At 41.3% G+C, this 72,089-nt stretch overlaps 2 protein-coding genes across 2 annotated transcripts in view; both read right to left on the bottom strand.

Moving 5' to 3' along the window:
- Window positions 1-25,110: 25,110 nt before the first annotated feature.
- T265_06283 (hypothetical protein) lies at window positions 25,111-61,763 on the bottom strand (the record flags this gene model as incomplete). The annotated part of the gene is made up of 12 exons (XM_009171503.1): window positions 25,111-25,187; window positions 27,728-27,771; window positions 30,135-30,246; window positions 34,434-34,539; window positions 38,701-38,811; window positions 42,104-42,204; window positions 44,855-44,922; window positions 46,458-46,799; window positions 47,566-47,794; window positions 54,071-54,453; window positions 56,587-56,823; window positions 61,707-61,763. 11 exons carry the CDS (start codon window positions 56,783-56,785, stop codon window positions 25,140-25,142), a joined length of 1,743 nt encoding a protein of 580 aa, XP_009169767.1.
- A 9,135-nt stretch (window positions 61,764-70,898) lies between these two features.
- T265_13989 (hypothetical protein) overlaps window positions 70,899-72,089 on the bottom strand; it is a gene marked incomplete at both ends in the record, with an annotated part of 40,060 nt that continues 38,869 nt past the window's right edge. The window contains one exon of the mRNA XM_009171518.1: window positions 70,899-71,025. Coding sequence (XP_009169782.1) covers window positions 70,900-71,025 — 126 coding nt within the window. The remainder of the gene's footprint in view (window positions 71,026-72,089) is intronic.

The raw sequence follows: 72,089 nt of genomic DNA, 5'->3' as shown, positions 1-72,089 counted from the left end.
TCAAACCTGGCGGATGTCACGCTGTTTCCACAAGCATCATCTCTGAGCTGCTCGTAGGCCTCCGTTTTGCTGAAGCTGATTGACTTCGGAGGGAAACCTTAGTACGCTGTTTCGCTCTGTCATTGTGAACTAACGAGGTTTGTCTCACATGAAAAGGGAAGGGACCATACGCACGACAGTGATGCACTTGTGAATTACATAAGTAACGGAGTTACAAACAAGCACAGATATCTTCTGAAAATACGAAACTGGATTTCTATCTGACAAAAGGTCTTAAGTGACAAGAAAGCTTAGTAAATGATTCAGACGTTGGTAAAATGTGAGAGACACAGTGACCAAAATAACAAAAAAAACAAGAAATAATTGAGCACTTTAACTCCAAAAGAACTGAAAAACATTATTGAAGCGATCTCAAAAACGAAAGCCTGGTGTGTACTACTCTGTTTCTATGAGTAAGCCACCAGCATGATACTCGTCGGGCTAATGAAATGACAAACGCCATTAAACAAGAAAATGCGGAAACTCTACCACTACGAAGTAAATGTAGTAATGTGGTTGACAGGCGATCGCGATAGGACGTGTGACTAACAAGCGACTCACTGTATACCAGCCACCCCAAGAACACTACGACGTATTTCATCATTGTGTCAAGTCCCTTCTTAATGTACACTAATGCAAACTTCCTTATATACGTTCTGGACTGAAACAAAAAATTTAAAACGACTGACCTTGAACAAGTTTCCATGTGAAGTTTTCCAGCACGTCTAGATAAAAACCTCCAAATTTTAATCACCCAAGTAATACATCAAAGGACGTACTTTTAAATGATATACATAATGATATACATAATTTGAAGACTACAGAATTCTGTCCACGTCTGTCTCAGACGTACCACTGTGATCACACACTAACATGCACAAAATAATTGGAGATGAAAGTTGACTGAAATATGTAATCGGTGCAGAATGGCTGAACATCCAGCAGAACCCGGTGGAATGGATGTTGTAACTGGAATGGTATATTTAATGTCCCAGAGCATCCAGTTAGTGACCGTGGAGACCGGTGCATTATAAGGTGTCCCATGAGGTCTTGGATAATGCCCAAAAGTTTAGTTTATCGAAGAAGTCAGATTACGATACAAATGCACGGGGTTGTGGTGAAAATTGTGTGCCTTGTTCATAAAAATCAGGGGGGAAGGTGCTCGTCCATCCTCTGCTCCAAAGTATATACCGACCATATATTTAACATACCAGTGAACAATTGTTGGCCATTTAGAGTGGTGTTACTTGCCAGCCAGCATGCTTGTCTCCTGTATCAGTTGTTGACTGGGTTTCTGGGTAATTTTCATTTCACGCTGGCCATTGTATGAACATCAATGACCAAGAGAGGGAAGACCCAAACAGACGTTCATTGGACCGATAGGTATTTGCGCAAGGTGTTGATTCAAGTAGGAGGTTTGAGTTTCCCAACCATTTGTGCATGAGTAAATTGTATTAACTGGGACTGACAAAGTACGCAAGAGGAACGTGGAAGAATGAGCCTGGTTATGTGCTGTGGAAAATATCAGGTGAGTAAAACAGAACGCGAAATACATTCATTTGGTTTTCACGAGAGATTCGATTGAATCTCTCGTTTATGATATTCTACAACTGAATGTGCTGCACATCGATTTGCAAATGAGTGTATTTCTCGAAAACAGTCCAATTTGGGTTCAAGTAGAACATGGGTTGACGGAAACTCGCCCCAAGAAGGGCGAAACCGGTCGTGGGCTGTCGAAGAATTTTCAGCAACCTTGTGAGTGGTTTCCTTTATGAAAATGTACTGCGATATCTTGAATATCGTGTCAACTAAAACATGAAACAGCCTGTGTACAGCACATTCAGTTGTAAAATATCATAAACGAGAAAATCAGTTTAGCCTCTCGTGAAAACCAAATTGATTTGCAAACGAGTGTATTTCCTTTATGAAACCAGAACGCGTTTTATCACTGGGATGTTCAAAACTTGTCGCCCATGGAGATGATGACCCTCAGTTTGCCCATTTTTTAATATCACTGGACTGAGAAAAATGCAGAACCTTACGGTTTGCTGTCCCAAACACAATGAGGATCACAGCTGTCTGGTTGACACTGTTCAGATTCAGGTAAATTGAGGTATCGTTCTCCCGATTGCCCGTCAATTCGAATTTGTACGTGATTGGATGGATGACCTGTAGACTGTTGCATACAGATCAGGATGCAGTTCGTCTGCCACAGTCAAAATTACCAGTCAGTTTTGTCTAGATAGGAAACCAAGCATTCATGCATCAAATGATAAACGGTAGTGAAAATGGAATGGGAATCTTTTACTGCAAGGGTCAAGTTCCGTTTTCAGGCCTATAAAATCCCAAGTTTACCAGCAAGGTTGGTGTTCGAAAGCTGACCAAATTCATCCCTCCGGATTTTGGCCAAAACGTGAAAATTGCTCATGCTGTGGCACCATTCCAGTTTTTAGCTGCCAAGCCAAAACGTGGAAACTGTGGCACCATTCCAGTTTTTAGCTGCCATGTTACCCGAATGAAGGATGAGGTCCGGGATGCTGCCAGGGTTTTCGAGCCCGGACAGGAGCAGTCGAATTGCAAAGAGTGGATTCGAAACATGGCTAGTTCGCACCGTAAAAATTGAGCCAACTCGAGCTGATTATTAGGCAGCGTGCCCAAGCGTCTGAGTTATGTGAAGAGGAACTCAAGTGGTGATTTGGAAGATTATACGCAAAATCCAGTTAGCACGGGTTTGTGAACGTTAGCAGGATGATTGCCTTCACCAATAAAAATGTCTAAAACCTCCAAAAATTAGTGCCCTTGCTTGTTACCACATCAGGCATGTTCCCGATGTTGGTTTTGTTCCTTATATAGAAAAAATTATCAAAAATTCTAGAAAAACTGTCCTTTTGCACAAAATAGCAGGTAAATAAAAACTGAATGGGGTTCACAGTAATGAGGCTTACTAGAAAGAACTGGGAGCATCTTCACTATAATAAATAAGTGTTGGAAATTGTCGTTTTGGTAAACGATGGTCGTGTTTTCCATAACAAATTAATGATCAACAGCAGGAACCTGTTGCTAACTCGTTGTAATCGGCTGCAGGATTTCCAACGTTTGGAATGAATAACATCAGGAGCTAGCAGTTGAAAACACTCAGATTCCGATTTGCTTACAGTAGGCCACTAGAATCACCAAATTTAATTCAAAGAAACAAGACAAAAATGGCCTCAGGAACGTCCTGCAGATCATTCAGAAAGCACTTAGCCTAGGTCAGATGCTTTAAAGATCATCCGCAAGTATGAAACCTGTTTACCTAAAATTTCGGTTAGCCCTGGTTTATTAAGCAGCGCTACTCGGGGGCTTATGATTGATAGGCAGGCGAAAATTGGCGGCATTGCTGAATTGGAGAACAAAAATATGCCTCTTTGCTCTCGTTGTTCCTCGATGAACGGAAGGAATCTAAAATGACTTTTAGAATCTTTTCCATGTGATATTTTTCTGGGCAAAAGTTTATGGAATAAAACTAACGAGTACTTGCACGTCTTTAGCATAGTAGATGAATTTTAAGTGCTTGATGGTTTCCTTAGTTTTGCCCCAAGCGCAGCCACACAGTTGTATACAAACATCAAGCAAATTAATTTGTCGAAGGGTCGGAGGGAACTAACGGTGCGGAAGTCCTAACCTTACAAAAAATCGCCTCAATGTTGCTTAATGGCGTTGACATTAAGGTTAGTCACACGCGCTCTGACGATAGAACATCTCAAATGCCCCACACAGATGTTCTGTGGTGAGGTAGAGGGAACACAAAGACTGTTAAACACAAGTTTGAATTGTGTACACAACTGAGCTTGCTAAAATTGGTGCGCAATGCTGTACTTTACGTCTGCAGTGTCCTGGCACAATGAGATCCTCTGATTGTCCGTGGGCCTCTTGAGTCTTCTCCTGTGTGTGCACGCAAGTGTTTCAGCCGCATCAAGTTTCATGTGTATTCACATGGAGGTTGCAAGAAAACAACTTGACCTGATGCGAGCCAAGGTTGTACTCATGGCACGTGATGCAAGTGGGAGCTGCGTACACAAAAGTAGTGGTACATGTTAAATGTACCTTTACTGATCAAACTAAGCCAAGTGTTTGGAAAGTTAATTTGGCAGTTTGGAGCCGCTGCAGTTCTAGCGCTGTCTCCCAGTAATCACATAACCCTAGAAGGTTCTAAGCGACTCATTTTTGCAACTTCTTGCCGAGGACATCACATTCCTAACTAGTTCGTACCAACCGCTTGAATGACCAAATTTACATAGACTGTTACATACTCCATCTAAAATTCCGAAATGGATTCGATCGTTCGACACGCGATGTGCATGATATGTGAACAGCTACATGTACACTAGTTTTCACATTTGAGAAGTTAACCACCACAAGGTTACATGGTAATTTTTGTCTGGTTTGAGACGGTGAGTTAACATGAGGTACTGCGTGCTAGCAACCATTCACTGATCCATTCTAATCATGAAGATATACGTCGCACTGTTTCTGGCTTGGTGTGCCTCTAGTGAGTTGGTTGTAAAGGAAACGATTCCCGTACCTGAATCCTGTTGGCTGCACGATGAATCATAACCATGGATTACTGAGGCCAAAAAATCCAACTCAGTTGATTCATCAGTCAGTCTGCCAGTTCTGACAAACCGCAACTAATGAAATCCAGTTTGCACAAGTAGTTACCTCTATCGCATGGACTATTATTGCCAGACTTCATAACTCGTGAGGAACACGGAATGCTCATCTTTTGACTTTCTTATTGATTGCAGCACAATCAACACAATTTATGACATTTGGTGACGAGGATTTAGAGCACTGCATTGGTAAGTAACGATTTTCCCTAATTGGAAGGATACTCACAAACATTTCAACCAGTGTTATTTCTTCGGTAGCTCAGGTTCGAAAAACTAGTATTCGGAGTTTCTGATGGATAAACTCGCTGTTTCCATTATCAAGGTTTGGAGCTTCAACGCTTTTGATCGCATGTATGTATAGCTGTTGGCACACGTTCACCCCCCAGCCATAATAAGTAATTATTAGTTATTAGAAAGGCCAAGACTGTGTTCTTCTGAAACTCAAATTTTTGGCCCGTCTGCCTAAAAGATGATACAGTTTGTGATATCAAAACATCGTTGAACCCGATTTCGCAGAGGTGTTGAAATCGGACATTATGCTCATAGTTGAAACAGTTTATGTAAAATAAGTCAGTCTCAGTAATAGAAATATCAGGGTCCATTAAATAAGCTTGATAGACCAAACGCGTAAGGACTTGAGACGAATATACCTTGGTTAGTATCCTTCGAAGTTATATCAAACTAACTTGAAGGAGCTACCTCCATACTGGACGCTAAAACTGAGATAACTAGCAATTCTGAAATAAAAAAGCAATTAAATTTCTTAGTGGAGATTCCGTCCTGGAAGTGGAGCCAATCTAAGCTGAAAAGCCATCTGCTCCATTTTTATTAGGAATCATCACGAAACTTCAGGGAGTTTTGACCTTAAGAAATCCCTGCTTGTAAGTAGTAGAACACTCAGGCGTTCGACCCTGAAAGGATGATCAACATTCAACTTGCATTTCGGCAAGATACTAAATGTATTTGTCCTTACTGAATATAGTTACTTTGCATATCCGGGCTGTTCTAATCTAAATATAATATATAATAAATATAATTTTATTGAGAAAACTACTCAAAATTTTGTTCAAAGCTTTCCGCGAAGGAAAGTACTCACAAGGTTGCTGAAAACTCCTTGGCAGCCTGCGACCGATTTTGCCTTTCTTGGGGTTCATCAGGTTGGCACAGTCTCCAAGTTTCCGCCAACCTTATGTTCTACTGGAACCGAATTCGGACTGCTTTCAACAAATTCAATCTGTTGCTCAGTTCATTTGTTGTACATACATGCAAAACTGTTTTTGGTCAAAACGTAAATTTTACTGATGTCGTAAAACACACACTGGATAAAGTTTTGTATGTATTGCAGTGAACTGCTCCAACCGGCACAAAAATGGTCCCATATTTGTCGGCTGTGGTCGTGAGTTTATTCAACAAGTACTATCAATTTTGAAAAATTCACACCTGATTTCTTTTTAAGTCTGAAATGTCATACATCTGTGCTTCATCTTAGAGAACTTGTAAAACAATATGAGAGTGCTATTCGCAAGCCTGTTTTATTTAGCTTGCCTCAGGAGGCTGCATTCAGGTATACACATTGAGCAAATACCAAAAATTCTCTTCACTCAAGACTGGTTGGACTTTTACGTCTACCAACCACTAATTTATTTCATATTCAAAACCACGAAAAAGACCTGAAAACTTGCGCTTTTAATAAATATCTGTGTCTGCAGATCAACGGTACAGATAATGGTACATAAATTCAAATGGGCAACACATAAGTTTTATTTTCAGTTTTTTAACTTTCGTTTCCATAAACTTTCTTTCTAAAATGCCTAATTTCGCGCTTCCGTATAGATGAAATAGTAGTGCACTGTACACCCTGAATGGACACAAATTTAGATGAGTTGGTAAGCTCGGCTGATGAGAAGAGATGATGAACGTTGAAACTTTTGGACGTTTTTTGGGACGTTTAGCTTCTGCATTGCTTTTTCATGGGAATACCAAGCTCTTTTACCCTTGGCAGATAGTGTCCTTGTAAATTCCATTGTCCTGGGTCAAGACCAACAGTAACCGGTTTGAAGGCGCCAGAATTTCAGCAGTCACCAGCTAATACGAATTCGTTTGTAGTTTGGGGAGGTTTTGCAACATTTTAGTCACCATTTTGTCTTGTAATGGAAATCCGTCCATGCTGAAGAGTCGAGAAACACTGCGCAGTCATTTGCTGCTTACTGGAATTCGTCAGCGGTGCGCATCCCACACAACTTGAGGGAGTCTTGAACATGATAAATCCCGGTTGGTTTTTCGAAGATTTAGTGGTTCGGCCATGAGCGGCTGTCGGCCTTGTAATTCAATCCCCCTTAGTTGGAATATAGCGCCACTCGTCTTTAAGCTACGGTCACGTATTGGCAGGCTGCCCGAGTGACGACTTCTCAAATGGTAATTTTGCTCATATTATAAAGTGATTCTTCCGCTGCTAATGTTGTGGGAAGTTGAGGGAAACTTCATTCGAGAATTCGTCCAGTAAGTGTAGTAAATCTGTGCCGAAATCCTGCAAGCTCTCTACGGCTGACTTCTGGAATCCCCCGTCTATGTGCGGGTTAATCACACTGCCGATTACCCTCTCGCAGACAAACAGTTTAATGTTCAAACACTTTTGTGGGAGTTGCAAGGTTGCAAAAATGTATAGTGAAAGGATAAATGCAGTCTAAAACGTGCTAAAGTTCAGATCCTTTGCTGACTATGATTGGTGGGTTATTTTGACCTGCGATCGTCTTGTCGAAAACGCTTGCAATGCATATACATTCTTCAAACTACTAATGCAGCCTTTTTTAAACATTACTAAGTTTGGAGTTTCTAATGAAATACCAACGTTGTAGGTCTTGAGAGATTTAAGTCTGCAGGTCCGGAAACGCGGAGGTCTATTCCGTAGCTACCCATATTTCTTACTCAGTGGAAGAGTGTGAATGTTATAAAGAGAGGGGTGAGTGCGGACTTGAAACTGTCCATTGTAACAAACGAACGGACGAACTGGAGGCAAATACACAGATTGTATGAAGCATCACTTATTCAGATGTATTTCTGACGCAATTCTGGACTTCGTTTGAGTCCGTGACGTCAAACTCAAAAAGCACAATGCTCTCAAGGTTAGTCGAAAACGATCTGGTGAGGTACAAAAGACAATTTGAAGTTATTTTGGAAAATTCTCTTGCAGGTTTCATCAGTAGTACACGCCAATGCAGTGGTTAAATAAACCGACATCAACACAAGCTAATCAGGGCAGCCATCCTCGAGGTTCTGAAGAATCAGCAATCTACAATAATATTCTTCAATGAGTGCAAGCTTCAACGTTTGTTCGACTTCATCATAAGGCGCTTTAACTTACTATTTTCTCAATATTGTTCTCCACATAAATTGGAAAATGTCCCTCCTGTTTCCTCACATTCAAGCTAGAAACTGTTTCATAAAAAATTGCAGTGAATTCCTCTTTTGTTTTCATGTCTGCTTGCAGGCAGCTGTATTACAGACAGGCGCCTACAGTGTTTTGGTAAGTTAGACGTTGTCATGTCGAAAAGCCATTCCTTAAGGATCGCTGAAAGAACTAATTACAAGGTACCCTCTATTGTTATATACTATAATGAAATGAATGTAAAACGTATATCCAAGCCCTACATCAGGGTTCTGGTACCCTATTTTATTTTTTAAAATAAACAACCAGCAGTCTTTAAATTTGCTTCCGACGGATGACTTGACTTTATGCAAGGTTGAGGTGAATTATGGTAGAGCAAATCTTTTGTTAAAAATGAGGCCCAATTTAATCCCGTTCGGAGCATAGAGTAGCGTTGATTAGAGGTGTTACGGTGCGCTGCTTGGTAGCTAGTCTGGTAGCAGTTGGATTCGAGACGGTTGGTCAATAACCGAGAAGACATTGCCAATGAAATGGTGGTGAAATTTTTCCAATCCGACAGCCAAACTCGGCAAACAGAATGGCAACCAGGGAGTGTATAATGTCCGTGGGCTATAGGGCATGCCACAGCATAGTGTATATATTTAACCGTGATGAGCCTATTGGTTCCTAATAGTAGTCATGGTGACCATACAGCCTTATGCTTAAAACTCCAAAAATATCCTGCCTTCATAGATAGACACCACAGAACCGGGTTAAGATGATGAATTAGGAACCACTGAAAAGCAAATACAGATGAACGTTGACAACGCATGGTTATCGAACTGTGTCACACACTTTGGCCAGTTCGCATCAATCATGTGATTGGTCCATTACGCTTGGCAGCTATTACACGTCGGTCCAACAATTACTTCACAGGTTTTCGAAAGGAGAAGCAAGGATGAAAGGGATTGTGTACTGAGCGGGGTGTGACACTCTCAGGTGGTATATTTTGCAAGACAACGAGCTGCGTTTCGGGATAAACGATCTTAACGACACTAGCTACAATTCAAATGAAATTGCACGTTAACTATTAAACAGAATGCATGAACTGCGAGTTTCACTGAAAACAAGTCAAGACAAAGAGGACAACCAAAAAGACATTGTACCAAGCTGGTTCGTGTATTTTGTAGAAAAATGGCGAAGATATTCAAGTAAAATTACCTGTGTAAAGCGAGACTCGGACTACAATTTGAAAATCATCGTTTTCAAATTCTTCTACTGCTAGAACCGAAGTATTTTTATTTTTTGGCAAAACGTCCCTAAGGGTAAACCACAAAACTCGGGTCTATGTTAGCTTCAATGATAATCAAAAGTCTCATTTCAATCAAATTATATATATATATATATATATTCCCACTCGGTTTCTATTAAGCGGGTTTACGTAATCAGGAAATGCTTCGGTCATCTATGCCGAAATCAGGGGATTGTGATGAGGTGGGCTCTGTGTAGTAGCCTGTCCCGTTTGGTACACCGATTTTCAACTTCGAAACACTCGCCAATCTTTATGGAGTGAAATCTAAAGTCGTTTGTTAATCTCAGGCAATTGTACAGAAACTCTTCAGGAAATCGAATGCTATGGTAAGTTTTGGTATTCCTAATTGTATTTTCAACTGGTTATATAAATATGGGTACTCACGAATATGATTAAGTGTTCCATCAGTTTACAATTTGCCAAACTACCGATTTTTATAAAGCAACGTATATCTTGGTTTTGCCTTGTTGTCGAATTCTGCAAGCCACAAGAATACATCAGTGGCCGTTTTGTGATAGGCGCTTTCGTTCGCGCACACCGAAATATTTCTTTTAAAGTCGTACGAATGCCTAGTTTGATTATTGGAATCTGACGGCAATCCATGTACAAGGAAACCAGCTGAGTCAGCAGTTCTTAACAACCAGAAAAAGAATGAGCCATGTAGCTGTGCGCGAATAAGAGCAACAAAACCAAACTGGCTGTATGGTGTAGTGTAATTCCATAGTGGAGAGCAAAAAAACGGGAATCCCGGGCTCACATGAGCAATCTTCACACACTTACTGGTGAAATGTCGGCCCGTATTAGGGCAGTCTAACATAGACATAACGATTGCCGTTCTCAGTCAGCATACTCGTCAAGCTTAGTCACGAAAACATCCCTAGCTTCAGGATTTGAAACGGCAACAGCGATGTTGATGGTAATACGACGAGTTTTCATGCATGGAAGCACAGAAACACGAAAGACCTGCTGCAAGTAGTCAGGCACGGAAGATAAAATTTAATTAGCAAGGATTTTTTTGCAAAGTTAGCTCGATAAACTCAACGTTTGCAAGTGTATTCTCAACATTTCCTGGGCATCCTTTAAGTAGTTTAAATAAACGAACAGACGCATTCGAACAATCTAATAATTTCAAACACATGCGCGGGCAGCGAGTTGAACTACCTTGGACAGGTATTACTCGCAGTTTTCTTCATTATTATGTGCCAGTAAATTTCTATAAGTAGGTTTTTCTTTGTTTTTGATCGGTAAGAAAAGCATTACTCTATTTTATCTCCCGAAAATGACCAAAGCAGAAACGTCAGGGAACAGTTAATCTGGCTCGTCAAGGTCGGTTGTGATGTAAATCTCCCTGAGTGTCGTATTTCTAACTCTCGGTGATTTCTTGTGGAGACGTTCTGCATTTGGGTGTTAAGAACTTTGTAATTTATCGCTGAGTGTAAGGGAGCACATAAGCCAGCATACTGACGCTCCTACCCTCCCAATGATCGATGCTTTTGTTGAATTGTTTTGATTCTCTCCCTTAGTCACACCTTGGGAGCTTCATTTTTTTCCCAATTAAAGACTCACAATTCTTCAATATGCTTGAATCAGACATCTAATATCGGAAAACTATGACATTTCAGTCAACTGCGATTGCAAATTCGGATCGTGCAGTAAGTCTAAGCTATTTTTCCTGCAGATTAAGTAATTTATTGGTAGCAGATTGGTTAAGTTTCCCGGAACAAACATCACAGTAGCCAAAAAACCTCTCATATGAAACCTACTTTATTGGATAGGTTACAGAAGCGTCCCTCTGTCGCTCCAGGCCTAATGTGAACTCCCCGCTCAGGAGTAGCCATACGGCGCCTTCCACCTTTATGTCCTTGCCCACGAGTATTGACTGTAATCAACTAAGTGTGATGTTCATTTTACCAAGATAATTCCGTGGACAAATTTGCCAACAACAGTCTGATTGATTCTACGCTGTCCCCGATACTAACCCTTTTCTTGGAGAAGAGGAATCGGAGATTATGGCTTCATCAAAACATTTGCCGAGCTTCACCACTGATAAGTAACTGAATCGTAAAGTGCAACTACTTATCGAGTCAGATGGAAAATCTGTTAGCAGGATACAAGCATTCACTTAATATTTCACTGACGTATTAGTAGTTTGAGGGACAACAGCTAATTGTGTGGACTAGACTAACAAGAGTGGCTGTCCTTGTGGAGCCCGGTCTCAACAGACCGCACATTATCATCATCATCATCATCATCATCATCATCATCATCATCGACAGCGTGACATCAGTATTCAACACCAATGCTTCACTGCCGTACACTCATGATTAATTTTAAGAGCTTTATTGTGAAGAAAAGAATGAACGTGGACGGGGACGGAACTTATTGCTAGCTTATTACAATCATTAAAAGGTGCCTACATCTCCAGACACTAATTCAGGCAATCTGGATCGAAAGTGACATCTAGATCGCCAGTGACATCAATTAGCAGCAATATCCTGCAGCGTCTCTAACCAGGAGCAGTGGGGATCACGCGGTCCCCATCTTGGAAGGCAAGTAGCACCGACAACACCCAAGCTTTTTGTAATCTACATGGGACCACACAAAGTGCTGCTAGCCTTGAGAATCCCGTAGGCCGGTCCGGTATTGTGGTCATGGTCAGTAGCGGACAATGAACGAATCCAGGTACACCCACGAGCAGGGTGGTTGCAAGCAATGAAATACACGGAGTGGGGAATATTTATTTTTATAGAGTTATGGGAAAATGGCGTCGTTAGGCACACTCTTAAGCCCCAAATAACATGGTGCTTAAAAGCCTAATCATCAACAATTCAGGTGTCAATGCCTATGAGGTGTCATTTTGAACTACAAACGGAAGCTACTTGCAACATTCATCGTCAGTGTGCGTGGTCACACTAGTACTTATGCTACCAATACTTCTATTTACGTGTACTGAACGAGCCTCCTCAGAGGCATTCCCAGACAGAGGATGTTTTCTTTAAAAGTGCACAATGTTTCGGTCCCAAAGCTGCAAGTAATATGATGGATAGAGATTTAGGAATGGTAGATGTTTCCTGACTGGTTGAAAAGCAATCTCGTCTTTATAGATTACTATAATAAGCACTACAGTCTCCGGTCGTGGAAAAGTAAATTTACGTAAAACCGTAATTTCCATGAAATCTCGCCATCTCTACGCTGAACACAATGTCACTGAACACTGTGCAGGATACAACATCCCGGGAAAAACGTTTCTGGATGCGGGAAATACGTCTAATTCAATACACCTTTCGTTCATCAAGTGGAAGCAAAGGAATCCTAAAGCTTAGTAGTAGTAAGGCAAACCCGAAAACCAGTGCTGCAAGCCTCCATAATGATCACAGTCTATAACGACTGGGCGTGAAACTGAACTAAACCAATCTAAAAGCCCTGCTGTAGCTCCTTCATACAAAACTTTGTGGTAGGTTGGTTTTCCAAGACTGGCCTCGTAATCATCAACCCACAGCTTGAAATTCTCTAAATCGTTTGTAAAAATTATGGAACTTCGAGGTATATTGTTCGTATTATCGGGTGAATATTTTGAATAGATGCATCTGTGGATGCAGTCCCATTCACCGCTTCAAAGGAAAGACAAATATTTTGACTTTCTTCATAGTAATAGTGTACATTTCCATCATCCACTTCAAGTACAATCAAATTTAAAATGTTCCACTTAGGTTTCAGCGAAAAAGCTGTTGCGGAGAGCCCTAAATGACGAGAAGTTGAAGAGAATTATTCTTTAAAAATGGAATAAATGACCTCCACAGAGAACATTTTCATAAAGGTTTCTCCCCGTAAGTGAAGTCAGTCTAGGCTGGAAAGTCAAGAAATATAATACCGCTGTTTGGTTTATTATTTGGGAGCACGTTTCGAAACTCCAGGACGTCCCTGGTCCAGCAGCTTGAATGAATGATCGTTTGGTCACATGAATCTGATTAGTTGGTGGTTGGCTCACGCTTAGGCAGGATATATCGCCACTCGTCATTCAATCACGGAATTCCCATCAAGCGGTCACGCACGTGCGTTGACTGGCTGCTTGAGTAGCTAGTTCTAGGATGGATTTTTCATTCATAGGGTGAATTTTGTTCTTCCTGTGAGGCACTTATATATTGTTTAGTGTGAGGACAGATGGAAGTTCAGCTGATATTTTTCCGAGTAAGTGAAATTGGTTCATACTGTAGAGTGCTGCTGGGCTTTTCACTTTAGATTGGCTTCACCCATACGACGAAACCTCCACGAAAGTTGTCGGATCTCCTGACAACACTCGCAGGATCATGATGGAGTTTCATTCTTATGTTAAATAGTGATCTACAGGCAACACCAAATGCACTTGAAATTAACCAGGCATTGCAGAAGATAATATTACCGGTTGGGTTAATTCTTGGCTCCTCTCAGATTTCGGTTCATCCCGAGGATGTGAGAGGTCTTTGGATTCGCACCGCATTGAGATCGACAGCGACTCATGCCTATATGATAATTGTTCACGAGAGGCGGAATGGCAAATCTGTAGACAAAGCTTGGGACGGCGACTCGAGAGATACCGGGAATCATCAATGTGTGAGTGCACTAGTCTGCAGAGACAGAATTTTCGCTATTCCACGCTAGGTTGCAAAAGATCTCCGTGTACTAGACATTTTGTGTTTATAGTCGAGTGATACTAGCTCGAATTTATTATAACAACTAGGGGATTGAGTTGGCCGCAGAGGGCAGGCGCATGCAAAAAACTTTTGGTTTCTTTTTATGAGTCCAGAAAGTCCGTGGATTTTTTACTTATACATTTCTGTAAGAACGTTTGAAACAAAAATAAAAATAGAGAGCAGTTCGTGATGGATTGGTATTCAATACAAAAGGCCTTTTTAATCCGCGCGGGCCATTTGAGAAATCAAATGTTTTCAATGTTTTTTCGGAAGGAAATAGTTCTGAGTGCAAATTTATTCATTATTAATCCATTATCAGTTCGCTGTTCCACACACTACACTATTTCATTTGGATAAGAGAATTTGACCTACACTTTTTTACCATTACTAATATTATCATTATTTCCGCCATTTAAATTAAACAGCTGTATGTCCTGAGAGAATGGATACAATTTGGAATCAGTGGCTCGAAGAAATGAATGTCACGATTTCCAATTAGAAAAAGCGGCCGCAGTAAGACGGGAGGAGTACATCTACGGCGTGCAGCGCGGTCATTTATTTTGTTTTCAATTTTCAATCAGTCCGTGTAAGTGTTTACTGTAACTCATGTCCAGAAAGGCTTGAAACATTCGAAAAACATGAACACTACGTTTTTGTGGGGTTTGACGTATTTTGCAATTAGAACACGGTTATTAAGAATCTGTACTCTAGTTGAATTTTTAGCGCTCCTAGTTTCTTCCAAACTTGCGAACGATTCTCCATAAAGGGCGTTCAACTGCAACATCACTTAAATTCCTATCTGCCAGGCTACCAGAAGAGAAGACGAAAACTGGTATACTTTCAGATTCACCAAACCTAGGCAGGGGTAGTCCAGACGCAGAGGCTGGATTCGTACCACATACCCTTTGTTCAGGAAGCTTGCGCCCTAACTACTGGGCTCACACGAGCTCAATTCTTATAACGTTTATTACTATGGATTTACTTTCCTAATTAATGTTGCTAAGAACAGTGAGCTTGGATAAACTCCCTCAGCACTTTGTCCGCAATAGTTTTCTCCAGAGAAATAGTAGCCATTAACCTCCCATCATAAAAGGTGCAATAGTGAACTCCAGTTCACCTGCATCTGGCCTACCGATGATTATTTTAACCTCTTACCATGTCTTCCAAAATATTCGCAGCAGGATTTAGTTTTGTTGAAACATCTAGGGTTATTTTACCTTGTGTAAATAAAGCACCAGGTGTATTCGACAGCCGACAAACTATATCGCCATAAGTTTAATGTTCTTGTGCGGGACATTTTGATTCAATCATTACTGTGAAAGCAGCTAAACTTAGAGTCGTTGGCTCAAAACTGTATTAGTCGGATAAAAACCGTGCTGTCTATCTTATTGCATCTACCTTACTGTATCTTCCGGATATTACATGGTTTTTTTTACTGGTCAACCCAGTCAGGTATGGTGGATTTACGTGATCACTCATCGTTTATAAATATTAACTGCAAGAGGTGCTCTTACAACCACACAGAAAGGTCATCACAATACCTCAACTTCCCTAAAAAAATTGCCATTCGTATGAAACATTCCCAATCCACGCTATTCTGATTGCTGGTTTATATAGATCTTGTCATTTTCTCTCAGGTAAGCGTGATTACTAAGAGCCGATTACTACGACCTACCACTGATGGTGATTTCGGTTAGCCCAGGACTTGGAAGAGGGTCAAACAACCTCAGAAAACCTCTGGTATTAGGAAGCCAATCCAGCGTATTACATTGCTTACGGGTGGTTGGGTGTGGGAGCTTTTCAGAAACTAGTCGGAAATATGTGCATGGTACCTAATGCGGAATTATGCGGCCAGGTTTGACAGAGTCTGTAGTAGGATGTTTGTCCTACAGTCCACTGTAACGACCAGTAGCCGTACTCCTGTAGCAACACTAAAAAAGACTATGAAGGAAATCCGTGAGCTCTCTTGTAGCTTTGGAGACACTGACTTTCAAATGGGGATTTCAATAGATATCAACACTTCATTCGTTTTGGCGTGGAAACTGGAATTACAAAGTGAATCAAATAACATGCGCACATTTCTCTCACGAACCACCAAAGGAACAGCCTACTAAGGCGGCGCGCAATGAAAGTCATACCTCGTTGGTGACTGTGACCCTGTGCAACAGATCTACATGCGTATGCATAAGTGCAACGATATTCTCAGTTTAGACGTGAAAGAAACGAGCAAGAAAAGCCCGAGTAGCATCGAATGAACACAAGGTGCACATAATCATTTCACATTTTGTCGTGTAAATGGAGCCAACATATGCTGAAGCACTGAGAAGCACTGTGAATCTTCATCCTTATTGGGGTGTGCATCTCAGGAAACTTCAGGAAATCTCGAATTTTGTGACATCCAGGCTAATAGTCTGAACGGTCCTTTCACCTGCCGCAGATCAGCAGTGAGAGTAAGTCACACCTAGACTTTCTATAGCGTCTATTTTCCTTAAGTAGCGGAGATCAATTCATCTGGTTGCATACCGATGGGCTCATTGAATGGCGAATTCGCAAATGGAAATTTCACTGTGTTGTGAATACTACATGTTCCAATTACAATATCAGAGATCGTGCTGTAGAGACTCCTTGGATGTTCGTGAGACGCGCACTGCTTCTGTCTCCCGATAAGGATGTTGCAGTGGTCGAACGTTTCAGAAGAGATTGCCTTAATCTTCAGGACGAAATCTCCGCCAAAAGCACCAAAATCTCCTCATACTGGCCGGTACAGCGGAAACATCTACTTTCAAAACTGGCAATGAGGATTAGGTACATAAAGTTATCTGGAAGTGGAACAAAAAACCTGGTATTGTTTTATTTATGGATACATGCCTTTAATAATATGGTTAACATGATTTTCAAGCATTCACCACACTCTGTATCGGGAAAACGTGTATTACATACTATCGATATTCGAAATTCTGTTTCCCCGGACTTTTTTACCGGAAGCCAGACGGAACATTTTCGACGAAATTTTTCCATCTACAAATTTAAATTTTCATCGTTCAGGAGCTGAGTTGACCTCAGCTATAGTTCAGCGCAACACTTTTTGTAAAACGCTAGTATAGACTGAACCTTATACTTTTTTCTAAACATGGATCTTGTTTTTCCAGGCTGTCATTGAATCAGCGAGATAGAACAACAATTTGTGTTTGACGTTGCTGTGGATAGATGCAAGCGATTTTAAAATTTTTATTCACTTCATTTTAGTCTGAACAGCTTTTCTCCTGTTCCCACAGAACAGTATAGATAGGGTAACCTCGGTGTTCAGACTAACCGGAACAGTTTTGTCCCAGCAGGAAAATTTTTACAACGAGGCTATTTTGAAGGCAAATCTCACATTTGGTCAAACCAGCCCCAGCGTATAGATGTCCATCAGTTATACCATTGAGGTTTCCCGAGGTCTTTCAAATATGTACTGAGACTGTTGTGTTGGGTTAGTACTAGGCCACATTATAACAAATTAATCAATTTGTCACTTCACTGTCGATGATTTCGAATCCGTTTTTTACCAGCAACCAATGCTACCGAAAATCTTCGTCGCAGGTGACAATGCAGTCAGCGAATATGCCATGTCACCAGGCATTCAATAAAAAGAGAGTGCTTTCCACATTTGTCGTACTGTTGCTGTAGAATTGTTATAATAACACCAGTGATAATATTAATAGCCACCCATTTGTAACACGCTTTCCTGTCTAGGCGCCACGCCGCCAGAAAGAAAGCACGAGGCCGGAGATAATGTCAGGTTCCCAAGCCTAGACAGAAGCAATCGAGATGCCGGGGTTGGGTTGGAATCAGAGCTTAACCAGTGAGCTATCTCAAGCTCCGTATGAAACTCACTTTAAGAATTTAGCATGCCAATGTGTCTGATGAAGCTGAATAGTGATTGAACTCCTGAATTTCGTTTCAGAATCTGGTCAGGGTATTGAACGCTTTTGGAGTTCTAGGGCTGAACGGGACTTCGCATTCCTGGCTCTCGACTGCGCCATGACTGATGACGTGCCTATATTAATGAACTGTCAAGCGGCATCCAGTTAACACGTCTACATTTCTGATATTTCATTGTCCGTTGGCTTTTTCACTCAGCTGATTGCAAACGTTTCATCACCAATCGAGGCGACATCATCAGTAAGATGTTGCTGAGCGTAGTGGTGCGCAGTGATAGGTTGACGGTTGTGTAATTTCATTTTTTTCAGTATGCTGAACAAAGATTAGTACTAGCTGAGTAAACATTATACAAAGCCACAAAGTCATCAGAGTTAGGAAGATGAATTATCGAGGAAGATGAGCATTACTACGACCGGTCAGATATCCTCTGAATTTTGACTTGCGCTTTTGTGCAGAGGACTATCAAGTGGCCTATCAGTCGAACTGGAACATTAAGTGTCTAAAACGATACAAAACCGCTGGAGTGTTGTGGCTCACTTTCTATATATTAAGTCACTATGTAAACAGCGTGCGAACGTTTTCGAATCAGTGAGTAAACGTCGTAGCCATTATTCACACATTTGACACAGATGCAGTGTAAAAACTTCAAAACTTTAAGTGAAGCTAGGAAGTGCTCGGCATTGGTGACTACCTGAACGTGAAAGCCATTTCACTGTCACACCACTCAATCATATATAGATCACACGCATTAACCGAGGTTGCATCTTCTTGAACAAAGCTTACACAACGGTAATTCACGATGATCAAAATTTGTGGCGACCCTACTGAAATTCACTCATTTGCATTTCAGTTTGACTTTGATGGAAACTCATCTGGAACCCAGCGGATTCTCTTATTTATGTGGACTATCTGATGGGTCCTAAGAAGGACGAAACAGGTCGTGGGCTGTCGACGAGTATTGAGCAAACTTGTGAGTAGTAGATTACGCCGGTTCACGGTGGCACTTTCGTTGTAACAAGATTATAGATAGTTTTACGAATAGTACCACATATCTGAAGGGTTGATAATGTGTCCTTGCAGCAAAATCTAATAAACTCCTTGGTAGGCATCACACAACAGTGAAACACAAGAATACCCTGTCTGGCTGCACAAGATTTGTTGCATTTTTTCAAGTCATTTATTTTCAAAACCAAGTGATGTGAATGTGAACAATATATCTCCTGCAACCGCACAACATTTAGGAAGAATAGAATAAATCAGTCCAACAACAAACTCTAACGTTGCTGAAAAGCAACAAGTTGTGTTGCTTAATTTATGCGAATTTTTACACCCATGGCTGCTTTCTCTGTGTAGTTTAGTGAGATCTAATATACGTTGTGTATCCAGAACCAAAAAAGCATCCTAATGGTGACAGTCATGATCTATATGGAGCTTTTCACTCATACAGCATAGTTGAGAACTGGTTCCTAGTTCAAGGACTTTGACGGCAGAAGCTCATTTCGGTAAAACAATAAGTCAGTGTACTAGGTGCAGTTAGATAAAATCGTTTGAATGTCACTTCTTTGCATGTATCCGTCAATACATCGAATCACGTCAATCATTAAAAATTAGGCTGGTACAATCGCCAGTGGCTTGCAAAACGTGCTTTTCCGTCCGCTCAAATGCGAGCGTCCTTGTTGGAACGGTTGTCTGGCCCCTAGGCGAATGGATTGCAAAGCAAACGTCCGAAACTAGGGGCAGCCTTTGCCCAAATGTTTAGTCAAAAGAACCAAAATCCCAAAACGTCTTGAATATACTGGGATTTATTCTGTCATCCCAGCCTGGCTTCCTAAACATTTCCTGAAAACTGGACCCTTGTTGACTGTTCGGTTTATTGTCTCAGCAAGTGTGGGTTACTGAGTTGATGATATTGTGAAAAAAAGCAGTTGGGCGAAATCGCTGCGTAAGTTTGAAATCCACCAAATGGTTCCGTTGAAAAATATTTATCTAAATGAAGTTATCGTTTGTCAATCGATCCGCTTATACGTAAAGCGCTGAGTTGTGGCAAGGTGGCGAACCACGGCAGTCCTTTAGAACACTTGAGCACATCTGGGCTAGCTGGTGGCCAGTGCTCTTTTTCTGAAACGTCCATCATATCAGCGATCTCACACCTCCATCGCTGTTGCAGCGTTTGCAAAGTTATTCAGCATTACGGTGGCAGCACTTGATATCAGGAATGCTTTAGGCTCATGATACTCAGTCAGACATGGGAACGCAGGCCTGTTATTTTACTTGGCGAGCTTAAGGTAACAAGCTCTTGCATCTTAACACTGTGTTAATCCAACCTACTCCAACCAAACTGAAAGTTTCACACAGTGCTCACTTTTATGATAGCTGGTTGGTGGCTGTCTAAACTCATAAAATTTGAATCAGGATGAGCAAAGTGAAGCGTCGGAGTTTAGCCGCACCGAATTCAATGCGAAGAAGATCGGAAGCAATGGACGTCAAGTGGAACATTTAATTTGTTTGGATTATGACGGCATAATCCGACTTCAGGAAACCGAGGTTTATCGCTCACTCTTTTGGCTGGAACAATTCAAGCGCTGTATAATCGAAATTACAAAACAGCCAGGAGAAGGAGGTAAAAGTGAGTTCTAGTGTTATAAACGAAGTAATTAAGCTATCAAGAGGATACGCCCACCTTTGAGGCCCAAGTCAACAGAGTACTCTTCTGAATGGTCTCACTGTTGGTTGGTCCTGTCCAGATTGCTGGCATTTTCATTAACGGCCGGCGTCTGGGTAAATAGCCTCAGTGATTCTGCACTGCCTTTCTGCGTTTATCGAAAGTTTTGGTTGAATATACTGAGGCTGGTCAATCAAGGCCGTGTGATTCTCTGATAAATAATGCACAGGATTGGCTGATTATATTGCTGAGATGAAAATACCGGAGATTTTCTTCAAAAGCTCCCCAAACATAATGGTGAGTTCTGATAAGATTTATCAATTTCAGAGAAGGCTTGATTAAAATCCAAGTGAATCTATAACATTACCATTCAATGCATGTGCCCCACACAGGCTCTTCGGTGCTTCATTTGGAGCGACAATCAAGATGTCCAGTTATTTTCCATTACGTGACACTACAAACCCGATGAAAGATCTGGACAGCGCTATTGGCAGTTTTTTCTTGTTGTCAACAGACAGCGACGGGATCCACAAGTTCGCAGGACATATGTTCTATTTAAACATTACAATTTGCGCGTTTGGCGGCTTGCGCTAATTTCTCCACTTGTTGGTGAGAAGAAGGGCGGTACAGGGGTTATTCTGTCCACAGTTTTAAACAACATTATCCATAACGCTATGTGAACGAACACAGCCATATGCAATAGATGAGATCACCTTATTTTGTGGACCCTGCTTAAGTCATCTGTATACTTTTCAACCAGAAACATGCTAAAACTTGCAGATCTTAGTCCGATAATATGATGGAATTTTCACGGATCCATACATACGGAATTCTACAGTGGGTCCACGCTGTTGAATTAAAGATTGATAAGCCTGCAAGACTGCACAAGATTAGGCAAAGTGGTTAAGGTTACCCCATTGTTGCCAAGGCTGATCTGCATTGGACTAACACTAGAGGTTTTCTTGAAGTGTTGCCTAAAGACTGACATAAACTTTGATCTTTTTGAAAGGTTTTCATAGTTTTGATTGCTTGCTGATTTTGCAAAGGTAAATTCTCTCATAATTGACTGTAAGCTGAGCTGGGGCCAACATTCGTGGTATTTGTAATGACCCATCAACTACAGCTTAGCTTTCTTTGCTACGTCTTTTCAATCGGAATGACTAGTGAAACTTTTGTTCAAAGTGATTTAGGTGTCGGAAGGCTGTTTTTCTTTACAATGCTCCCCCTACTGTCGGAAGGTGTTTTTCTTTACAATGCTCCCCCTAACATGAACCCCCCTATCCGATATGATTTCGATGAGACCTTAGCTTAGTTGCTGTAAGTGATCTCATCAGCAAAATGTCGCTGGCTGACAAAACTTTGCATAACTACGCGATTCAAGCGGTGTTGTTAGACCAAACTGACGAGGTAAGTCATATCCGTTGATGTAATTAAACGAACACAAGTGTTAAACGGTATTTTAATTTTCATTCATTTTCCGCCCGTCCTTGGGTTTTCCAGGGCTAAACAAATGTGTGATCTTCACTCACACATCTGAAATTTTACACTGACCTCCGAAATTAGGTGAGTAAGTTAGTGCAATTAAACTAGGTCAGTTCAGACTGATATTTGGGTCTACTCTGTATCAAAATAGACGATTTTTCATATCTGTCCTAATTCATATTTTGTCTTTAGGACATTATGTACTTGTCTAGCACAGTTTTCGGTAGCATGTTTAGTCTTTGGATGTACTGCTTGTGTGGGGATACATTGATATATCTCCACTCCCTCCAAATATGCAAACGTGATTTATGACATCTGTGGCTGACACCGATGGACTACATACTGAACCCTTTATACGCATTCCCAACTTCATCAAACTTGTTCGAGCACTTGCATTGAGGGAAATCCCTCACTGGGCACCAAACGATCCCTTAACAAACCCGATGTCCCACAGTTGTGTTATACAGTTGACTCCTACGTGACCCATCACCTGAATCGGTCCTGAATTCGAATATTGAATAGAAGACCCAAATTATTGCAAACACAGGACTGTGGGTCAGCCAATGATAGATCAGTTATCCCAGAACACCGACCGCTGAATAGAACAATGAAAACATGGAAAGTTGATAAAATTCTTTCTAGATGCAGACAACATCTTATTTATACCTTGGCCGATGAGTGTGCTCTCAGGGTACACAGTGTAAACAATAGCATCCATTTCAGTTCCGTGATTGCAACAACGTCAAAAGATATGCTGGGACACTCAACACGTCAGCAAGACCGTCACTAGACCACCACTGGACCAGCTAAACGCTTTCAACTGTGAAAGTATTTTGGGTTTTTCTTATACGGATCACAAACAGGCAATTTCCTGCCATTCAAACTGTCCCGTAAAATCATACTTGAAAAGATTAGACTAACAGCCTTGAAACTCCAAGTTTGATTACAGTCAAGGTGCGGTTTACTACGAAGCATTGGATCCAATGATTCCATTCATCTGTGTACACCCAGAAGTGAGTGAATAGAAAAGCTTCACGCAAAGTCAGGAAAAATGAGGTACTGACATCCCAAATTTCAGCATTATTTATGAAAATTTTCGAAAATACTTGAGGTTGATTAATGTCAACCAGATGATTCAAATGTCAACACCCTCGTATGTGTTTTCTCGGGATTTTGCATATCCCTGTCACAGAGCTCATGAAATATATACATATATATATGACATGAAAAAAAGACCAGATACTCCTCTTGTTATGAAGAAACGTATTCCTACATTATGCTCAAGGTTCACCAAGATGAACAAAAAATTCTTCCCAAACGCTGAACCACCGTTGTTGTACTGAGAAATCTGGAGAGAAAAATCGATATCTCATCAAAAAAGTGGTGAATTTTGTTTTAAATTCGATCCTATCCTTCCAACATGATGACAAACTAAACTCAAAAAGTTAGGCGCCTCCAAACCGTGCTGTAAGTTGTCATCATCACTGTCTGCGTGAAATCAATATTCAACATTGATGCTTCACTGCCGCAGAACACAGGACAATTCGAGATGCAGAGGTTCATTGTGAAACAGCTCATGCAACTCAATAAAACCAGGATGAAGGAAACGAGCGAATAAACGGAAATTTTCACAAGCAAAACTACATCCGAGCAAAAACCACGGAGCGCAGGACTGTAGAAGAAAGATAACCATACAATTTCGTTCAGAAAAGTGACCATCCATAAGATATAATTTAAAAATTAAGTGGGCAGCTGAATGTGACCGATTTAGAAAGCGAAATCTGCTGCAAAACGGATTACGCTCCCAAATACCGCGGAAATGAATTCATGGCTTTTGCAACAATGTGACACGATAGCCACTAACGAAAAGACGAACATCATAGAGGCTGGGCTAACGGGAAATTTAACCCAAAGACGAAGAACAATCCAATATAGTACATTTGATTTTCTGCAAACGCCATGTGCGACAAACGGGGAAAAAGCTTTCCGCGGGGATACTTGAACGCAAACTTTTTGCCGAAAGGCAATATCAATTTTTTTTGCCTTCGAGCACAAAGATCTGAAAGGACGCTGTAGGTGCAGGCTCAAGCAAGAATGAACGGTGAATTTATGTAATCACGATACTTTGTCGAAGACTCCGTCAGTAGAAATGGAAACCGATTGATTTTATCAGCCATTAAATAGAAGAGGACACCAGAAATGCAGAGCTTAAATCCGTACTGTAACCAGATAAGATACTCATAGAAGCAGGAAAGCAATATGATTAAAATGTGTACTCAGTAAAAAAATAAACAGAGGACGTCATTTTAGATCTGTGTACTCATAAAAAAATAAACAGAGGACGTCATTTTAGGTCTCCAATTAGACAACGGATTGAAGGACACTAGGCGGCACAATGGAGAGAACAGGAAAGTGCAAGATTACTTCACAAAACAATACAACCTAAAAACGAGCCAATCAAAACAAGGGAACGAAACGCATCGCAGTAACTACTCAAGCCAATCAATGCAGATTAAAAACAGACCAAGGTACTCACGGGCAGCTCATCCGGCAAATATCTTATCACGTCGGCGGATAACAGGTGCTCTTCAAAACCTCCTAAACGCACTCAGACCAACCAACCACTGAAAACATCCCACCGTTTAATGACAAAGACTTGCAAGTTAATAACCCATCTCAGGAAACGGAACAACAGCCACTCGATGAGCAGAAAATCATGATGTCTAGCTATTTGCATTTGTCATTGAGGTTGTCATTTTTATATTTCCGACAAATTTTTGAATTTTTTACCTTAAAGAGGACCTAAATATTGGGTTGGTCTAGTAAGGAACGGCTTAGAATATCAAGGTAATATCTCCGAGATATCCCTAAATTCCCTGCCAGTTCCCTTCCTGGTATGATTAATCGAAGGACGACCCCTCTATATGATTAATATTTAAAAAGTCTTTATGACAGTGACGCAAGTGTTTTGATTAGAGTAACTAATGTACATCTGGATTTTTATGTTTGACAATTGCAAATGCTTTGCTGTATATCACTGGTTCATTTCCAGGACCGCCTTCTCTAAAATTTCTGCTTGTATCTGGAAAAGAATAAAACAGATATGTGCGGATAAAATAAATAAAATATTCGGCGTTGAACAAGCGCCTACAAAAAAGAATCATTTCGTATGAAACGTCGCCATAGAAACCTAAGCTTGAAGCACCAAAATAATCGAAAAATGAAAAAAGTTCAGTTAACAGTCTACTCCTTCCCTAAGCTGATGGGAACCAAACGTGAACTTAATCAGAATGCTTTTTTGTCCTCGTAATCCCTTTGGGAGGGAAACGACTCGCTTGTTCCACTGAGAAGGCACTTCCAAAACATTTTTGGAACGCCTAGCTTCTCAGTAAAGTGACCGCAAGCGCAAAAACTTAATTCACTGGTAAAAAGGTTGAATAAATAGTGCGTGTTTTGTGCACACATTTTGGGTTTTTCATATAAGCATCGCTCGATGAAATAAAACCAGAACTAAAGTTAAAACATTATGCTCAATTTAGCTTACTGGGTACATCCTAAAAGTTTGCGGCCATCCGCCGGAACCCGCAAAACTGAACACCGCAACAAGCGCGAAGTAGTCATGTAATCCCACATAAGAACCTAAGCAATTTTCACGTAGCTTGCTATTTTACCTTACCTCACAATGTTTAACACTAACAGGTAAATACAATCCTGTGTTCAAGAACTATGTGACGTTGCATGCTGATCTAATAGTATACTCTCTTGCAGCAAGCTGCAATAACACAATGGTGAGACAGTTCTTCCAACCTATTAAGAGTCAGTCTGCCATGTTAGAGAGCCAACTTTGGGCAGAATGTGCACGAGGGATATACGAGGTCATTAATATGCTAAAGTGTTTGCATATATGAAGAAGAACAGAATGAATCGAAAGCAAATGGTTGAAGGAGATCCGATGAACCCTTTTATTAAATAGTGATAGAAGAATAGAAGAAAGATAATATTCAACATGAAAGTGCCTTAAGCTCAGCAACTCATTTCAAATATGGAGGCAACCAGCATAAAAGAAACGAAACCCTTGCAAGCAGCGCATTACCGTACATAAGGCGAAAAGGGCTACGTTGTACTATAGATGATGTGGACGTCAGTGCAGGTGGGTATACGGTCAGATATATGCGAGTAATATAGTTATTGATCGCAGCATTCTTACGCAGCCTAAGGGGCACGTAGAGCAGAAAGTGATAGGAACTATGTGTTAGCAAAAAATACTGGTTGGAAATTATGTCATGCAAGATTATGCAAAACTTGGCGATAGAAATATCACACATTTTTCGAGCAATGTTTCTGACTTTGATTTCCAAACACATGTTCCCAATGTGACTGCAAGTGATATTCATACGTAACACCGATTATGGCGCGAGGCAGTACTTGAAAACTCAGGGCAAACCCTTGAAGGTATTGGGGGCGAGTAACGAATACTTAGTGTAAAAACAGCCTTTGTGGATTGTGGTCAGAGAATTAACGGAAAATCGACTGCTTTCGTATTGCATGGTGCCGGAAAGCCCACTGAATCACAGCGGTATCTCTCATTTATAATCATCTTCTGCAACTAAACGTGACGCACCAGAACGCCTCATTTTTCAGCTGCTACCACGTTCAAGATATCGCAGAATGTTTTCACCGATAAAATGACGGGTAATCTACTGCCGAAAACTTTCGCAGCCGATGACCGTGTCCGCCTATCTTTGGGCCCATCGGGCAGGCGCATTTTCCACTTTTTTGTCAGCCTTATATTCTACATGACCAAGAGTGGACACAATTGGCCAAATATTCAAATATGCAGTCGAAGTGTTCTCAGCAACTTTGTAAATAATGCGTTGCGTTGAGAAGTTCGACTGGTTCTGAACATTTCAGTATTGCGACCCCCATTAGGATACCGAACCTAGGAACAATTTCGTACGGTAAGAAACAGAAGTTGGTAACAATCTGTACCTTGTGATTGTCATTTTCGGAATCCCAAATAGAAAAAAAATTTGTGCTTTCAACTGAAGATCGATTGCTTGAAGCCTCAATCCAGTATAAATCACCTCTAATCATACCTTTTTTTATAATTAATCGCCCATTAAATGTGGTAAGTTTCTACGCTAGAATCTTCAAAAATATTTACTAGATACCTATTGATTAAAAGTTTCAAGGTAACTCGATGTCAATTAAGCTGTTAAATCCACTTTCCCTCTCAAATATCTAATAATGTATTGTAACAGCGGCGTCCAACAATAAATCACAAGTAAAACTGATCACACCGACTAACCCTTGGACAAAGGAAATGTCAATGATTTCCAAGTATGGATGAACAATATGAAAAAAAACAAATCGATTGCATTGCTAAACTTTTGTGAACTATTTATGCTGAAGACCACGTCTTCGTTATATTAAACCCGATAAAAGAGAGGACCGTTTTGAAAGATCGCATATTAGATGCATGGAAAAAAATGAAATACTGCTGTAAGTCAACTATGTTGCGGATTATATCAATAGACAAATAAATGTTCCTTTAATAAGTCCAAATCTTTGGTCTGGGTAAAACTGATCAAACAATAACTTTATTGTCATTCAATCACTTACGGACTTTTGCAAACTTGATCTGCGCAAATCTTCTTTGACGAATACTGTAAGATAAATGGTGATACGTATTAAGCAAAGTGGATGAAAGTTTAAAATCCTGGAGGCTACGTTTATTTCAGTGGGCATGGCGTACAAAGGAATGAATCTTCGAATCTAAGCTTCGGTTGACAGGCTACGAAAGGTCAAATATAATTGACGTTGCTTTATGTGACGTCACCATAGATCGCTTCATTCAGGTGTAACACCTTTCCGGTGGCTAGCTGCCATTGTCATCTGAAGGAAGCAAAAGGGGTAGGATACCGCCAGGTTGCCAAAGCCCAGGCAGAGCTCTGTCAAGGAAATCGGAAGGCAGAGCTCTGGTTCGAACAACGTACTTTCCGGTCGGTAAATTCACCTTCTAAACACTTAGCCATCTCGCTTCATCGATCGATAGCTCAGAAAACTTATTCACCGGACTCGGTCACTAATCTCCACACGGTTTCCAAGACAACTGCTCCTGCAAATTGGGCAAATGTGATTGACAATCAGGCAACTATGTTACATTTTGACTCATGTAACGTTTCTGTGAGCTCCTTTCCGTTCACGACAATGTAATCAGGGTCCCACTTAGTCCTGTTCTGGTCAAGGGGATTCCACGCTCAGTCGGTGGTCGATAAGTCTCTGGATCCAAGTCGCAATTGTTAAACTTTCTGCTCTACTCACAAGTCATAAGTAAACGGTCCAAGTGTGTCAGCGTTCGGGGAAGCGACTACAGGTAAATGAAGAAAAGCAGTAAGACTAGCCGAGTTCACGGATCTTCCTGAATAGCTTGCAGTACTATAAGAATACCAGTTAACTGAAAGCTTCTATATCAAATTGGTATAAGCCCACAATATTGTCGTAAGTGCTTGAATATTCTCTGAGGTTCGGCAAAGTTCAATAAACTGATTTTGCATTAAAATAAAGCCCAAGACACTTTGTTAAACCTTGGTGAAATCTGCTGAAATTTGCCCCTAGGTGTGTAGACGGTTTGCTTGAACAGTAGGTCATCAATTTCTGAGCTTATTCAGTAGCTTGATGACATATTATATGAATCAATATCTGACCGATTCAGCATTGGACGCTACGTTAATGATCGATACTTCCGTATGACTCTCCACTCGCCATAAAACTCACACACTTGACACTTATTCTCAGCAAAGATCAAAAACGTATTTGTCAATACAGTGAGCTACACTCTGGGGATGCATGAAACGTCAGCGAAACTATCCGTCAGTACAGCTCTTTTCTTCGGCGGAGGACTTATATTTTATGCTTGAAAAGTGTGGACCTTAGATGAACAGAATTAGGGCGTTCATGAGAATTTCACAATGCTCTAACTTGTCTGAAATCTTGAGTTTACTTTACGAAATATGCTCCAATAAGCAACAACTTACGTTGCACAGCATTTTGTAATCTTGCATTATCAGGCAGGATTTAAACTCAGTAGAAACCTCAACTAGTCCGTCTGTTCTGCAGTAAACCCAAAACATTGGTCACTTAGACACTTATCCCAGAGTTGAATTTGATTTTTTTTCGGTTTTCACTTTGTGTTGCGTTGGAAACTGCCAAATGATCGTTTTTCTCCCGATCATGTATACCTCGCACTATTCCCATCCATTCCGGTTTATTCTTGGCATCCTGACGAACGAATGAAGTGAAAAATGTCCTGTTTCAGGTTGTGAAAGTTTTTTCGGCAAATGGTAAACGGCGTTCTTCCTTGCGTTCTACAACCTTATTGGCTGACAGTTATTGAGAGGGCAATGGCTACGGCGACAGCTTCCACAGCGGGACAGCAGGTTAAAATGGCTCACCCTTCGTTCCACCTGCCTGAAGATCATGTGATTTTATTCGTTCAGTCGTTCTGTAATTTACGCAGGCACAAGTCCCGGAAAACTCTACTGCAGGTTATGTGATCGCTAGACACAGAGGATGATTTTATGTAGCCGGTGGCTGAGTAAGGCAAACCCACTATTCCTAAATATTTCCAAACCTAGTCCAAGTTAATTTTCGATCCGGAATAGTGGCCTTCGGAACTGTAAAGTAAATGAATCAAAGTAACCTCTATCCAGAACACTATGTGCTCGAAAATGTTAATCCATAAAACAGCACACAGTGGCTTCATCAGTGTGTAAATCGTTACATCTGTCCAGGTTGTTACTACATCCAACATGAGGTCAGACTGATTGCGCACCACTCCTTTTACGTTACGCTCATCTGAGGAGCACCAGCGGAATACAGTCTGCAATTCTGTATGCATGTTTTCCAATCGAATCCTGCTTTGGTCCCAAAAAGAGCTGAGCTGTAAATTTTCCATAAAGTCTATGGCGTGTTTTAAGTAAAATGCATCGTTCCCCATAGCATCAACTTTGTGAAAGTAAAAACTCACTCAAAAGGAAGAATCCGAAGAATGAAAGCCCAGTAAACAACAGGTTGGTGTACAGGACTTCAAAACTACTTGCAAGGTGACTCGCGGTGAAAAGGAATAGTATTCCAAATATCTGTATTTTGGGGATGGAGCCAGAGGAAGCAATGATGTGAAGCCAATAGCTGCCGGCAGACAGCAAAATATCAAATGCTTTTTAAATTTGCCCAGGTTTTTTGTAATATTGGCGCAGACGTGAAGGTGACCGTATACATATCCGAACGATCCATAATTGATGCGGAGCTCACTACTTTAGTTAGTAGAGACCATTCTTTGTTGGTATCACAGTCATCTGGCATCCATTTTCACCATATATATCCTACAAGGCAGTTTTCGCATGGTATGGCTCCCGACATCCTGTGGTTTTCATCATGAAATGTAAAAGGAGGGTTTCGTCGTCTACGTCAGCTTGTATAGAGTAACATTCGAAGAGAGGCTGATTGTAAGATAAGTCTCTTACGTGGAAAAATCACAAGTGTCCCCCAGTTCTGTCACGATTGAGCATGACACTGAAAAAAGACCATTTAATGCTTCGTGTCTGACATCTCAAGGAGATCACCTTGCCATAGGAAACTTCCTTTAAAGTAGCTGTTCTCAATCGTCCACTGGATCGAATTTGCTATTTTGTTAAAATGTTGACTAGTGGCAAATTGGTCTGCGAAAGAACCGTTCAGAAGTGCATCGCTCCGTTGTGTGGTTCAGAACACTACAGCGCATGTTTTAACATTTGCTTCTTTGAGCAAAAATCGGGGGCATTTTTTTGAAATGGTTATCTTAGAATCTTTGCCAACAGGTGCTTAGGGGATGAAAGCTACTGCAACTCGTGTGCCAAATTCCTTCGGTTCAAGCGATGTAAAGAAAATGAGAATCTCCATGGCCAAAAATCGTTTGGCACATTGAAACCACCCGACGTGTACTTAATGATTCAGGCATTCTTGTATAATGTAAATTGCTACCGCTTACACATTAAAACCACCAGACGTGTACTTTATGATTCAGGCATTCTTGTATAATGCGATTAAATTGCTACGGCTTCCTGAGTCTCTCACACTTTTCGTTCGATTACCTTGCATAAATTCTGCACCTGGTGCACTCGACGATTTTGGTTACGCAATTCTCCTGAATACAGTACCTCTTTAATTTGCGATTCTGCCAAAACGAATTAATTTTCAGCAAACTGTGCAACCATACATTTCATTTATAGTGGTATAAGTAATAATCGTTTCGCTGTAATAAACCCTCGGTGCATAAGTAAGGTGTCACCCGAGGGACCTGTGAAGGTTAAGGTTGTGCTAAACTGCGAGGCCCTGACAGGAAATGTCAAGGTGCGGAGGTTAGTTTCGAACCGCGGATCTTCCGGCCACTAAATTTGCATCGTAAATTGAACCGTCTCCCGTACTTATAAATAAAATGTTTTAATCCTGGAAACAAACTGAGTATTACCTAGTAAATGCCATTTATTGGTGGTCAAACACTTCGACAAATGCCCCAAGAGAATCAGCAAAGCATCTGTTTACTTCACTAATCTTGGTTATCTAGTATTTTTGCCTGTCCACCGGTAAAACTAGATATGCTTCTGTAATCTCAAAGCATCCGATGCGTTTTTGTACTGTAGGGCTTTATTATCAGGACTGAGAATTGATCACCCAGATATCCGTGGCATTTGTGCATTCCTATGCATGGATTTGGTCGAGGCAATTCCACAGTGATTTCCGCGAACCAATATTTGAAGACGGCTTACGTAGACTTGCTTACTGCAGGCCTACATGTGAAATAACACATTCAATCAATTATTTGTATGTTGCACAAACTGATAGGACTAAGTTCATATTAACGGCCTAATACGATAATTCACGGGGTGGAATTAGGGGAATAGGCTAACGAAATCATGCGATGAGAAGAATCAAGCAGACGACTAGCAGTTCGGCCTGGAAATGTACCGAGTTTTCTTCAAAATCGTATACTTATTATCTGCGAAGCAACTTAATGGATTGGGTTTGCCGATGAACGATTTCCGTAAGAAGCTCAATCACCTGTGATTCACCGGCTCGGCAGCAGAGCTGGATGTCCATATACACAAGCAAAGCGGCACGAAACTTCAAAAGCGACCACTCGCCGCTACTATTTGACAAAAACTGCTTCGCAAATGATCACCACCCACAGCGAGACTACCTGCTGACTACTGGCTAAGGTGCTATGAAAACCGAGTTGTTCTAACCTTCATATTACAACGTAATGGAGCGTGCCTCTAATGAGCGCTTTCCAGAAAATCGAAGGTGTTTTAGCCCATGTAGTGGTTTTTGGTATGTTCTACTGCCAAAATCTTGTAAGCTGGCAACATTTTAGCTGATTTCTTCGCAGATATGCATTTCTAAAAGCCGTAAGGACACTTTTTACCAAAAACATTGAGTGCTTTGAAGCTCGCCTGAACAAATTTTGGCTACCAGTCTTCTATTTTCAATCCATTGCGGGAAAATCTCACTTGATTGATTTTAGGAATTTGAACGTTGATTGCTACAAATCTTTTGCACGTCAGTTAGTTATAAATTCTAGAGTTACCAATGGTTGCTACAATCTTTTGCACGTCAGTTAGTTATAAATTCTAGAGTTACCAAAACTGTGTTTCTGTTAAATCCCATGTTCATTGTTGTTTTGTCGCTGAGTATAGGTACTCGAAGGTGGAGTGATTGATCCGCTCTGTAAATATGGATGTTACACTAACTGCGTATGGACTAGCAGACTAGATGGAAGATGGAAAGGTCTGGCTAAACATTCGCTCACTCATGTAATATAAGTCCTCTTTAGTGTAAAGTGGACTAATTAAAAGAAAATAATGTCGCCAAGTGCCGGCTCTCTCCGAATACGTAGTAACGTTGGAAATTGGCAGAAGAATTTACACTCCCCTCAGCTTCCTGAAACAAAAGTAAAGTATATTTTCAATCACCCCAACTCTCAACAAAATTTTCTAATAAAATCTGGCGCAGTCGGTGCCACCAAAAGATAACATGCGTCAGATTTGATAGTGAACCCCAAATTCATCGATAACGCGACATCCTTCCGATACCGATAATCTCGTTGATCTTAGAGGGGCTTCAAATCCTGTAGCGAAACCTGACTTCCAAGTTGCTGGCAACTTCCGGGTTCACGTCAAAAATATATCCATCCCTCACTAAATGCAAAAAGAGATATCGAATCAAATCACACATAGCCCTCTAAATTTTGAAGCCTGCAACTGAAGCCATTTTAAGAAACATAAACAACAGTCACAGGTTATTGCCTCCTGCTCTGACGGAAAGCTGAACAACACTTGGAACACTAAGGCAGATTACTCACTGAATAATTTCTCATTACTAATTCTCAAAGCGACATATACTCAGCATCAGTTTCAGAAAGCAAATAATACGATCTGTCCCGAGTAACGGGAAGGGTTTGCGTATTGCATTATTCATAAGATTGATGAAAATTTATCTACAATCCACGACCAGTTTTGTCCCTTTTGGGGCTCATCAGGTAGGCGCAGTCCCCGAATTTCCGTCAACCCAATGTTCTAATTGAAAACAAAATGCACGATATTAGCGAAATGCACTCATTTGCAAACTAATTTGGTTTGGTTTGTTACTCACCTGGAACCCAGCTGAATCCCTGGTTTGTGATGTTTCCAGGCAACTGCTGCACCAAGCCGCCTCATGTTTCAGTCGCTACGAAATTCGAGATATCTCGATATATGTATATTTTTTATTGCACCCACACGTTTGACGAAAAATCCAGGACTGCACCTACCTGATGAGCCCCAAAAAGGGCAAAACTGGTCGTGGGCTATTTATAAATTTTAAGCAACCTTATGAGCAGTGCATTACAAATATACATGTATTACAATATCTCGAATTTCATAGCGACTGAAAGATCAGGCTGCCTGGTGCAGCACATTCAGTTGCCTGAGAACATCACAAACGAGAGATTCAGCTGGGTTCCAGGTGAGTCTCTCGAAAAACTAAATAAGTTTGCAAATGAGAAATGGTTTTCGTTCTCTTGTCGCTCTCTCCAGTCTGAGAGAAAAGAAATGTTAAATCATGTTAATTAATGGAGGTTTCCGAATAACCCCACATCCATGATGACTAATAACCAATCAGTATATGTATATACAAGAATTTGTCGATCTTCTATTTATCGGCCATTATATCGACATTCGATGAGTTTTACTTGAATTGCTGGCCTCATTTGGTCAACCATTGATTGATTAGATAAAGGTTTGATTAGACTAACCTGAGCTGATGCATTGATTAGGCCCGAGGTCAAACCTTCGTTCGCTGGGTAGGTTAATTCTGCGGCGTAATCAAAGCCCATCATGAGGAATCCGGTCAATGCAAATCTGCGTATAGAAATGTGATTGTCAAAATATCTGTTCCCCAACTTTACGTGGGCACGGATGCTAAGCGAAGTAGTCCCAGAAAGAAGGACATACGCCATGCGTAGGTTTAAAACACTCTTACGATATTCGAAATAGGTGAGGGAAAAAGTAATTTGGCCTTTCCAGGTACTAATCATTCTTCGGAAAAGCCTTTGTCAGAGACGGGTAGGTTTGAAACACTCTTATGATATTCGAAATAGTTGAGGGAAAAGTAATTTGGCCTTTCCAGGTACTAACCATTCTTCGGAAAAGCCTTTGTCAGAGACTCATCTAAACCAAAAGGTTAGCACTTTTGGTTGAAGAAAGTATTATCTAATGAAATCAGTCTCGCTCGAAGAGAAACATATTAACGTCTGCTCCAGAATTAAACTTCAAAAAGGGGCTAGATAAAAATGAGAGTCATTTTTCTTTTGAACACATTGAGTTTATGAGGCACAAATAATTACTTACAATCACAGGGTCATAGAAACTAAACGGAACCGGAGGTTCCTGTGCGTCTCGAGTGAACCGAATATTATTAGTTACTAATCGGAATTATTCTGGGAACCCAACCATTTCAGTTGGGTTGTTTTGTTAAATCAACCTTCCTGCTACCTTTTAAAATCAAGAGCAAACAAAAAACGGAAAGAAGACGATTTTTCACTGTCCCTTATCGAGTTCATATTTGGTTAGCTATCCTCCGATTTGTAAACATCTACCTGGCCACGTATTACTTCATGAGATATTCTGATGCAAAAACAAATAGGTAAGCTGATTTTAAATCGGTTAGAATGGGAAGGAAAATAATTACATGAAGACTTTTCATTTCGACAAGTGCTTCAAAGAGAATATTAAACTATGCAAGTGATGAATCACCTGGAGAAATCAGTTCACACCTCTGACTATAAACTTCGTGTTCGTCAACGATTCAAAAATGAAGCCGATTCATACGCTTACACAGCCGAGTTTGATATCGACAACACTGGTTCATCGCTTTTTTCGAGGAAGAGACCTGATGGGGACTCTCTCAGGTATATAAAAACAAATGGATGTCGCCATTTGTTCAGTCGCTACTTTGGTTGAGGCAACCCAACATATTTGGGTTTGAACTACCTACAACCTAATTCTGTCGACACTTTCCAACCATGGCCATTTCCTCGATACAAACCTGCATATCTGATGAGCCTGATCAATTCAGTCAAAATGTAATGTCAAGAAAAATAATCAGGATAGAGCTCTATTGCATAGCCAATAAAAGTTGTATATAGTCGTTGAAAAAGTAACCTTTGTTTAATCATAATACACTACTCATAAATTTGCTGAAACCCATTGGCAGCCCACGACCAGTTTGGTCCATTTTGGAGCTAATCAGGTAGGCACAATTACCGAGTTTACGTCAACCTCATGTTCTACTTAAAAGCAAATTGCACGAAGTTAGCGAACTACACACGTTTGCAAACAAACTGGGTTTTGCGAGAGACTCACCTGGAATCCAGCTGAATCTCTCTTTTATGAATTTTCTGGTGCAGCACATTTAGTTTTTCAGACACATCATAAACGAGGGATTCAGCTAGGTTCCAGTTGAGTCTCCCACAAAGCCAAATTAGTTTGCAAATAGATGTATTTCAGTAACCTATGTTTTGGTGAACACGTTCCGGTCAACGTGAAACCGTGCAGCGACGTCACATCAACTTTGAATAGGTCCGATGCCACTGGTCGTTGTCCCAACCCCAAAAAAAACGTAACCTAAGTTAACCTCCTTAGTGATCGTTGGTTGTGATGAACATGCAGTTGCGGTCTTTACATAATACGTTTCAAGAAGGTAGACTGCATTCCCTATGAAAACTGACCATGTGATCGTTGTGGGTAAGCTCTAAGGTAAAAACTTCACGTTCTGAAGTGCCTGCCCATGTAAAAAGCTAAAGCAACAAATGGGCACTCCGTCTTAGAAACTTACATCTGACTATCAGCGTTCCATCGAAAAGGGCTGGAGCGTTCAGGTAGAAGTACGAAACTGGAACGTCGTATTTCCAACTTAAAATTTAGGTGGAAGTAACCATAACCTGACCCTAAATTACAGTTGGATTTCACCGTCTGAGATGCTGTATCACAAGTTGATGATTATCTGCAAGAGTAATGCATTTTCTAAAATGTCCTTTTGGAAATGTTCTGTTCAAACAGGAACACAGAGCGACCAACATTAATGTTTTTGGAATCATGTCCTGAGATCAGTATGTCTTCAACTAATAAAATAAAAAAATTGAGATTAGTTATTAAAAAGGGCAAAAACACACACAAGTATTCGTCGGTGCTGCTCAGCCCGTGTTTCATTGCTTTATCTCAAGGGCCGTTGACTGAGTGGGTCAATCAGTTCGTGTCACACCACCAAGCCACACTTAGAGGCATAGTACCTGATTCCGAAATATTACGGCTGCTTCGCCTGGAGTCAAGCCAAGCCGTTAGATCGGTACTGACAGTCTATAGCAACTCGTTCGCATTGATCACTTGACCGTTGTCAAGACTATGGAACGTAGTCGAGCTTTTAACGGAGCTTTTGAATCTAGCGGCATTCCGGCGATAAACAACACAGATGTTCTCTTGACAATTTCTCTTGTCATGCGTCCAGTGTATTCAGCTGAGTTGCAGCCACATCTACAGAGCACACTCAGGTACATTGGCATCTTCAGGATGTCGTTGTACACAGTGGAGCGGTACATTGCAAAATACGCGGTAACAGATTCAACTTCAGTCTTGAAATCAATAGTTAGCTAGTGGTTAGACCCTCCAGACGTAGGAGGATAATAAATGCCGAATTTTTAGCCTCATGTCACCTAATGCGGAATCCCAATCGCGCCGTCGATATGTAGGCACGACCAAAGTGTGTTAGCTAATCCTTTTGTCCATGCAGAGCAGCGCAGTGGTTCTCTAAGCATTCTTCCTTCCTTGTGGACAGGGTAACCTCTGCCGAACACAGAGTTAACTGTCGGAACGAATCGGCACACATTACCTGGCCTCATTGTGAACCAAAACTCAAAACGCCACATAAAGTTCCATCTTTGCCTACCACATTATAACCGTGAACCCGTTTGCTGTCAAAACAGCACCAATCTTTTGCAATTAAAATAGTCCACTCGGCCCGTATTCTCTCCTTTTTATCCGCTCTGTTTTACTGTTTTATAGGCTATCGAAAACTATTTGTTTGCTCATTGCTTTGAGATCTCTTTCAGGACTTGTACAATTAAGCCCAACTGACTGGACATGTCAGCTCATCAAAGTGACATGCTAGATTATGAAAAATAATTGCTTAGAGATATACTTTGGAAAGCTATCTATCCTCAAAAGATGGACAAGAGATGGATATCAATCTACAGCCTATGCATCGAAGATCAAAGAGTTTACACACATCCGTCCCGATAAAAAAAGGCCTCCCAGTAGCCATGGTTCAAATAGCGGGATCCTATTAAATCTTAGACAGCCTCGGCTTGAGCTTGGTCTACCTAAGTGGACGTAGAATGGTTCGTTAGTCAAATTGAGTAACAAGCTGTTTCATAAGCTTACTGTTCAAACCGAAAGCCAAGCGATCTGTTTTAATCCTCGAAGAACTGACCTCAGAATAGGTTATTCTGACTGGGTTGAATAGGACTTTTTTATCGAAAATACCATAAAATGTGCAAATATCTTTGCAGCGCGCCAGCTGTGACCTTATAAGCCAGTATAAATATTATTCCACCGTTCTGGAGTGAATGATTGCACTATTTTGTGTCCAAGGGATAACACTGTACTCGAATTCCGGTCGCAAATGTCGTGTATGTACTTGAGCTAACCAGAGATTAAACTCCGGAAATTCAGATGCCTCGCCATCAAATAGGAAGCTCTACCAGACTGAAACATGATCATATTACAAACTATGAATTAACCACCAAAAATGCCCTGGACGGGAAGCGGACTGTTCAAATACTAATGACACCAAATGAAACAATCTCAAAACTACTCAGAACTACTATGGAGTGTTTGAAATTTCTTCGGGCAGTAGGTCATAATAAATATACCCAGTATGCCGTGAAAACCCGTGGTATGAGCAACGGAAAATTTTCAACGGTACAAACAATATCCGGAAGAACGCATTGTGTCGCAAAAACGCACCCGAGAAATCCTGCTGCAAAGAACATCCAGATCAACGACCTGAGTAACACCAGTCCTGTAAAAGCACCCATCCAGATTAGAGCGACCCCACAGACCAACAGTGATATAAGTCTGAAAACATGATAGAAGAACAGGGCGAGAAAAATTAGGAGCATATCGACCATCTTGTGGGACATGAGGGAAATCAGATTACCTTTCCAGTAATTTCCATCTTTGTTTTAGGTGACGAGCATACAACGCAGGGTTTCCGGATGGCATCATTTGTGGCTATCGCGAGCTAAGAATGTTTAGAGGAAGAACGGTAAAGTTCCGTGAGAGTGCCAGTTAATTTAAGCGTGGTTGTAGACAGTTTGGCTGTATCCACGCTCCCTTTAGTAATCAGCTTGTTATCCGTTCAAACCGATATACATTATTCGTTCATTTATTATTTTTATGTAGACCGAGATAGTACCAGGGCGTTATGACCTAGACAGAAGGAGGATTGCGTTCTCACTCCAGCATCTGGTTCTAATACCAAACTGCAAGCTATTGATGGTCAGTTTACAACTACCGCAACAACTACACGTGTTCTCAGCCCACACCTGCAAAGACCTACACTGATATTTAAGCCATTGTGTAGAGTTATCCGACAGAAAAGGCTCTCTGTATGTCACATCAACATCTGCAGGAATAGCTCAGTGCGCTTTTGAGGTGAACAGACTTCCACAACATGATAAGGTTTAGGTTCTTATCTCTATAAAAATGTTTATAATCCCGCAATGTTGGTTCTGCCTTGTTCAAAGGAACGTACAATCCATATTCCATCTTTTGACACTACATTCATCGGTTGTTTACCTGGCCGCCACAAACCCACTCTTATTCCCGAACAGATTTCCGTAAACTCCCCCACGATAGGGGAAATTGACAGACAAATCATAGAGAAAAGCTGAAAAAGGCATACGAGCAATTTGTCCACGAACACTCGCATTCTACAACCAGTTTCTCCCAGAAGCTAAATGGAGACGAGGGGATATTCCGGTTATTTCACCCTGATTAAACAGTGCTGCTAAAAACTCTGTTAGCGGTTTTTTAGTTAAAAAAAACTCTAAAAACCACCTCTATAATAAAGTCCCTAACAATTGACGGTACTGGGTGGAGGCAATTTACCGCTGTTACTGAGCCAAAACTTCCGGGTTCATTACCAACTTCGGGGACATACTTAGTGCTACTTATTCTCACTCTTCATTCTTTTGTGTAGACTGAATACTTTCCGTTTGTCTGTTTGTTTGTCGGTAATGCTTTGATTGCGTACTCATGCATTAACTCTGGGGCGATCCTTTAGCTCATCAGGCGGCAATTTTTAATGATGTTTGTGTTTTGATTGTCGAGTCTTACATAAGTATAATTAAAAGATAAGTTAAACAAAGTAAAGCCTGGTTAAGTCTGTCTATCCGTGTGAGAACTGAGGAGAATAAACTTCGTTTCCAACGGTGAGAGGTGAGCGCTTCCGTCAAGGTTGTCAGTGTTTGGATGGTTCAAGCTTTTGGCAGCATGAAGAGATTCTAGAATTTTCAAATGAGGTTTTGTCCGTCGAGAAATACACTCATTTGCAAACCAATTTGGTTTCCACGGGAGACTCAGCTGAATCTCTCGTTTTGTCCTTCTGAAAAGCTGTGAATCATTTCAAAGCACTTTTACCCGTATTAGGAATCAGCAGCACTACGCGTCTCAAGAAACCCCAGGGAGTTTTGAACTCACAAACTACCGGTCAGTTAGTCATGACTTGACCGTTCGGCAGCAAGCAGGGAACAGCAATCTGATCAACTCTCACTCAGACAGAAGAGAGCGTCACTCATCCTTGAAACACAGGAGTGAAAACTTATTCACTAACCCTTTTTATGGAAGTTTCACCCACCCTGTGAAATTAATCCTTATTTGAGCTACTCATCAGTACATGTTCGAGCACCTTAGGACCAACAATCGGGTCGTTGAGAACCAGGTTTTTTTTCTTGTAGACTCTTTGCTCCCTTCAGTGATGTCATATCGGACATGCTTAGTTCATGAGTGATTCTCATGAAATTAATGATACTGGGATACTTTGGAGCGTGGAAGACCTCGATCAGTTGACCGTATTGCAAAAAGCAGAAAAAACAACAGTTCGCTGGATGAATAGACTCGCCGTATGAAATGTTTTCAGTCGAGAAGCCAGGTGACGCGTGATCACTTGATGTGAATTCTGAGACTAAAGGATAAGCGGCACTATACCCTGTCTCGATGAAGGATGATCTCTGCTGACCAGCCGCCTGCGCCTGGAACGTTTGGTTTTCATCTTCTTGCCACGACATTTGGGTTAAAATTCCTCTGGACTGTTGATCATTTTCAATAAAGATGAAACAGCCATATGAAATTTCTCGACTTTTTGTCGTAGACTCCAAACAGGGAAAAATCTCTCTCATAGTACAAAAATTCTAAATCACATTCATTATTCGGTACGCTGAACGGCGATTACGCCACGAGGAAGATCATTTCCTAATAGCTAACTGCCCTCATGAGAGTACGGCATTTAAGACTGACTTAGCTGAGTTTATACAATTAGTTGAATCCATACCACTTTGTGCCTGAATTACAAGTAGCACACATGACTAGGTTTTTCAAAATTCTGCAGTGTTCTACCCGTGTTTTTGACCAAGGAAAATGCTCGAAATGTTTTCACCTCATGCTTTATTAGTTTCTCCTGTGTTCTTTATATTCCTAGTCAGCTGTTCACTGAATCACGTTAGTCAGACCACAACTACAGAAATATTTTCGTTTTTGGGCCAACATAATTTAAGCAACGTACAAGTTACCCTTGGATATTCCAACGTGGATTATCTAGCCGGACACCGATAGCCTGAACAACAAGTAATAGTCCGATCCCTACCGGCTGTTCGCAGTTTCTGGGAGCTTCTGTCTTAACTGAGATAAACCTCAATGTGGAGTCTTTTTGAAGCATTTAGTTTGACAAATACATTGAGCAGCAAAAAATCTCTTTTCCATTCATTTTCTCTGAGTGCTTAATTCACGGAAGCGTCTCAAGAGAATAGTAGTTTTGAACAAACCAGCGGAAATTAACATTTAAATGGTGAAGCATTTAGCTCGTGTTCTGTCTCTTGCACATGTCGCACAACCGTCATAAAAGCAGGCGTTTCATCAACAACCACAGTGTCATCGTCAGCACATTGTGACTGGACTTGCCTTAAGTTTGAAATTGCTAGTTCAATCCCCAGCGCACGTTCCCTCATCATCCTGATGGTTTAACCTTTGCACCCAAACCGACCAGCTCAGCAAACAAACCAATGGCCATCAGTACAACCTAAGCCACAAATATTCTCTGTATTTAGTTGTGACAAAACTAGCTCAAAGGAAAGGTTTTGTTTTCACTCACCGGTATCTTCTTGTTCGATCTAAGGCGATACCGATCAGCATCGATCCAAGCATACCAGAGATGATCATGGTGAAACCGATCCACCCTATTGCCGCGTTACCCTGGTAAAGGTCAAATGGAATGAGACAGAAAAAATGTTTATTCTCAAGCGTAAATCTTCACCTCCTTATGGAGATGCCGCTTGATTTCTTACAGATGGTGCCTGTGTTGTTATTCCACAATCCTAAGCAACCTGCACCAGTTTTTCAGCCCAAGCTACTACAGTTCGGCTTTTCGAGGATAACAACCATTGACAGTAGAAAGGTAATGATCTAATGAGCATGTTGGTGGAGATTTGTCAAACTCCGCTAATGATGGTATGAAAGTGGATTTACGATCAGTCTCTGTCTGACAACGCACTACTTATTCCTATGTCTGGCCGCAGGTTTCCGATACGGGAAGATGAGCGTTGGCTACCGGACTGAACTCAAATTTCAGGCTATTCGTAATTCACTTCCAAGCAATACACTGAAAAATTCTGCATGCCCGGACTGTACATTATAAACTGTCCACCAACATACAAAGCCAGTTCTTTATCCACCGTACCTAAGAGGCATGCCTTTTCCATCTATATTAAGTGAGTCTGCCAAAGGACTTCATCAGATCCACAGCACCCATTTTATAAAACACGGCCAATCAATGTTCACGACTAAAAAGCCGTCAATTTTCACTTTTGTTTTCATACTTATCGTTTTGATCACTCGGTCACTGTTTGCCTTGATTAGTACTAATCAGCCCATCGCTCAGGTTTAACAGCCGTTTGACATCTATCTGCCAGGCCTTCTGAAGGAAGCATGGAGTTTGAGATACCATCAGGAGCAATCGAGTTACCGGAGTTGGATCAAATCACGGATTATCCGTATTTCGCTCAGTAACTGTGGTGCTCACTTGATCACACTAAAAGCTCGAGAGACACAAACACTTGTCGCGGTCGGTCTATTTAACTCACAAACCTCCTTGTACATGTCGACTGGAAGATGTCGACTCGGAAATGTAGTTTCCCACAAAACCTTGCAAAGTCCAAAACTACGGTGAACAACATATGCCAGTTTTAGAAAAATGCAGCGCCGCCTACCAAAATTGCGCCTTGTTGAACACATTGGACATGCACGTCTTCCGCCTCAGAATCCTTCGCCATCCTAAACACTTATGGAGTTAGCTGTTTGCTGCATCATCTGATCAAGCTCTATCAGTTGACAAAGGCCGCAAAACGATACTGAGTGGAAGCTTTGGTAATTAACATCTGCTTTGTTTTTGTCTGTCGAGTCGACTGTAAGCCAATATCCTCCGTGAGACAGCGCTAACTAAGCAGCTGACCAGCCAGTGGCACGAATGGCTAACCCCACATCTATGACTCACACAAAGCGGCTATCACACTCTAACGCCTTAGAAGTTGATCACACACGGGAAGGTACTAGACAACTGCCGTTTTCGACTCACACCACTATGCTTCTGATATAGATCACCTACGGTGACCGAAACGTCGAGAAAATACTCTTAGCCGCTTTCTTATCCCACAAAACAAACCCTAAAATGTGACTCACTGCTTTGCCGCAAACCCATATGGAGGATTGTAGATTTATATTCCGGCGAGACTGAACTTAACTTAAAAAATATGTTTATCGTCAACTGTAGTAAGCCATGTGAGCACTCGACAGCTACGGGACATATTCACCTGATCAACAGCGTCCACATGCCATTCATAATCTGCAGGCATTTACCTAGTAGCTTACCGATTGTCAGTGGTAATGTGGTGTACAACCGTGCATTAGTAAAAGATGCAACAGAGTTCCTCTCCAACACGTTTCGCCTTCAACTCAAAGTAGACTCACTTCTCCCTATAATACGCGAAAGGCAGTAGCTGAATCCAGGTGTCATCTACAGCTCTGGTGTAACGAACCCAAAAGCGTGTTTACGGCTCTAAATAGTTTGATATTTCCTACCAGAAGTTTTGGTTCTTTACGCTGCAGCAAAGCAAACTCGAAGATTGAAGACATAGGTAATGTGTACAAATCACTGTCAACTGTTCGTGCTTTCGAAAACAAGATAATATCATTTAGAGCGACTAAACATTCATGACAAGCTTTTAGTCGGATATTCGCAAAACCATACTTAAAAAGCGTTACTTGTAAGCATCGTAGACAGCCTAATCGATTGTAGAGCTTTTTATTTCTGACTCAACCAAGAGGCATTGTTAGTGGGAAAATTTTTGATTGTCACTATTAGGAACTCACAAAACTGTTCAACCGTTTTGTCGTTGATTTTGATTTAGATGTGTAAGGTTCAGAAAACACCCTATTCTTTTTATGGCACCAAAAATACACTCACAGCAAGAAGCTACAGATTCCATTTTATTCCCAAGTGTTCAAAAATATTTTAAAGCTATTTTATCCGTGTCATTGCCAGGGAAAACTTTTACTTAATAGAGCAAGGCGTGCTTATCGGCAAATCTCTCCAAATTTCCCTAGTAAACAGAATGTTCTGTAGGCCGACATGTTTGTGCAAGTCCAAACTCCCATGAAGTGGATTAACTGACGCTGAGTTTATGCCCCTGAGTTTTTCTGAATTTTAAGTGACTTGGCTGATCTCAATTTAAAAATAACCATCTTATTCAAGATTACAAAGTAATTTCCGCACTTTTGTTATCCATGCTACAAGTCTTTTTGCTATGTAACCAATGAACACGAAAAATCTGTGCGCTACATGGCTTACCGGGAAGTAGACTTGCAATATCACATTGAGCAGTGTTCCCAGTGCGTAAAATAAGCCCGTGGTGATCCCTGGATAAAAAGAATGTTATTGGATTAAAGAGGACCTCGGTAAACTGCCCACCTACCCAAATCTCAAAGCAAACCTCAAGTTCAATTAGATATAATGGGAACAGAACTCTGAAAAACTTTATTGGACAGGTATACAGTGAGAAAAAGCCTGGTGGGTTGAAGCAATTATTCATGCGGTTTATTCCAACAGTGCAGAATTGTCATTCGTGTAAGGTCCGTCAGTAGAAACATTGCTAATTGGATCACTATCAATTCGTCAGTAGCAAAACCATCGACAGAATCGGCAGCAAAGAGGAAGGCAAACTGCATTCGTCTGAGCTATGCCAAGAACTGTGCACTTTCAATTACTTAAGCATTGCTACTGTATGACTGATTTGTGGTATGTTTTGAGATGTATATGATATCAATGGCCATCCGCTGCCAATTTTGACTTCAGAGAAACCGTAAGTTGGTTTTCCCCCTCGTGGTATTTGGTGGCTTTGAAACATGCTGACTACCTGCACGTAGACCAAATATTGCAGTGATGCTTTCACACACAGTTCGTAATGAGCAAGGCCTGTTTTTGATGGTTTGCTTATCGGTTACCTAGGAAAAAGCATAAAAACCCTTAGGAAGGGCTTAATTATGATATTTCTGTATCAGATGGTATTGAGTTGACAGCAGTATGGGATTATTTGAACTGATGTTGAAACTTTCATTGAGAGGAAATAGTTTCCGCCAATTTTCGACGACAAAGAAAACCGCCCAAACTCAGGTGATATCGGAGAATTATCCATCCAACGTAGACCAGTTGACCAGTTCTTTAACTTTTGCAGGACTGGGTTTTTATGCTCTCTTTAACGTAGAGTAAAACGGATTCACAGTGTGATGACCCAAAGGTGTAAACTGATTTGAATCTGAAAGCTCTCAAGCTATACCTCAGAATTAAATTCCTGATGACTTCGGTGAACAAAATTTTGTATGAAATAAGCGAACTTGAATAATTCTCAACACAGTTAACTAACAAGTCCCTGGAAAAATCCCGATGCCTTCATGCGCTATGCTATACACCTTTTGCTGACAGGATTTTGGTATTTTTCTCTTACCAGCATGGCTTTGATGCCATGTTGATTAGGCTGGATTTTTTGCGCAAATCGGAACCGTTGAAGAAGTGTCCACAAATTGTAGAAATCTGGGTGCCCAGTTTTCCAAGGACTGCCTTTTATACGTCCGAGAACTGAGATATTTAAAGCCATGAAAGACTTTGTGTTTATGAATTCAAGTTCTTGAAAAGTTCTCTCGTGTACTTTTTATGTATTTAGCGTTAACGGCTGCCATCGGCTTGAATCGCACTCACAGGTAAAAAGGCTTTAGATGCTTATGAGTTGGGATAGCACCATAGAAAGCAGTTTCACGTACAACATTCAGTAAATGCAATTGTTTTGAATGAAGTCTTTCAAGAACTATCACCCTCGAGCCGGAATGATTGCAAATGCGAGAAGCACCTTGGATGTTCGACTTTGGGATTTATAAATATGTGATGAAAAAATACTTACCATAACTTAGCAGCAGTACTGTAAAATTTCCGTTCTTCAGAACGCCAAGCAGTTGTCCCTTGAAGCCTTTTCCGGTGAACATATTTATCAAGGAAGTTTGTGGGACGGTGACATGCGGTGGATTAAAACTGTCTGTATCTGCATCTTGCGTGACTTCATTATTTGCTCCCTTTTCCGAGGGATTCCCCATCTCTTCTGCATACTTGCTGCCTTCTACCGGCAAATGTTGCGGAAAATTTAAAGTTTCCGCACTGGACACCGTTACGTCTGTCATGGTGGCATATATGGATTTACGGTGGTACTGAGTCAACGTAGGTTCTGTTGGTGGCTCCTTTTTGAAAACTATTACAGTGAACAGAAACGAAACAGCAGTAAAGATGTACAAAAAGCGTCAGATGCACGCGATCCATTTTGTTGGTCTAAATATTAGTAAGATACAAAGATGCATAAAGGTGTCAAATACACGCGATTTTTACAGACACCGAATGCTGGAAATCCATTTTAACTATCTGAATATTAGGAAGATACCACCATTCGTTTTCTCTTTGTAGGTTTGAGTAGTGTTTACAAGCCGTTTCGTTGCGGCTTCCTTAGGGTGTGTGTGNGCCTTAGCGTGTGTGTGTGTGAGGGATGTGCACTTCTATAAGGCTACTTTTTTTCGTTGGAAAGGAAAACTGTTCAAAAATGACATCAGCGATAGAAAATAAGTTGTAACAAACAGCTGTACATTTGGGAAATTTTAGTGGCATAATTTAAGCTTATCGTCAGATGGGGCCGTCGGTTGATGAAGTGAGGTAACAGTGACTCCAGCATTTGGATTCCTTACGCATAACACCAAAGAAAGGTGAGTTATCTCACTTCCTGTATTAAGAGAATTTCAGGCATGAAGCCTAACAAATGGTTACTTATCTGTTCTCAAAGATAACTTTATGCTGGTTGGATAGATGCAAGCTATACGCCTCAAAATTTTGCCTATAGCAAGTAGTATTGAAAATGTATAAAAATGAATTCTTACAATTACCATTAAGCTTGATGTGCCGTAAGTGCGAACATCAAAGCCCATTCTAAAAATTTCAAAATACAGATAAATGTAAACTTGCGAACGAACAACATAGGACTGGGATCGCGGGTAAAGTGTTGATTGCAGCGCCGATGTAGAGAAGATACATCATGTTTTTATGGAATGATTGGTAGCTGAAGTCGTTGGGTGCGTCGGACAATGAAGAAGTTGGAGTTGCCGGCGAGATGCTGTGGTTTGACGTTATCGTCGGTTCATGTTGTGATGGCGGGGAGGCGATAATCATCGGAGGAATACAAAATCCCAAAGCGGTGCCAAGCTGCAATCAAGTGAATGCATTACGTGTATTGATGTAAACCACGCTTTCTATTAGGTCTGAAAAAAGTTCTTGGTGAATTAGTTGCATAGTTAACGCCAGAATTGTGTTTCATTTGTCATTACGCTGAAATCTCTTGAATACGCTGGTAGCACTAAACAAGCAATAAAAAACTTTGAAAGAGTAACCATGTATACGTAGTTTAGGGGAACACAACTTAAGCAGGGTTGTAAACCAAATTTATGGGAACTGCCTTGTACTCCAACATCAAAGTGTGTCTGGAGCATCGTTGTGAGTAAGACGGATGGATGAATTTAGTGAGGAATCCTACTTGACGACAACAGACGCCAGCGACCAGGACTGTTACGAATAGAACACGATGCTTGGAACGCCAACTGCGATGGTGTATATCAGGCCTTCTTACTGAAGGGCCTAACTCAAATAGGTCTATCATAATAAGCCTTCAGTAGGCGAAAAAGTTCAAAGAAAAACGCTTGCCCTCTTCTTAGATGGTAGTATGTTGTGACTTACTACGCGCGGTATTTTGACACATATTTGAACGGACATGAATAAAATTTACAGGATGAAAGTTTCCAAACTACTTTCACTTCGTGGCTCGGGCAATTCAGTTACATAGCCATTTACACATTCAATTAGACGTGAACATTCCCATCCAGACCCCATTTCTTTCTTTCACGCAGTTGATCTTCAACGAAAAAATCCAGAAAGTATTAGGAATTTAGATGACCTGAAGTTTATAACCTGAACTAAGTATTTTACTGCAGTCATCTTCTCATTCCGTCAGTCTTATCTCTTGATTCCGTGCCGTCCTTTTAATTTAAATAAAACTAATTAAATAAATTAATAATAATCAAATTAAATTAGTAATCTAAATAATTAATCAATTAAATTAATACCCATCACTGTCGCTGGCTTTCCGTTTTTTGATTGACACTATGTATGCACTTGTGCATCAAGAAGCACAGTTTGACAAGATTCCAGACCTAAATGGCAGGCGGATAACACATCTACGTAGAACATCGACTCTGTCCAGATATGCGGGAGTAGTGACGCACACGAGAACGCTGAACTGTTCAAAACTATTCAGTGCTTTTCAGCCGAGAAGAAACCAGCTAAAACGAAATTACAAGGTAACACTTATGCGCATCGAAAAAATGCCCCAAGTCGCTTTTATCCAGCTTATAGTTAGTTCATAGTAGACTTTCACATCAAGGACAGAGATGCTTCTATAAGGAAATCCCTTCATACTGCACGACCTTTCTTTAAGCTGTGTTGATTTTTCCTTTCGAATGAAGTCGCTTTATGGCTGTGCCTACAAACCTTGTTATGGCGGCCAGGGACTGCATATGTAGATTTAGATGGTGCATCTACTTGAGGGGCTGTTTATTCCAATCTTTTTATTCCTTCTTCAGTTCACCGTGGTGTACTGAGACACATCTGTCTTCAGAATACCTGATCCAACCTAGCCATCTGGTTACACATCAGGATTAATTCTTTTAACAAGAACATGGCATACGGGTTCGAAGATAGACAACACTATCATTATGTCATATCCACAGGCCTCAAACTGTAAGTCACATGATCACAAATACAAAAGTTCAGTCCGGTATGTATATCCAAACAACTATATCAATAAGATCACACTGAGTTCCGTTTGGACGCCCAAAGAACTCCTAAGACGCCTTCGACTATCTGTCTCGAGGACCTCTGGAACAGAGGAATCATATTACTCTTCAAACAGGGAAATTTAGTGGATTCGGTCAGTTGTAAGAAATACGGATTCTTAAACATAAGTCTAACACCTTTTTGTTTTGATTTCAAAGGTCAGCGTTACGGTAGCCGGAGGAAATAGCTCAAAGACTGGTCACGCCAACGATTCTACATGTGATACCCAAAAACGTCAGGCAGAAGCAACCTCATCCATTTTTATTGGGCCAGGAAAAACTTGAATACTCCGCTTGTTGCCTGTTATGTGCGGTCTGTTGTTGGCAGCAAGCGCATGTAGTTCAAAACATCGTGCCAATCATCATGCCGTCTGTCGGTCGAAAAGCCAGTTATCACGTGACCGCTTGGTGCGAATTCTGTGATTGACTGAGTGGTGCTGCATCCTGTGTAAGTGCAGACGAATCACACCGTGAACCAGCTACTTGCAGCTTTCAAACTATCCGCCCGGTGGTCACGAGTTTGCACCTCTCTTGAGTTTCGTGAGATACGCACTGCTGAATGAGAATATAACAGCTAAAGGGTTCTTAGCTGCTTTTCAGCATAGATCCATTGGATCCACGATTAGAAATCACAGCGACCACACTATCAGCACTCAACAAATGCCCTATGGATCTGATTTCTGTGCGAGTCCTGCGTAGCCTTCAAAAGTGTTTTTCTAATTGCTGACGGTTATGTCTTGCAGAACGATAAACGCGAGGTTGCACTTGACTAGATGGTGAACGGCTTATACTCTTGTTGACTAAAATCGACGCCTTGGTTTCGAAGGTTCCTTGGAGGAAGTCACACTTGCAGTGGATTTTAAATGGTTTCCCTGGAACGGATAACGTCCAAGTACCACCTCGTAATTGCGCATTGATCTAATAGCAGATTTCTCTTTGTATTCTGCCAATCGAAGGTCCAAGATCGAATTATCTAGTTTAGAGACAGGCTTCAAAAGCGGTGCAGAATACGTGAGTAGGTACAACGCATCGTAAAAGAATTTATCTGCGAAAGTAGCCATTCTATGGGGTGGTTTCGTTAGCATGCTACCGACACCGACTGCAGCATTCATCCAACGCTCCATCACCGGAAACAAAACTTTGACCGAGCAAGGCAGCGACGCTAATATTTGCGAACTACTTGACAAATGTTGTGGTTGCTTCCCTCAAGGTGGCATGCATTTACCCTGCATGGATTGTGGCTGGTCGCATTGGTCCCCCGTCATTTGAATGTTTCAGATATATGTTTCTGATTTGCAGGCTAAATGGGGGCATGTTTCTGGATATAGCTGAGAGATTCCCCCGGCCCCCGATTTCATCAAGATTTTTCGTACGGAAGAGAGGAAGCATATCCTTAATTACTATTCCGAATTTAGGATACTGATTAGCGCTCCGTATCAGTTACTTGACAAACACGAAACCCCGTACACCAAAAGAAAACCGGACTAATCTGTATATATTCACTCAGTGTGGACCTCCTAAAGACGTAACTTCCACAATTTTAAAGCCCTCCAAAGGAATTAATTGACAGCCCAATTTACTTTTGCGTTCATCTCGCTTAAAGCCCCAAATAATAAGAAAAAAGTATCCCTCCATTAAGTATAGGCTGCCAACTGTCGTACATTTATCTACACACTTTCAGATTGGTAGTGCTACTGCACCATTTGATTCTTAGTGTTTGCCATATATGGAATGATTTAGCAGTAAAGACATCGGTTCCACACCTAAGCTTTCCCTCATGCAAAGAAACCCCCATAAAAAACTTCCCAAAACGAGCAGGAGACTGTTATCTTACGAATCCGTTGAATGAAAGGTTCAGATCTTGTGACATTACATCACATATCTAGTGAACAGGGCGAGTTAATTGAGCGACAAAGGGTTGCCTTAAACATCAGTACGAATATCAAGCTCAGTGGTTGAGGGGGGAGACGTAGATATTTTGACAAATATATTAGTTTGTTTTGTGGATTGTCCGCGCACTCACTTCGGCGACTAGCCTTAGGGATTGACTAAATATAAAATGTGTAATTTTTGGAAGTGGATTTTAAAAATCCCACTGAGTTAGAATGCGCTTGTCTTGAGTTGTTATATGAAGATAACGTTATTCCCCGATTGAGAACACTGTGTCATGCCTTTTCCAAACAAACCAAATGTGAATATTTTTCGACTCTTATAGGTACCATCGAATTTGGCGCCTCATGTGAGAAAAAAAATATGTTGAATTATTTTGTGTACGGTTTCGCGTTCACTTTTTGCCCCCTGTCACAACATTGTGAATGGATAACCAGGTACTGTTCACACAGACTTTGCATTTTGGACTTGGATCAGAGCGAAGTCCGCCCGAATTAGATTTGTCTCTAAAATGCGATATTCTGTGGATGCTAGCAAGCCTATCACCACAATCCCTCAGCAAAGTGAGCCACTTTGAATTTAGCCATACATTCTTCCCGCATCGAGCTAAACTTCGAAATTGACCAAGTTAGAAAGAATGGTTGGCTACAATGATTCCATTGACCAGCTATCATTTCAGGCTTCGTAAGTAGGCAGATGTCCATCTGGTGGTTTGGTTTTCACTACTTAAATTGTTTAATATTACTCAGCCATGTGATTCTAACAACACTGAAAACCTATGTGTACCTGATTATTTTAAGATGATTCCTTTTTAATATTATTATTTCTTTGTGGAGCAAACACAAAGTTTCAGAACATTTATCTAATGGGCCCTTTTTTTGTGGACAGAAATATGGCGTGAACTAAGAATAGCGCCAATTTAATTTTGATTATATTTTGCCAACCGGCGAAAAAGTTTCAAAATGAATGTGGTACAAATTGTTTACTGTCCACCGTGCACAATTGATATGTTATTAGACGAGGTTGTGCTGTAAATCTCATACAAAGTGTATATTTGTTTCATCCTTAATGGAACTCACCAAAGGTTGGCATCTCAAGATGCTACAGGGAATTTCCACCCCGGTCTAGTAGCTGGAAACTGCAAAGTTTCGCCACGAGGTGCTGATCAACAGTATGATCAACTTGAGCAAGAGAGGTTACAGTGCTGTCAAACAATGAATTCACATCACGTGGTCACGTGATGGCTGGCTGACTTGCTACATGGAAGCTTCTCCCGTTATGTGAATTGCAAGTGTACCTGCGATACCAGTCATTTACCCTAGTTATTTTGTGAATAAAACTGTGGACACCTCAAGTGAACGGTACTGGCACACTTGTCTAGGTTGTTCATCCTAATGCAGATGGGTCATGCCTATCACTGAGTTGTCACTCAATTATTTCTGAGTATACTCATGTGGTATATCAGACCAGTTGCATTAGTAGAAGCACCAAATTGCACAAAAAATTGGCATGTTACCCTTGTATTGGTCGCCACGAGGTGCTGATCAGCAATATGATCAACTTGAGCAAGAGAGGTTACAGTGCTGTCAAACAATGAATTCACATCACGTGGTCACGTGATGGCTGGCTGACTTGCTACATGGAAGCTTCTCCCGTTATGTGAATTGCAAGTGTACCTGCGATACCAGTCATTTACCCTAGTTATTTTGTGAATAAAACTGTGGACACCTCAAGTGAACGGTACTGGCACACTTGTCTAGGTTGTTCATCCTATTGCAGATGGGTCATGCCTATCACTGAGTTGTCACTCAATTATTTCTGAGTATACTCATGTGGTATATCAGACCAGTTGCATTAGTAGAAGCACCAAATTGCACAAAAAATTGGCATGTTACCCTTGTATTGGAAAGTTTAACTACAATCATGCTTTGTCCAGCTAACTGGGCAGTGGAGAAATTTTCCCGAATATCTGACAAGCATTCTTATGCGCTTCATTTATTCGTCTGTTCCTACGTAAAAGTTCGAAAATTTAATTTAACTGGGAAGCACCCAAAATTCATGGATAATCAATTTTATTAGTTCATTGTTCTTTATCACAGATTCACCTAGTTTACTTGACAGTCAGTTCTCGGCAGCTGTTCCTTTACCGATTTCTTGGAGATCGTCTAAACCTGAGGCATGATTCTTTTCAATATAGCCATCCACACATTCAGAGTGAGCAATGCTTGCTGGGGAAAGTTATTTCCGAACACTTCTAAATGCTGTCGTTTTCTATATCATTCGCTATCGACTTTCGGCTGTTTACGTGTTTTATGACAAATGCCAATAATTAACATCGCTTCGTTAGTATGTTTCATTCACCTTGATTCGGTTTATCCCCATGTGTTAGGAGTTGTAAAATTCTGCTGCAAAATTCTTGGTGGGACAAAACACAAAAGCTAATGAACCCACAAAATTCTTGCTCACTAGAAGTGCACATAAACGAGCATATTTCGGATCATTACGTCTACATGCGATTGGTTGTATATTAATAAAGTAACCATCAATGTCACAACTGTACCCCTTACAGGACCCTTCCACGATCTGACGCATGTTTGCTCCGCGTGTAAAATGAGCTGACCCTTGTACCTATCACAAAATCCTCACACTTCTGCAGTCACATTTTATTCTAGTGTGATACTGAGAAAACTCCATTCTTACGTACTTGATTGGCCAAAACTCCAAGCGCAGTAGCTGTGCTGATTTCAAGTTCTCCAAACCAAGTGACCGCTAGCGCGGATGGAATGCCCAGAATAAAGACCTGTGCCACGGCATCCATTATCTGTCCAACCATCAGCACCGGAAATGCGGACATCTGTGCAAATGTCGGTGACTCATTTGTGATGGTGTTTGGGTCAACAGCTAGCACCCCACCCACACATTTGATCCAACCCCCCAGGGCGTTTGAACAGGTTGCTAATATCACGGTGATTCGGAGCCCATGCCGATCAAGCAGCCAAGTCGCTGGAATAATCAGGGGGATGTAGGCTATCATGTAAACGATCGACAAAGTGTCCACTGCGAGTTGGCGTTCTGCAGCTGTTCTCCCTAAAACGATGACCAAAAAAACAAAGGAAACATTAATGAACAAAGCCAGTTTGTCATGTGTGAAGCGGAAAGCCAGAAAAAGATTTTACCAAGTGCTGCAATAAACTCTCCAAAGAGGTGTTTGAGGTGAGCGTATTCCCACTACTTCACTAGCATACATTGGATAAACCCGGATTATCACGTCTGAACAACAGACCATGATCATATTTAAGCGACCTTATTGGTCTGCCCACGACTGAGAACTTGTTTTTAAATTAACATGCAAATTCCCATTACCCGTTCATCTACAGGAAAGTGAAGAGGTCATCAGTGCATTGCAATTATAATTCCCAGTATTAAAACCGACACCGGGATATTCAGTAGATCGATTTCGAGTATTTTTCTTGAGACAGCCGTCGAAGTATTGTGCCATAAAGCAGGATGTCGCCCAAGCTGCTTCCAACCATACCGTAACAAAAAACATTTCCTCCCACTATGCAATGACCAGAACAAACAAATAAACCTGGGTAAAGATGAAACTCAAAAAATGACCACGCCGGAATGATCGAATTCATCCAAAATAAAAAACATTCATTCTAATAAGTGCTTCTGGTCGAATATGGCAAAAAATGTCTACCTCTGGTCGTTGGCTTGTTCGCTGAGCTGGGCAATTTGGTTGCAAACGTTTCATCACCAATCGAGGGGACATCATCAGTGCGTAGTTGTGCGTAGCGGGGGGTTAGTTAGACAACCACCAACCCGCCGCTACGCACTGATGATGTCACCTCGATTGGTGATGAAACGTTTGCAACCAAATTGCCCAGCTCAGCGAACAAGCCAACGACCATCTACGCTACCTGAGCTACCGACATTCTCCTCTATAGAATGCCTACCTCTAAAAGGGCGATAAATTTTACTGAGTTGAGATCTACAGGCGCATATTTTTTTGTCGGAAGGAGTTGAATATGCCTTTGTATCTGACATATTACCGGAATAATGAATGGATTAATCGCTTATTCGTGATATTCTTGAAAGAAGTCAGCTTTTCAAAAGGCACTGTGTAGTTTCCTAGACCCATACCCAGGGGATTGATGTCTGGTTCACCCTGAATTTATCTATTTCGTTAAAAACACATCCTGTAAAGAATCAGCATTACCCCAAATTTTACATGCATGTCTGAAATTAGGAATGCTTGATTTAATGTCCAAAAAAGAGGAATGAATGATAACTTTTCGAGAAACATTTACGGGCTTCAAATGAGGCAAGAATAGCAGTGGGATACTGGTATGTTCTCACAAACTTCAGGCACTATTTGCCAAAAATGGTCTGGAACTTTTATTGCCGAGTTTCCGCAGCTATGCTCATTCTAGACCCGTTGAACATAAACATCACCAATAACAAAAATACGAATGGTGAAGCAATTTTGGACCGAAGGAGCTGTAAAACGGTTCAGTTTAATGAAGTGTTTCACACTGATCTCTGCTTAGAGGCCTTGTTCCTGTAAAAGAGCAAATATTCTTGTTCATTCATTCCAAAGCGTGGGCTCAAGTTTCATAGGTATTAGACTACTCAACAGCATATATCCGTCGCCGCGCTAGGATTCGAACCCATGATATTCGACATGTTAAGGTCGTGTGTTACGTTCACTGCACCAATGCACGCTGAGGTCACATCAGTCATCAAATCCGACCGGGCTAAGTTGTTAAGTCGTGACGACGGACGCGCGAGATGAATCAAAAAACAGTCTAACTATTACCGTTTTCATCGGGCAAATGCCGCGTAGCTTTCAGATTGATTTCAACGGAAACCACTCCAAAGTACTCATAAATGTGACATATCGCTTTCCTCTTTGAGGGAAGTTCCCACCAGTTACGTCGACGAACAACATGAATAATCAGAGATGCCTCCGCTGCCCAAAAGCTTTGCGGCCAAATAACATTCCGTAAGACAAACTTACCGGCTACAAAATGTCTGTTGATCACCAGTAAGGGCGAATCTAATGTACAACGGCTCAGTAAAACTCACAAAATTATTTCCCAAATAGGAACTACCTAGTCAGTGCGTGCGGTCAAAGAGTGCGACATAAGTTGACGGCAAAATATAAATCTATGCAAGGATCGTCCTCCACAAAGATGACTTTAAATGCATTTTCACCTGGAATAGACACGTTCCATATGTACAGAACGCGATCGGAGATGATATTCAAATGAATCCAGTGGTAGGAGTTGGACATTGAACAACAGCAGAACATGGCCAATATGAACCATCGCCTTCGGTACAGTATGGGCTGGTACTGTCCCTGACTGCTGGACATGCCTGTGAAATTGTCAGGGTCAGACATTTCAAAGGCCATCCACAAAGGAAACAGTCTGGGTTGTCCTCACAGCATAGCTGGAAACAAAACAGAAGAAATCTTCAACTCTACTATGTATTAAAGCTTTTGCCATGCTACCACAGACTCCAGGACTGGAGGATGCCTAAAAAATACAACAGGCCGTTTTGTGCTGTGAGAATACAGAAGTAAATGAGTGAATTATTTCTGCTACACTCAGCTGCTGTTCACACCCACATCGAGAACACTTATTACCACTGTAGAACTGGTTTATTCGAAGATTCCTGACTTACCAAACCTTCTTAAACAGCGAAAAATCACGGGCGGAATCTGCATTGCCGCAATACTATAAGAATACCCATATTTGTCCACGAGAACTTGGGGCTACGCACAAGTCGGTTCTTCGAAACTGCATGTGTAGCCAGAGCAACCTCAGGTTCACGCTAAACACCATGCACAAAACATACCTCAGGGGAATTAAGATTCAATTATTTGATTCGGATGGATAAACAGACTGAAAAACGGATGAGAATGTATGTTAACAGTCCATTTGTTCGCCAGCTTTAATGAGTAGTTGTCGGGTAGGGCGCAGCGAGTTTGCAAGTCAATGGCTGCGACAAGTACGCAGTCACTGTTGCCCCAGACACAGCAGCATACGTCAGTGCCGAGGACGTCCGGATGACATAAAAGGCTAGTTTGTCTTGTTACCTTATTTGAGGTTCACACGTTAGGATCAGATGATTCAATTATTTATAAACTGATTCCAAGTTACCCGAAGATGTTCCTATAGGCAAGCGCTCAGAAATCACTGTAAGCACTGACACTGTCCCCTGAAGTACCAATATTGTCAAGAGCACTTTCACACGAACATTGCGACCGCAAATACAAAACCGTGCACCCAAGAGTTTCTTTTTCCCTCGAGCAGCACTGTCTACTGAAAATTCACCCGGCGACCAAATGAGTTTTGTTGTGAAATCAAAGCTACCCATAGATTGATAGTAGTGTGGGAAGATCCGTTACTTTTCGAATAACATATCCTTTTATCAGTGAGGCAAAGAGGAAGACCAATTCCGGAAGATGAGTGAAACTCCCATTACACTGAAGGAAACAGGCAGTGCGTGATAACGTGATGTGGTTTCTGTTAGTGAGAGTTGGACGCAGCTCTATTCTTTCCAAGTGGGGACTAATCACGCTGCCGAAAGTCTAAGTTTCCATCCACTGGTCCGAGTTTTGCGGGTTCTGTATTTCCTGATATTTCGTCAGAAGCTCACTGATGAATATTCTCAATAAAGAAGAAACGACCGCATGATACTTGTCGGCTTTTCAGCATAGACTGGATTTACCGCAGGGGCGAATTCTCACTGTAAATTTGCCCCCATTCCCCATATTACCAACGTAACAAAGATAGCTTTAATCGGCAGGGGTAATTCCAGTGAAGGATGTTCTACGTACGCACTTGTCTGCATACCAAATTGGTTTAGACGAAAGATTCACCTGTAACGCAACTGAACCTCTCACTTATGGTAAGTGTGTAAGTCATGCAACTTGGTGTCAGGTAGAACGTAAGACTGAAATAAACTCGGGGCTGCGCCCAAGTGAAAAGCCTCAAGGGGGGAAAATCTCCTCATCGGCTATCCACAGTGAGTGTTTCGTACTCATGATTTGTCGTGATGTAATCTGATTCCCGGATAGGCTGACGGCTTTTATTTGCCAACAGATGTAAGTAAATCAAGTGAGTTTGGGAAGGATGAGTTTGCTAATGTTTTCACTGGGTAGCTGAGATATAGTCAATCGGGCTGAATGACTAACCTCAGGAAGCGCTAAAGCACAGAAATCATCGTCATATCAAATGCAGTGGAAAAAAGATTTTGTACGTACAATGCAGCGAAAATTACGAAAATACAAATGTTCTTATACTACATATTTAGAAATTTAATGTGGCAAGTTTTCTGTACCGTCAGACGAATCAGAATGCAGAGAATTTACTTAGGGTAGACTAGCCGAGCTGAATATGATTTGTAAAACCGCTATATTTTCCAAATCCCCTGCATTTCTATCATTCTAAAGCTTATGTCTCTATACTGCTGAAATTTCTCACATAAGAACATGTTGTCTGCCTTCGTTTTCAGAAAAAAAACGTAGATTCAACTAGCCTTCGTGGAACATGAACCTCTGTACTTTGTCCCTGATTCATAGCCGTCTATATGTTGGTTTCGAAATGATTTTAGCCTTCGTGTGAACCTCTGTACTTTGTCCCTGATTCGTAGCCGTCTACATGTTGGTTTCGAAATGATTTTCCGAACCCAACGAGTGTATGGAATTCCTGAGGCACTCCCTGCATTTATCATCCGAATTTTTTTTATCATCGCACATTTGTAGGTCATGAACATCGAAGCTAAATTCTTACGATTGCAGGCAAGGCAAAAACATGGAAATTGTGTGGATTTTTTGAGCCGTTAGATTCATCAGGAGACGGGCATCGGAACACGAATGTAGTAGCTCATAGCGAAAATTTCACTGATGGAAAGCATACATCCAGCTGCTGATTTAGCATAACGAATACGGAAGTTTTGTGCATTCCAGAGGAATGATCACAAGTGAAAAGGTTTAGGATGACTTCTGAAGTCAAAACGTTCACAATAACAGTATGACGGCTGTGTTCCATGCACGGAAACGCCACGATTGATTGGGACGTTACTAAATGACCTACGGTTGTGTATACTAACCCAGCAATTTTTGTACAGAATATTTACGCAAAATCCTTTATAGTGGAATGTTCTACTATGTCTTCGGCAATCACTGCGCTGTCAAAGGATTGATACACAAGAACGTCTATCAGACTGACCATTACCATCTAGATATTGCGCTAGCTTGAGTTCCTCACGACAGTAAACTTTGGTAATTTCTGAGCGTTTATAAAAACTGAAGCATCCGAACTACCGAGACACGGAAAACGTTGATTCCATTGTCTCTGAACCATGAATAGTGTAAGCCTATTGCTGTCAATGAGAAAAGCGATGATATGTTGTAAATCCTCTTCAATACTACTTTTTATTGGCAGTTACCTTGGCAGAGTGCATTCATATTTACAGACAAAACATCAGATACGAAGGACCAGACGTTTTTCGTGTCTCAGTATGTCCAGTCGTTGAGAAACAAAGAGATCCAACAGATGTTGGCCTATACTAAGCTAAGCTTAGCTTTTGTGTTAAGTCATTCAAAGATTGCATATCCACACTTTGCAATTCATGAACGCCGCATGTAATGGTAAAGGAGTGATGTGACCAAGACGGCTACACCTGAGGATAAAGTACATGACTTGTAAGCGACGTCATCACCACACATATCGCAGTCATATCTAGAGCCCACGGTTGTTCCATGGATCTAGATACCCTGACAAACACAAATTCATACTAAACTAGCTTGGTTTTTTTACATTTGTCGCATTTTTGTCCCTATTCGTTTGAGGTAACGAGGAAGCGAAACAAAAGTTCACCGAATACTGCAAACAGATCTAGTGATTTGGACAGTAACACTGGGACTACAACATAGTTTTTTTCGAAGCGTTTTAGGAAGCTTGACACTGATAAGTTAGAACAATTGGCAGTCATCGCATTATGAGTCAGAGATAGCTCAGTGACTAGAGTGTGAACTTAGTGACCAGAAGATCTCTAATTGAACCCCAACCTCGAGCACCTCGATTGACCGTGCCTAGGCTTGAGAAACTTGGCAGTATTTCAGCGCTTGTGCCTTCCTAGGGGTGAGGTGACAGCTAAGCACCGAAAGGACCTTAAGGCTGTGTGATTACTTTTATTGGTATTAGTCAATAAAGTGCTTATTCACTGTGCTGAGATCAGCTGTTGCAATTGGAATCAACCTCACGGAATTAGGTGATGAATTTCTCGATGCTGCTCAATTTAACTCAAGGTGCTGCTGCCTAAAGATATGGCAGCAGGTTATCGTGGAGTTGGCTCAACAAGATGTACCATCAGAAATGTTTTCTTGCGTCACCGGAAGATGCATTTTACTCTCCCACTTATTTACATCCTCAAGAACCTTCTGTCAGGTGCAGTAACGGCGATCTGACCATTAATCAAACACTACTCGAAAGCACCATTAGTAGCACGCACCAGCGCACTCGTCGAATGGGCTTTTTAAATTTTAGACAGGTTAGTTTCATTAGGCAGTCGGCTGCCTGTTATTGGTGACATCTCTCCTAGCATAACCGGCTCATCAAATACAGGACCAGTCGCATCGTTCGAAGTGAGTTATGTATACGCACACATGATGAATTGACTGTACGAAAGATCCGGCATGTTGTGCTTGCTTAGCCTTGGACTTGATCCGTGCACTTCTAATTCCCAGTAACAAATACGATATTACATGCAGGGATTACACACCTTGCATTTTACCGGATAATTATGCGGAGAAGAATTAACCAACTTTCCCTGCAAAAGACTATTAGTAATCTCCGGAACAAAACCAGTTCCCCGGAGGTGCTGAAATAAATGAACCTGCAGTGAAATCACAATATTGTCAACAAGCAAATGTCGAAGTTCATGTGATTTCGGTGAATCGGTTAGGGAGAACAAACTATCTAGACAAGGAGAAATTGGTAAACAGGTGATCCAGAAAACAAAACAACAACACTTGGTGTAGTTTTGGGGGTTTTTCATATTTGCTCACGGTTGAAAATACTGAAAGCTTCCTAGAGAGTATTGTTTGTACGAAAGAACAGTCTTATTTGGTTTCTTTGCTGGTTGTTTATTACACTCCAGTGCATTACTACATTTCCACTAATTGAGACCCTTTAGCTGATAAGACCAAAAGTCCCCCTTCCAAAAGAGAACTTTCGAAAACGGCTCAAAACAATAGTGCAATAATACCAGCTATTTTTGTTCAGGCGACATAATGACCAGATACTGCACATATTCAGACCTACCTATATATTAAACTTGCAGGTGATTATTTCAGCGAGTTACCTGTTCACTGATCTCTGCCCACTGTCGATTGTCACATACGGTTTACACCAAACGCGCTTATTTAACATACCTGAGCACTCACAGCTGCAGACAGGAATGCTCCGTGTGCGTTCTGCATGAGCAGCACCTCGGATGGACGCAATTGGTTGGTTACTTGATGCACCTTCCAAATAAAGGTGCGGTGGGTTTATGGTGAAGACAGAAAATCAATGTTCCCTTCATCGTGTGGATTTTGACGGATCCAAATTAAATACACTCGTCAAAAGAAGTTTAGTTACCGTTAGTAGAACACAATTCAGAGACATGGTATCTGACGAGACACCCCAAAGCAAATATACCTCCACTGGGAGGGTAATGACTGAGCGGCGGAGTTTTCAAATCAACAAATCCACAAACCTTCAGGTAAAATATCCTGTACTTTCCAGCAATTTGTATCAATGCGCAAACACTTGAGGGCGTCTTGTGCAAAGTTTAGCTGACTCAATCGCCCGTCAAACAAGTGAAAACGTTTTCACATGGTTTGACTGATAGCCTAGCTCTGGATGGGTACAGAATAAAATCCCTTGGAGCTCCTCAGAGTTGCCCCTTCATATGGCCGAAGAAGCGCAGCAGTTTACCGTCCTTCGTGTTTAATACACTTGCTGTTCTTCCGGTTGTTGTGTGGGGAAACATGTCTGATTTTGCTTCATCGGTTTTGGGTGAATAAAAATTACTTTGCATAGACGTTGAAGGAAAAACTGACGAGTAGGCAAAAACTTCGTCATAATGCGTTAATGTGGGCACGCCACGAATGTGGATGCTTGAGGGATTTATTTTAGGTCTGTTCTATTCCTCACACTAAGACCGTTTTCCTCCACTCCCCAAATGTGATCCCGTTGCCCCAGTGTGAGCAACAACGCTCCCTTTGAACATTGTCCTGTAAGTGGTCATAAAGTTCCTCTGAGATTCCTTAGTGGTTTCTTTGAATAGAATATACTAATAATAATGTTGTAGATTTCATCACAGTGAAGCTGAGAAAACCACAGTTGTCACAGTCCATTTCCAAGGCAATTTGCAGATATTATCATCCGTTATACCCAGGTAGATGTTTAATGTGAACAGTGTTCTTGCAGTCCGTACATATTATGTATATATAATCCTTAATTAAATACGTAAATAAAGAGGGCAGTCTAGCAACATGTGCTGTTGTTGTTATTTTAAATCAGTTACCGTTCTCGAGAAGTATACTCATTTGCAAATCAATTTGGCTTTCACGAGAGACTCAACTGAATCTCTCGTTTATGATATTCTACAACTGAATGTGCTGTACACAGGCCACCTCATGATTCAGTTGGCACGATATACAAGATATCGCAGTATATTTTCATAAAGGATATTGCTAAAAATAGTCCAATTTGGGTTCAAGTAGAACATAAGATTAACGGAAACTTGGGGACTGCGCCTATCTGATGAGCCCCAAGAAGGGCGAAACCGGTCGTGGGCTGTCGAAGAGTTTTCAGGCACCTTCCGTGTAGTTTGCTTTGTGAAAACAGCTACCAGAATTGGAAAAAGAAGACAATCGAATTTTGGGATCAAAACGTAGTCTGCATAATAAAAATAGTAACTATGTTCGCAATGAATACCTTCACTGGCAGTGTTCACGAAACACACCAACGTTTTTCTTTCTTAATTGGAATCTGTTCCACCACATGTTGCCGTGACTGTACTTCAGCCTAACTACAAAGTAAACAGCCTCTTGATACAAAGAAATGTTGGCATCACCAAGGTGAACAGCAGATTTCCTGGGTACACCGGCTGTCTAGTGTGGTGATCGACTGGTAGTTTTAGGTTACTAACGAAAGTGCATTCTCCACGCAATGTTTCCTTCTGCTGCAGGAAATCAATTTGGAGTTTGAAGGCGTTGAGGTATGGTAGATTTTATGTTGACGCCAGGAATACTGTAAATCTACAGGCACAATTTCGTTACTTCCTGAGAGGCAACTGGTCTGGCTATCCGCATTGGCAGTACCGGGTGTGCTTACCCTTCTGAGGAGGAAAGTCAAAGGGATTATTTATGATGTCTAATCAACACAACACAGAAATTGGTTGGCTACCGAATGGTTTGGTCACAGGGGAAGTTTTGCAGTCTCTTTGACTCATTAAGTGGGTTTACGGTTTATACAGGATACCATTTGGTCAGAAGTTTCAAGTGGTAGAAATTTGGTTGAATGACTTCAACTTCCTGGTTCCGCTTTTGGCATTAGCACCCTGACTAAAACGAGTAACAAAAGCGCATCAAACTTGATAAATTCATCGGTTTCTCAATTAAGAATTCTATCCAACTGTTACTGTCTTGTTGGATTGCAAAGCACTCATGCCTACCGATTTGCAGATTAGTAAAAATTATCACCACGATTGCCACGATGAACTGGTCCGCATACCTCATATCTGAGAGCCCCAGAATTGAATTTGACAACTCGTAATCACCCATATAAATTGTGTTGCAGTTGCTCTATTGCATAGGTGCGGCTCAGAAGACGCAGGCGGCCCTAACCCCACTTAATTAAACAATGTTTGTGCAGGGACACTTCAGCAGAACAAAACATATAGGCACAATTCTTGTGAACATAAAAACCATGTTTGTGCAGATAGAGCAGTCACACTGAATCACAAAACAGCTTTTCCTAAAAAAGCCGTTTATACTTGGACCATGTAGCTCGATGAGCAACTTTACCCGTGTGTGTTGCGCACAGTCATGCATACCTAGATCAACTTACATCTGGAGTCCAAATTTGTCAACCAAAAGTAAATTACAGATGCAGAATAGCGGTTCATGCGTCTCGGATCTGTGGAAAAGCCAAGGCGTCCACGCGCACACTGAAATCTGTCTTAGTTTTGCTTGCCTTAACTTTTCCGCGTAAAGCTTTCTGAAGCATTATGGGGTTGATTTTTGAATGGGTTACGTTAACACCACAGAAACGGAGGTGCATGAGTGGTTTGGAATTTACCTTCTCAGATGACATCATTGAGGTTGAACGTTTTAACTGCCCGTAATTTGTTGATTTTTGAATGGGTTACGTTAACATCACAGAAACAGAGGTTCATGAGTGATTTGGAACTTACCTTCTCAAATAACACCACTGAGGTTGAACGTTTTAACTGCCCGTAATTGACAGACGAATCTCGTGATATAGACAGGATGACTGAAAAATTATGGACATGTATGTCCAGGTTTAGAGGACAATTATCTACTAGTCCAAACAGACAGATTAGCCCCTCGAGCCTTCTCGAACATGGTCCTCCGTAACATGATCATCATAAGTGCGTGAAAACTGGCTGACAACTAAGGAGCATTGCTTACGTGTGTTGTCTGGAATAGCGTCAGCTCTGCGTAGCTTGCGCCTATATTAGTAGGGTAACCTTAATGTATCCGAATGTCTTACAAACGCATTTTAAATCTGGTCTCCTATTCACAAAATGATTTCAAAAACTGAAGCCCTCCTTGATTACAGCGGGTTTCCAGCGAAACATAACTTTCTGAGAAGATACTAGCAGCAAAAGTGGGCCTTCGGCAGGTGTCAGAGTTGTGAATAGAACGGAGAAGGAACTGGAAAGATTGTACAGCAAACGCATTCGTTTCCTGTGCTTCAACGTGGCCTAGTTCGGTTACATTCCGCTGCATCATTTCAATGGAGGCTTTGGTTTGCTCAGGGTAGGTTTGTACGTCCGACTGGCAACAGCCTCCGCTGCCAGTCCAATGCCACATCCTACTTTCTACGTAACTCATCATAATAAATATCACAAAGGCGGTGTACAATGGGTTATACACGTAGAAAATAATCAAAACTCACTGCTATTAACGTCACATCAGATGGAGTGCACTTTTAAAATTCATCAATGCTTCCATCTATCGTCCAAACCCAGGTTCTAGCCATACGAGGTAGCTGCAAATTTTACATTTTAGGTCACGTGAAAATAGGGTAGACGACTGCGCGTGAAGTACATCTGTGTGCGTTAAACCTGGAAATACATACTCAGGAATGATCACACGCTCTTGGTATCCATATGAAATAAAAACCAATGTTCTTGGAAGACCCATCTAGAACGCCTTATTGAGCTGACAAGTATCATGTGGCAGTTGGTTGGACAAAGCTCTGGTGCATCACTGTGGAATTCAAGTGAAGAGCAGTCATCAGTCAGAAAAGAGACGTCTAGTTCGAATAACTTCCCATTGTTTCCATCTTCTCTTCCGCATATACTAGCTAAGATTCACACCTGAAAACCTACCCAATAAACGCTGAGGTGGGCTCGGATATCCAGACACACTACGGAGTGTGACTGATGGAGTTAACCGATTGAGCTTGAATACTTCGTTTAATAACCTCTTGATAGCACTCGATAGGCTTTCTTACGCCGTCGCTCATCTAAACTTTTTTGATAATCATTCTGTCTTTCAAATAGAATATAAGCTAGTGCAGTCAACACCAGATAACTTAATGCGAGAGCTCTTCTTTCACCCGCGATACCGCTTAAGCAATGAGGCTTTTACGCCTTTTAGTGGGTTTCCCTGCCAGACCCGGAAGTAAAGGCCATAGTTGAGAAGTGCTGGTATGGACTTGATCCGGTAAGGTCAGGCGTAATATAATAGCCCGTGCCCGTTGAAAGGAGTAGAAGACAACTAGTTGCTCATCCACCCGGACTAAGGGACGCGTTTTTGGCTAGAGCTATTGTACCATCCTCGTTGACCTCATTTCTTGCATGCGGTGACTGGATTTGGCCACTCTGAGAAAGTCTTACTATCTTTAAAAGGAGAGGCGCTCTCGATTCTTTTCTTCTGTTCTCATCGTGTACAGAATGGTCCCTCACTTTAGTTTCCGTTTTCGCTCATATTACCTTTCTTGTTTTGACTTGAGTGTTTAACGCCCTTTGGTCTTGTTAACTCGAGTCTTGTTAGGATCAACCACGTGGGATTCGCCATCTTGTAGCCACCTTGTCTTTAATCGGTGCGACCTCTCGGATCCGATTTGGAAGCTCAGAAGCCGGTTTAATCCGAAGATTTGAGCACTGGTGATTGTTTCCAGCAATCGTTTGAGCCACAAATTTGTTGATAAACCTCCATTTGGACAATTTGATCCTTGGGATATTTTCTGAGTGCTACTCAACGTGGCTCAGCTGATTACTGGAAACTATCAATACTTATTCCGGATGTAGTAGTCTTGAAGAACATCAAATTGCGATTCGCCCCTCAATAGATGAGCTTTTCCAGTACAAAGTTTCGGGCCTGCTTGAATGTTTTTTCTAATGTTTAGGTCGCTTTTCTCAAGTGTGTGCAACTGGTTTCAAATACATCCACATAATGTATGAAGAAGCACAACAGTGAATTTTTTCCCTTCCCAAAAACATTCCAAGAAATACCCTTAGAACCGGTATTACGTTGGACTGCTCCCGCTTGACCATAATTACAGACATTTCTTATATCTACTCCTTAATGGGGGACAAACTGGGAGAACTAGAAGACTGCGAATACTTTCTTTAACATTGAGCCACCATCCGTTGTAAGCTACCCAGACCGATCTGGATGGTAAGTCTATATATGGGACGATAACTTCGTACAACAAGTGGCAGAAATAAGACTAAATTTATTCCCAGTGCGCCGACAATATACATCTAATAAACCAGTAACGTAACTATCCAAGACAAAATTAAGATGTTTTCCATGCCTAAAGCTTCAGTTAGGACTTCAGTTCAAATGGACACGAGTGTACACATGGTTTTGAATCCCAACAATCCTACCTGTTTGCTCAAACTTTACTCCACGCTAAGAATAACTCACAAGTCCTTGGCACTCTTCCACTGAGAGTAAAGGATTGCTCAATCCTCAGAAAAGATTAAAATTGTCTGTCAGGAAGGTCAGAATAATGAAAATAATCCCAGAATGCCTGAAACCTACCGAGATTCCCAAACTCTACAAGGACCTCATAGGAAAACTGGCAGGCATCCGAGTTGGTCAATCAATTGATCAATTTTGCAAAGTAATCAGACACGTGACTGAGGCACGACTATGGTAATTGTTCGGGCATTTCACAGAGTCACAGTCGATGATGATAGGTATTCACCAAACGCAGATCAGACAGCCCGGATAAAGGCTAAAAGTTCCCTATAAATAGCGCGAGGTCGTTGTGAATTTTGCACCCGCTTGTTCAAAGTAAAATTGTTGTGTTCCTTGTTGGTGAGTCTTTTCCCGGCACTGAGGCACTGAAGCGGGGGCAGTAGTAGATACAACACTATCTAACCACAAAATTCCGTTGACAGCAAGGCAAAAATGGCAGATGTATTCTGAATTGACCATGCAACAATTTACACCGAATTAAAGGAGAAAACTTTGAAGGGAATGTGCTGGCCGGAGCGAAGAATTTGATGACATTCCACTGTCTAATTAGTTTAACCTACAACTGATATCTTCACAGCTGACAGCCAACCATATGTTAGTTTTAAACCTATGACAGACGTTGGCCCCTTTGTATGGTTCCAACACGGCAAGAACATTCTTGTACAAAGAAGCAACTTTCTTATTTTCACCGGAAACCGCCCCTAGAGAAAACCATAGAAATTTGTGCTTCTTGAGGATGGTGTTGAAGATTTATTCAGAAAACGCTCACAATTGGGAACCCTTCTTTAAAGCAACATTTTAAACACTCAATGGAATTTTGCTGAAAATATACCGTTCTCTGGTCAAGCTATGGCTTCAAAACTCTAGAAGCTATAACCTGAGGACCATGGAATGCAAACTGTGCTAATTCCAGACCTGTGCAACCGGGGTATAAAGAATCCTCATATAGGACTAGTTAAACAACCATCCAGTTATCTTTCTCTCTGGACGCCTTTTCATGCATTTTGCATATTATTTGGAGGTTATCGCCAATGACCATCCACAGTTAGATCTTACTCATTTAATTCAACTTTCTTGCGTCTGGAGGCATAAAACGTTCTGGGATACTGACGACTTTTCCTGCAGAGTGAAGCCACACAAGACACCCCGAAAGGTAGCACACTTTTATCGTCACTTAGGCTTTAATTAAAACTGCGCCCTTCTAAAATAAGTTGCGTAAGATGGAATGGCTCTTGTAAGTGAAGAAATTGAGCTGGCAAAAATTCAGATTTTCGACATTCCTCATTAGGTTAGCTTAGTTCGATTTTTCACGATGTGATGGGCCAATAGTTGAAGATATTCTGCGCAGCTGAAACCAACTGGTAAGTACCAAGCTATCATTGGTCAAGGCGCTCTGAGAATTCATTAACACACGGGAACGTATATTCCGGAAAACCTGGGGGATGGTTCAGCTCAAGCTGGCAAAAGGCACAAACGCTTTCACATGCTACTTTTGTGTATTACGGAAAAAATTTTGTCCAGTCGGTGTGAATGACTTTCTTTCCTCGTAGTCGAGATGATGTGGACCAAGCGTATAACAAAGATAGGAATCAGAGTTGGTTATATATTGGTAGGTATCTCACGGTGTCCCAATTCACACGTGATATTCATCAGAACAAACGGTGCCGAAAAATGAATTTGATTATTCTGATTGCTCTCATGCAAAATCATAGCGAATATATATATATAGCATGAAAATCATAGCGAATATATATATATATAGTGGGCACTTGCTTCATGACTGGGCACGGAATTTCACGGACAAAGGGTTCAAAGTGGTCAATAGGGTAACTCAGGAAGGCTTGTTCGTGTAGCTGGAATGATCTTTTGCCAACACGGGTTAGAAGGTCGTACTGGCTTCTTCGAGCTAGAGAGCTGTGCGATCTGTGACTGGATTTTAACGGTCTCACCAGCCGACGAGATTGTCACTCTCACTCTGCGTGCTCAGCTTGAAAACGCAAAGCAGGTTACGGGAGAACATCTCTTCCAATAGACCAATGCTTCTCAGCCGGGTGTATCGCAGTATCGCTTATACTCTTTATCCCACTCCCCATTTCAATGGAGTTGTCCGCTAACCGCTAGGCTCACTGCGGCCAAACGAGCAAATGCCAGGAGAAGTTCAAGTAGATACTGAAAACCCGTTTTCTAGTTGGAATATTGTACCAGCAGTGCAACAGAGGCTCAAGCGTATATTAGTAGCTCTGGAAAGAATACTATTTCTTGGCCATCTGGAGTCCAAAGTAGCATTTGAATATTCTGTAAATGGATGGTTTCTCGGTTTTAGTCTTTAATATGAATTTTTGTGAATAGCTCTCTTCAGTAGGGCACATTTCCTGAAGTTTTAGTACCCCTTTCAGACATTTGCTATGAACTTCACGATTGGGTATTGTATCGGGATTTATCCCTGTCCTGGTAAGATAAAACTGTAAATATGTACTCGCCCGTCTGCGTCCGTCTACTGCACATTTTGCACTGAGCATTAACTCTCTCTTGAAATTTCTGAACTCAGTTCACCAAAATATTCGGTCTACTCTGTCTAGTCTAAAATACCACATTAGCTCCATGTTAACATGTGAAATAGAAAGGATGGAAGAATCTCCATTTTTGAGAACGTTGTTTGTATAGCGACCTAATGTCCTGGTGTTCTCCGCGTTTGACCTGCTCATTGAAATCAAACGCATCCTCTGGACTGTTTCCTAATCGCTGTTCGTGTCCGAAAAGCTTGAGTTCTGATGATATGATCGTTTTCTGAAAATCAACCTCATACTGACTTGCCAGTATAATGATCTGAATTGCAGGATTTGAGCTCATACCACACAATATGAGCCTGTATCTTAAGTCCTAGGCCGGCTACTCTCGATCACAAGCAGCATCATTCGGGTTGTTGGTACTTACAGAGCCCATTGATATCTCACTATGTAACCCACATGTTCGTCCGAATGGAACGTGGGATATTCCTGTGTCTGTGCCGGCTCTAGGGATATTCTCATCCCCCGACTTAGTGGTTTCATGCATCCATGGAGCTGTCTGACTGGGAAGTCCTGTCGGGCGGGTCAGTCGATCGACACAACCAGAACAGTTACTGAGTCACCGTTCAAAACGTTCGTCAAGCCAATCACATTGCTCGAGTGTGGACACGTTCGCCTGCACAGACTTCATAATTCAGATGCGTCCAATCACATGCTCGAGTGTGGACACGTTCGCCTGCACAGACTTCATAATTCAGATGCGTCTGGTATGCGTTAGATTAGTGGCAATATGCTTGTCTCGCATGTCACACGTCCGGAGTTCCCAGTCCCTAACTGCCAAGGATAATCAACGTTGAAGGGTTCTAACAAAAGAAAACTCCACTCTAGTTCTCTGCCCATCACCTTTGAAGTGAACTCACCCAAATAATTGCGTCATGACAGGAGGAACTGGTTCGGTATATGGTCCGAACTTGAATTCTACAAATCCCACAACCGCCTAGAATACCTATGAGAACCTTCCGTTCTGGAAATGTTTTCGGTTGCACAGATCAGCGTGAAAACCATAGTCATTGATGATCGGAGCAATAGTTCGAACTGAACTTGAGAACCTCAGCAACCTGACTTGAATCTGCTGATGAACCGAATCGCCGGCATCTACCATCTTGAAGGTTGCCTTTCCTGGGTCGCAATCTTTCATCTTGTCTTCCACCAATAATTATTCACTGAAACGTGCGTGATCATCGACTCATTGCCCCTGACACCTTATTATGGAGTTCAACTCTTACTGGTGCAGGAGAACAGAATTTCGCTTACTTGCACGGAGAAAGAAGTAGCAAGGCTCCAGATACCACGAATAATGTCCATTGAAGCGTTGTTCCTCTCTTGTTTGACGACATCTTTCAATCGGATGACATTTTCGCTCATCCAATCACCCATGATATGCTATTACAGCACGCCCTGGAACTGGTTTGTCCTCATTTATCAGTTGGGATTCCTCCACTCTCCACCTTCCCAGCTAATATGACCTCCAAACCAACTCAATGTCCACTTCAATCCAACACGTGATTTGTGGCATTTGATGTATGGTTTTTTGTTGCAATTTTCTATCCTCGTTCACAAGTGATGCCTTGTTACTGGTTCTCCGTGGTTCACATCTGTGTGGTGGAAATCTTTTCTAAGGAAACTTTACACTCACATGTTTTTATTGCCTGCCCCCCCCCATAGCTATGCTGATCAGAATCTATAGTTACAGGAATAATCCCCGCATGTGGCCCGATCGCTTAGCACATCACTAATCTAAAAGGTCGCTAACCTGAGCTTCTCTTTGGAAGCGTAATTATGGGGTAAAGCAATGGGTCTTCCCCAAACTTCTGAGGTCAACGTTACTAGGGTCAGGAGACAGCAAACAGCTACTGAATCCTGTGTTTTGCTCAGACCATTTAGAGCGAACGAAGTAACCGAAAGAG

The sequence above is a fragment of the Opisthorchis viverrini genome (genome assembly GCF_000715545.1).
Source record: "Opisthorchis viverrini unplaced genomic scaffold opera_v5_131, whole genome shotgun sequence".
Classification (NCBI taxonomy): domain Eukaryota; kingdom Metazoa; phylum Platyhelminthes; class Trematoda; order Opisthorchiida; family Opisthorchiidae; genus Opisthorchis; species Opisthorchis viverrini.
Note: the sequence above shows the minus strand (reverse complement) of the source record. Positions and strands in the feature narration are given on the sequence as shown.